The 72,089-nt window shown below is 35.4% G+C and overlaps 1 protein-coding gene across 1 annotated transcript; it reads left to right on the top strand.

Moving 5' to 3' along the window:
- The first annotated feature begins 27,160 nt into the window (after nucleotides 1-27,160).
- On the top strand, nucleotides 27,161-65,597 carry cntnap1 (contactin associated protein 1). Its single transcript, XM_056453906.1, has 24 exons — nucleotides 27,161-27,343; nucleotides 39,769-39,870; nucleotides 40,604-40,797; nucleotides 40,997-41,150; nucleotides 42,247-42,450; nucleotides 43,579-43,763; nucleotides 44,299-44,451; nucleotides 44,590-44,851; nucleotides 44,979-45,128; nucleotides 47,008-47,179; nucleotides 49,113-49,219; nucleotides 49,316-49,435; nucleotides 49,511-49,714; nucleotides 51,028-51,184; nucleotides 52,833-52,960; nucleotides 54,327-54,500; nucleotides 54,591-54,809; nucleotides 56,811-57,050; nucleotides 60,148-60,390; nucleotides 60,463-60,590; nucleotides 61,809-61,902; nucleotides 61,994-62,224; nucleotides 63,536-63,580; nucleotides 65,172-65,597. The coding sequence occupies exons 1-24, from the start codon at nucleotides 27,280-27,282 to the stop codon at nucleotides 65,369-65,371; spliced, it is 3,930 nt and encodes a 1,309-aa protein (XP_056309881.1). The 5' UTR covers nucleotides 27,161-27,279; the 3' UTR covers nucleotides 65,372-65,597.
- Nucleotides 65,598-72,089: the final 6,492 nt, after the last annotated feature.

Raw genomic sequence — 72,089 nt, 5'->3', positions numbered from 1 at the left:
TGAATACACCATCTCTTCTTTCAGAATTGAGCAGCTTTATTTTTTACACATTTTTAAAAGGTTTGTCTGGTCTGAAATGTAGAGCTGAGTAGCTTGTAGCTGTAGAAGGTCAGAGGTCACTTCAAGCATTGTAAATCTAAGTCTAAGACATCACAAATGACCACCATACAAACATTTAACATACTGTGTATATTCTTAGAAGAATCTAGGGTTGTCTTTAGAGCAATGTTTTATTTTTTTGGCAAAGGACACACAATGGGCTTTAAAAAGCACTCCGGGTCAGCCACATAATACTGTATAATAATATTTAAATTACATCTGCTTGGTTGTAGACTTTTTGTGCCCTAGTTTTATTAAAAATAATGGAGATGTTCTCATAAGTAGAATTTTAGAAACGCCAGCTGGCTTGTGAATAAACATAACTATAATAAACATTGTACAATTTTATAATGAAGATTAAGGAAGTAAGTTTCTCAGCAAAAATAAAAAATAAATTAATAAAAAATTTAAAGGTAAGAAAAATTGGAGTAATTAAGTCATGTTGTGAGTCACAATGAGATGATGACAAAAGTCACAAGAGGTATCAGGCCCGTAGCCAGCCTAGTGAAAGAGGTGGTTCTTTTTTGTCAATAAGTAGACCTTTTTGCCGTTAAACGCCTCATTTTCTGTTTAGTTATTAGATCTATATTTTGCATTTTAGAGCTTCATGATTTTTTGTAACCTCTCGTAAAAGAAAACACATTTGAAAATTCATGAATAACAACATTAGCCAAGTTAGTATTCGGATTAATTTAATATTTAATATCAATACCTTTTTATTGGTCATATTTTGTTTCAAGGGTAAGGTCCAAGACATCAGATAATAGCTACTTGTAAAATGTTTTCTCTATTTAACAACAATACAGTAGGTCAGTAGTGATAGTCAGATTGTATGTTTTCTAGCAGCTGGATGTTGGACTCATAAAAAAAGAAATGTTTGCATAGGTCAAAACTGATTAGCTGAAGTCACACCGAAGCGACAGCCAACAGAGGACTCCGCTTGGTCTTAAAACCTTTTTCAATTAGTTATTTACAATTTTTTGATGGCATAGCAGCCAAAATAGGACAAATGAGCTCATGTATGGGACAAATTTTGGACCTTTGTCAGTGAGGGGTGGGTCTTCTGAACCATCCAAGCCCCCCCTGGCTATGGGTCTGGGTATATAGTTGCATTATGAGTTAAACAATCACATTATGCAATATAAAATTAAATGTTGTGTTATGTATATTATGAGATGTATGCACATTATTATAGTCATATATTAAAAATCAAATACACAATAAGATGCAAAGTAAGTCATTGTGATGTAGACATTATGAGCTTAATAAAAGGTATAAAGTTCTATAATGAGGTTATGATAAAAGTCACATTACGCCATATACTTTACAATATGATATAATCAGTCACAATATGATTTGGCCCTGGAACACAAAACCAGTTTCAGTGTCCAGGTTCTTGAAATTTATCATGTGAAAACTGAATAAGTTTTCCATTGATGTATACTTTGTTAGGATGTGACAATGTTTGGTCGAGACAGAACAGTTTGAAAATCTGAAATATGAGGATTCGCAAAAAAATATTGAGAACATACTGTATTAAAATTTAAAGTAAAAAAAAAAAAAAAGTTAAATTCAACTCAAAAAGTTAGTTTTCATATGTTCACAGTTGGAAATTTAACAAATATTTTATCGAACATGATCTACTTCATATTCTAATGATTTTTGATATACATGTAAATTAAAATCAATCATTTTGACCTATACAATATATATATAAGTGATAAAAAAAGTCACATAACGAGATTGATGTATTGTTTGGTTCTGTATTTAAAATGAACATTAATAATATTGTGATATTAAGACACATTATGAGTTATAGTCACAACAATTGATAATAAAAACGATCAATTGTTAAAATAGCACATATTGAGTCACAACTGGGAGAAATGAATCACAATTGTGAAAGTGCAAAGTCAGAATAATATTCGTATAACTCTTCAGATGCAAGGAGTACATGCTTATGTTTGCCACCAGGGTTGAGCAAAAAATAAAAACCATAAAATGTTTTTAAAAATAAAATACCAAATACCTTAATTTTACATGTTTCAAAATTAACTACAAAACACAGCAGCCACAAATGTATCAAGATAACATATAGTATTTAAAAAATATTACAAAATACTTTTACAAAGGAGCATGACATTTCTTTGCAAATCTTCCAGTTAGACCTATTCAATCAGTCCCTTCCCCATTAAACTGACTTAGTAAAGTAAACAATGTTTGATAGTAAATGTGGCCAGTAAAATTGTCATCATCTCTGTACAATGATTGATTATTCAACCTCTTAATAATTTAAAAGGGTGTTAAATAAAGAGTTAATAAACTCTTTTTTTGCTATTTAACTCTTTAACTTCAATACTCAATATAAAAATTGTATTAGGAGTTTTTGATTATTAAAAATTTGTGTTTCATATGATGTAACATCTTAAGGCTTACATCATTCCTCTTCATTAACTATACAGTGGACTGACAGATCAACTACTGGCATTTTAAACAGCCAATGAAGTATTGTAGGAATCGCCTGTAGGACTTATTATTATGTTGCTTGTTTTCACGACAAACATTTAACATCAGCAATTCATAGAAACTACGGTATACTCTTTCTCCTAAGAACTTTTCAATTCTTCTTTGTACGGAAGAGTCAATAACATATGGAGTAAATCTAGGGCCACATATACTTGCAAAATAAAGTTTTGCGAACAAAAAAATAAAGTATTGAGCAAAAAATAAATGAATGCAAATCTCTATAAATTGCAAAGCGAAAATGAATTTTTAAGAAATAAAAATTAAGTTTGCTAACAAAAATAAAGAGCTGGCCCTGATTTGACAAGGGGGTGGAGTCAAGGAAACGTGGGCGTTTACGGTAGGCCACCACCTGGAGACACATACCGATGTGGTCTTACAACCCAGTAAGTCCAGGCCTGCCGTAAACGCCCAACTTCTCTTGACTCCACCCTCTTGACACATCAGAGCCACAAAGTGAAACACGCAGAAACGTTAAGTGTAAAGTGAAAACAGCATCACAAACTTACGCTTGACTAAAAAGCCAATCAAAATGAGCATTGCAATTGGCTGGCAATGCTATAAAAATGTTTTGCAAATATAGTTTTTTTATTGTAAATATTTTATTTTAATTATTTTTTTTTTTTTGCACTGCTTGATTTTTATTTGCATCAAAACTTAATTTTCCCTTCGCAGTTCTTCATTTCGTCAGCAAAATTCATTTTTATTTCTCAAAAATTACATTGTTGAATTTTTGGAGATTTGCATTTATTTATTTTTTGCTTTATATTTTATTTGCAGAACTTTCTTTTATTTCAAGTATTTATGGCCCTAGATTGACTCCATAATAACATCACCACTCAGAGGGTGCATTTGATGTCTTAATGTAGATTTCTTGTAAAGTATTTTACAGTGCACTGTAAACAAAAAATGCAGGGTTCCACACAATTCATTCATAATGACCCAACAAAAATTGATCAACTTAACACTTTTAACAAATTTATGTGAATTGAACATTAAAAAATTAAGTTGTACCAATGAAATCTCAAGAATTGTGTTGTTTCAGCTCATTTTAATTAAGAAGTTTGAACAAGTTAAAAAAATACTAAAACACTAAAGTATTTTGATACAAAATATATAAAACCCTTTCATCATCCATATCAAATACAAATGACAAAATACTATTTTTCACCTGGTTGCCACTGGGTGAATTGGAGCTTAAATCTGGCAATGCTGATCATGTTAAATGCTTATGAAGGCCTGTTAGGCCTCATTGTAAGATAACGGGGCTATCAAATAATAACAGTAGTAGTTTTTAATAAGAAAGAACCACAGGCCAAATTAAACAGTGTGAAAGGCTGAATCTGGGTTGTAAGGTGTATTTTGCACATGTCTGCTGTCGTAGAATGAAAGTATTTGTTTATTAACTCTCTGTTCTGTTTTTCTCTTTGTGTTTGTATGCGTTTCTGCTCTCTGGAAGCAAGGGTGTCATGGAGAGGGCACACTGAAAAAAAATATTCTTTCCATAAACTTCTGACCTCTCTTCCCAACCCCCCCTTACCTCCCTTCACGGTCTCCATTACTCTATCTTTAACCCTGCTTCCTCCAACTCTTTCCCCTCTGCTTCCCGAATTCAAAACCCTCTCTCCTGTCGCACAAAAACCCTGCTCACAGCCCATTTCATTTTCTTAAAGCACACCGTATATGTTCTTCATAATCATCTCCCTTGTGGACACATTCTTCTTCTGTCTCACAGGAAGTTGTTGTTTTACTCTGCAGAAATCAAGCAAGTGCCCGTTGGCTTCATCATATCAACGCCATTCACGGCGAACCTCCTGGTATTTCCTCCTGCGAAATGTTTCTCTCATGCTAACGGCAGTGACAGAACAGGATCTGAGACACTTCTCTGCTATCTGATAGTAGCTGATTTCTGTCCATTGTGAACTGGCCTAGAAAATTAAAGGAGAAAGGAGGACATAAACAAAAGCAGACCTTATCGTGTCTCACATCGAAGTCGTACAACAATAACCAGGAAGAGCCCTGCAGATCTGTGAATGCATACGCAAACACAGACACATATATTCATATAGGGTTGGTTGGAGCACAGGAGCAATAAGACAAAACAATAACAAAGCCAAACGAGCAGCCGGCTTCCAGACACCCTCATGCTGCATGGTATGTGAACACTAAAGAGAGAGAAAGATAAGCGCAGCTGAAACTCTCTCAATTCATTTCTTCTCTTCTGCTTTTCTTATATTCTTTGAAATTCTCTGTTAACTTGTGTTTACTCTTCAAAATGTGAATTTTAGCAATGTTTTTGGGGGAGAATCTGGATTTAAAAGATATATTAAACATTTAATAATACAGATTAGTTGATAGTAACTGATGAAGCCAGTGACAATAAGTATTTTCATGTTCAGAACAATAATAAACTGATGATCAATATTACAATTCTTTACCATGTTGTATTAATGTTTTAATATTGGATATTCTACCACAAATGTACATTATCTGTCCCTGAAATAAAAGCATAAATACAGTGAATAAAGAGTATTTCATCCTAAAAGTTTCTAAAATGGACTGATGGTTTATTTCTGTGAATTGTTCTGTAAAGGAGTATGTCATTCATTTGGTTCTCAGACTGTTTTTCTTTATTAAAAATACTTTACACTGTACAAACTGTCATTGTCCTTGTCCTCAGCCCAATTGAACCTTCAGCTTTAATAGTTTTGTTATGCTAAAACTGTTATTTAGGAAAAACAATAACTTTAACAACTTAAAGTACTACCAAATACTACCAATATATAAGCAATTAAATTTACAATTGTCCCCATGTTTCAGTCAGTCCTGTAACATTTGCATTAAATTGAACATGAAATGTGTGCAATACATGTTTAGGGCTAAAACTCAAGTGACATAATTTGATGGAAGAGAAGCTGACAGTGATCAAGGATGCGTTCTATCATTGAATTCTATGATTTCATGCTTGTTTTCGTATGATTTTTGAGGAGGAAACGCTTAAAGGTCAGGTCCTGTCACATTTTTTCTAAGTGAAAATTTCATTTCTGGTAGAATGTCCCTAATATATTTAAATAATACACGTATTGCAAAATATATTAAATATATATATGAAGAATGGATATTTCTTTTGAGATCTGTTTAAGATTAATTACAAATAATTAATTTGAAAATATTTAAAATAAACTGCCCGTCCAAAAAAAAAAAAAAAGTCACACTCTAATATTTTGTTACACTGCCTTTAGCTTTGCTTACGGCACCCATTTGCTGTGGAATGGTTTCAATATTCTTTTGCAATGCCTCAACATTTATTTCCAACAAGAATTGTATTAATGTTTCACCAAGATTTTGTATTGGTGATGGGAGAGTGGGGCTGCTGCAAAAAGTCCCCAGCCCATCACAAAGATTCTCAGTAGGGTTAAAGTGTGGATACTGTGGTGGCCAATCCAAGTGTAAAAATGATGTCTCATGCTCCCTGAACCACTCTTTCAAAACTTAAACCCGATGAATTCTGATATTATCATCTTGGAATATGTCCATGAGATCATGTAAAGAAAAAAAATCCATGGATAGAATTACCTGGTCATTCAGTATATTCAGGTAATCATCTGAACTCATTCTTTGGGCACAAAACATTGCTTAACTAGACTTGACCAACTGCAGCATCCTCAGACCACAGCAGTGCCCCCACAGACATTCTTTTATCAGTTTTATATAAAAAGTCTGATTTACTGCATACAGTGCCTTAATTTGCACTTAGTGCTTGTGATAATTTTGAGCAAATTATCTCAAGTACGACAGTGAGTTCACTTTACTCAAATGGCCTCCACAGTCACCAGACCCTAATCCAGTAGAGCAACTCTGAAATATGCTGAAACAGAAGATACACATCATGAATGTAGCTGACATATCTACAACTATTGCATGATACCATCATGTCAATATGGACCAAAATATTTGAGGAATGTTGGCAGAACCTTGTTGAGTCTATATGGCATGAAGAATTGAAGGGATAGTTCACACAAAATGTACCCACATTTTACTCACCCTCAAGTGGTTATAAACCTTTAAGAGTTTCTTTCTTCTGTTCAACACAAAAGTAGATATTTTGAATGTCAGAAATCTGAAACCACTGGCATACATAAAAAAACAAATACTATGGAAGTCTATGGTTACAGATTTCCAGCTTTTTTTGTTCAACAGAAGAAAGAAACTCACACAGGTTTGAACAAGTGAAGGATGAGTACATATATTTTTTTGGGTGTAAAGTAGTCATGATATGTAATAAACAATCACACAAGTATCTAGAAACACAATTTTGCAGTACTTCTAACAATGAAGATAACCACAAATTATTTTAGAACTTTAAAGAGCCCCTATTATGCATTATAAAATGTCAAAGTTTGGTTTTGGCAGTCCTCAATAACAGGCTGATATACAAGGTCAAAAAACACTTTCATTGTGTTCTAATAAGTGGTGTAAAGTAACAAATTACAATTACTTAAATTACTGTAACTGAATTCTCAGGAATTGTAATTTACTAAGTAGTTTAAAGTGTACTTTTCATTTTCCTTGTGTACATTTGTAGTGCAGTATCGGTACTCTTACTCCACTACTGTTCTTCAACCTGCAGTCATTACTTTATTTTTTCTTGTCTATGGGGATTAGAAAAATCAGTCCTGTGATCCCCGTCCAATCAAATCACACATACTGTAGAAAGTAAATCGCATCATGATGAACTACCTCAAGACATTTGGGCGATTTGTAAATGTAAAAGTTTGGAAGCATTAAAACTGTCCAACAACGTGTCCAAAATCTTTACATTCAATGATCCAGAGACTGTTTATATGCATGTCACTGATGGAAGAAGACAGATGTTTACTGTATGATGACTGAAATGGCTTTAATTACCCAGCGTCAACATGATGTCAGATTCACATTGTACCCCAACATCGTGGGGATGGTGTATTTTGTTTAGAAATGAAAATCGGGTTGATGTCAGAACCCAATGCTGGACCAATGCCAATGTCTAACGTCCACCTACAAATCAATCAAATATCAACGTCTAATGATGTTACAGCTTGACATTGTATGGAGATTACCACTATGACGTCTATTAAATGTTGGATTTTGGTTGCCATACCTGATGAATAAATGTCAGTGTTTGACGTTAATTGATTTAAGATGTTGGATCACTGTGGATTTTGGTCACTTTCTAACACAACCTAAAATAAACCAAATATTAAAGTCATTTGACGTAGTTATTGGACGTTAAAATAACGTTGTCCTTAGATGCTGGCTAGACATTGAATTTTGGTCACCTGACATCACAACCAAATAGTAAAGTCTTATGATTTTGTGTGCCTGCTGGGCAATCACTAAATGCACTACAGAATGTTACGTTTACACACATTCACAAATTACATGTAAATGCATCAGCTTTTTACAGTGTAATGCATGCTACTCACTACTCTTGAGTACTTTTGAAAGGGCTACTTTTTACTCATACTTATAATATTTATAAATATTATAATATTAGATCATTTTACTCTTGCACTACATTTTGGGGCAAGTAATGGAACATTTACTTAATTACGATTTTTCAGTACTCTTTCCACCACTGCTAATATGGATTTACTTTTTACCTAATTATCCCAACAACTCCCACTTGATTTGCTGAGCGATTACATTTTTTCCTAATCCCTCCTTTCAGTGGCGCTAATCTTTAGTGATTGGTCTGATTACCTAGTCTGTTGTGATTGGTCTCTCGTGTGCAGTGCGAGTTGGAAACTAAACGCCCATTATGGCTTATCATGAGACAGTGTTGAAGCATAAGCAGCCATGGTACAGATTATTATTATTATTTTTTATTTATTTATTTATCAGGATCCCCATTAGCCACTACCAAGGTAGTGACTATTCTTCCTGGGGTCTTTCAAACGCAACACAAAATGACATTAATACATAACAACAAGACAAATAAAAACATGAAAATACAAAATCCATGCATGACATCCAGATCAACAATCCACTTAATATTGTGCCATTAAATATTTCCTAAACGATTTTTTTAAACCTCATTTTACTTGTTACAAAGCATGTAATGTCTGATGGCAATTCATTCCATGTTTTATTCCTCTATACATTACAGTTCGTTGCTTTGCATTAGTTTTTGAAACAGGAAGCAAAAAATTTCCTTTTGACGCATACCTGGTGTTAAAATTATGACTGGCATTACTATTCAAAAGTTGACAGTACAATACACTTGGAAATCTTGACACAAATACTTCTTATGAAACACAGCAACACAGCAGAGAAAGAATTGCCCTATCCTTCACCAATAACCAACCTAAAGTTTTATGCATTTTCATAATATTAACTTTTCTATTGCAGTGTAAAATTATTCGTGCAGCTCTGTTCTGGACTAACTGTAATTTATCTAAGTCTTTACTTGATGCACTCGACCATACCACTGGACATTAATCTAGATAAGAAAGAACAATTGCCTGAACAAGAAAGAACAACTGCCTGAGCAATTGCCATGGTACAGATTATGAACAATGCAATGCAGTTACACCAGCATATCATTTTATTCTTAACCATAACTCCAAGTAAAAACAATGACATCCATTCAGTATTAATTGACAGCAGTAAAAGCATATCTGTTTTTCCCAGGATTCTCCCGTATTTTAAAATTCTAGCCTGATATCAAAGGTATTTTCCCGTATTTCTCTCGTATTTTCAATCTTTCTATGAAGGGTGGCAATAAACAATAAAGAGTCGATCCTCCCTATATGCAACTTATACAGCCGAACCACCAGGGGACGCCACTTGCTCTTAATTGTGAGTCTGTTCTGTGCTTTGATTTTATTTAGGCATGAAAACACTTTGAAATAATTATAAAAACGGCGTGATTCCCTTCCTTTTCATTAGAGGTGCCGTCGCCCCTCCTATGCAATCCTCAAAACAGTCAAGTAGCGGTGCGTGACTGTCAGACGCGTTCCATAGTGATAAATAGACGCTGTTTCCCAAACAGATTCTGTACACGTGATTTGAAGCGGAGCGAAAGTCTGGATTTTGGGTGCATGTTTGAACAGACATATACACATAATTATTAATAATACCACCTAAAGATGTAGATCTTGGTTGGGGGGGGGGGGGGGGGGGGGGGCTTTCAAACACAACAAATTTTTAAATAAAAAGTTAGGAAAGCAATCGGATGTTTCCCTTATAACGTTAGATGTGTGCATTTTTAAAGTGACACCTCTGTTATTTAATGTAATCAAACGGAAAATCTAAATAAATGAGAGATTCATTCGTTGCTCTTTAATCACAATGTGTAAGTTATATAGTGAAAAAAAAGATTAATGAGATTTGATAATACAAAATGCTTAATTTATTTGCTACATATTTGCTACTATTTATTTTTCCTTTTATAAACAATAATAATAAAACCTATAACTGACCGTTTAACTGTTTATTTACAATGAAACAGCTTAAGATGAACATATTTAGTAATTTGGCTAATTTTTTTGGGGGGGGAGGGTAGTTGCGGGGGTTATTTTCATGTACATCCCTTATTTTCACATCCCTATGTTGACAGGTATGAGCAAAAGTTGAACTACTTTGAACACTGAGCTCAGTGGATATGCGTTCTGTTCAGCACGGCTCAAATTACTGAAATGAAAGCAAAAGCAGGGCTTTCCGCGTCCTGTGTGTAAGAACAGGTGACTTTGGCCTAGCAATGACAGACCCCGCAGGAGCGCAAGCTCAGAAGTGTGTTTAAATCTGTAAAGGAAGCAGCATGTGTTTTCCATGCGGTTTTACACATGAATAGCCCCATAGCCAGTTAACCATGGAGATACAGTTAAATACATATTTTGCAAGCTACAGAGATCAAGGCGGCAACCATTTTAATCAAACTTCCAGGTTGTGATCCAGGGATGCACTGTCAGATTTAAACCTCAGCTGGATGTTTTCATTCCCTTAGAGCTGTTTTACACACTAAATGGAAGGTAACTTTCAAAAACGCATAATAATAGCTCTTTAATAATTTTATGTGAGAGAACTTGAACTGAACGCTTGAGTGACAATAGGCTTGTTTTCGGTTTCATCCAAACTTCACAAAACTATGATTTACTCATCTAAAACCATCAAAAAGCTAGCATATATGCATTCGTGTCCATGGCATATGCTCTCTTAAAAGAGCCTTTCTTACAGGTTTGCGTGTGAGCAGAAGTGCTCGACCCGTAACTGTAGGGTAGACCCACTGGTTATTAAGAGTTAAGGAAGGGTGGGCAGTCATCCAGAGGCCTTGCTCTATTTATAGCCTCCAGACTGTGTGAAAGTACTCAGAACTCGTACAGAGCTGCCAAAATCCCTGAATTTCTCTCTCTCTCAGCGAGTGAATGGGTGAGCGATTGTGTATGTGTGTGTTTCATGTATCTTCTTATATGCAACATAACTGTATATAACTGACAAATGTCCGTTTTCAACAATCGGATTTTAACAATCCACTTGTTTTAGGAGTAAAGAAATGTAAATAAAAGTCACTATACAGGAAATATCCCTGGGTCTGTTAAAACTGAGTGGAAATCAGAGCGTTCCCAGTTGTGTTGTGATTTCCATGACCATTTCTAAAAACCATTGCTTACTGCGCTTTAGGGTAGGGTGGAAGTCGTCGTGAACAATCATAGAAACCTGCAATTTCACCCCAAATACACACATACGCACACACACACATACTAGCATTAAAAATATATAGTTGAATGAAGCCTATTTTGGTATTGAGGTGGGACCAAACTGTTAACCATCAGACCAGTGTGTCGAATTTACAAGCTATTGTGGTCAAAAGCCTGAGCGTTTCTGACTGTTAATGAATGACATTAGTTTGCTGCTTAGCCTGCAGACACGCACACAAGCGGACGTGCACAGACATATAATCGACCTATACGCACATTTATATGTGCACGCAGGCTTTTGCAAAGATACGGACAGAACGGCCAAGAATAAGAGACTGTGGGTCAAAGGGTTGGCAGGGCGTCCACATGCTTGCTGGATCAGTTTGCGCTTGGAGAGTTCAGTAAAGCTTCCAGCACACACAGACAGTCACACTGCACACACAATATACAGTCCATTTGTCATATTGACGCTTTTACAAAGCCTTAAGCAGCTGGAATGAATTCTGGCACTGGTGGTTGGGGATTGTGGAATAAAGCTCGGACCCTTTTATTTCAAATATTTACTTGGCACGTCACGCCACATATATCATATACACACTTTCTTTCTTACACTTAAATTGCTTGAGCAGAAAAAAAGGAATAGGTGTTTGTTTGAACTTCAGACCGAGAGGCAACAGTTTACATGTGTTTTTGGAGTTGAATTTATTCATATAATTACTTAAATGTGTTTGCAGAATGTGGAATATCAGGTTGTCATGACTTAAAATCAGCTGTTGTCAGTGTTAACTCTTTAGAATCTGAATATGGAGAAGTTCTTTCTGTTAAATATTTCTTTTTCTATATTGTACACAGTACAAAGGAAGTTCAATTCACATAACCTTTTTTTTTCTTTTGCAATTTATGCAACAAATTTTTCTTCTTAAAGGTGCAGTAGGTGATCTTCAGAAAAAAAAATTGTTGTGCTGGTTGATAGTCTCTTTACATTCTATTAGTAATGATTAAAGTAAATGATCTAAATGTATTTGTGTGTATTTTTATATTCTGGGTAAGGCATAAGACTAAAAAATGTTCATCCAATTAAAAATTGTCAGGCTGATAATTCCTATAATTCTGATAAGTAGCCCAAACTGTCTTTCAGCAAATGTAAATTAGTACATCTGCGCAGCCATTCCCGCAGATCTGCCGTTTGCATGTGCACACACGTTCACGTGCACACAGCAGAGAGAGTGACAGCAGTAAAAACGAACGCTGAATCAAAACTTTTTAAAATCCTGAATCAATATTGGAGTTACTTTTGCACGCTGGAGGATGACACCATGGCACCAAGTGTTTCTTTTAGACAGGTAATGTTATGTTTTAAAACTATTTTAGTCACGCAAAGCTGATGTAGATTGCGTTGTTTTATGAATGGGTTATATCAAAGTCCCTTTAAGGCAAGTTATTTCACTCGGCGGCCATCTTTAAACACCTCTCGGGCAGTATTCCTGGGCATTCTGTTTGAATCAGGAAACATCAAATTATTTTTTCACAATGTGGTGATCGATGATTGGATCATGTGCTAGTAGGTGGGGCTTTATTTACCATATTGACAGTTACACTTTTCCCCACTCAAAAGGATACGAGTGACATGTCTTGTGTATCCTATGGTCTTTGGTTATATACACAGAAGTGTTGTTCAGCCACTGAAATCTTCCAGCGAAAGGTTGATGTGGCTATTTTCAGTTTCAGAAGGTACAGTTTATAGCATCGATAATGTCGATTTTTATTTAGTTTAACAACAAAACATAAGTAAATAGCACAATTTGGCAGCTGACCAGCTCCTCCTGGGTGTGCCCAGGACAAGTCGAAAGCTCAGAGGGGACCGGGCTTTTGCTGTGGCTGAACCAAAATTGTGGAATGAGTTGCCGTTGTATATTAGACAAGCCTCTTCCATTACTGTTCAACTTGTTCAATTCCATTACTTGTTCAATTTGGCTTTTAGCACAGCATGAGATGTTGACATTTTATGTTTTATTAAGTATTTGCTACGCTTTGTTTTACTCTCTATTGTCAGCACTCTCTATTGTCAACTGTGTTGTTTTAAAGAGTTTAATAAATGAAACTGAATTGGATATTCCGCCTAGCCTGCTTTACTGAAGTCAAGTTGGTTTTATATTCAAATTGGTTAATTTTTGAACAATAACCTGTGACACGCTCCCTATATTGTGTAATGCTACTCTGAATATTCGGTCTAAAATAGCGTGTAAGATTGGCTTAGTAATAAGTGTAATTCCTGCACGTCGCCGGCCAACCACTAAGCATCCAGTAGTCGCTTTAGGACAAAGCACGTGAGAGAGTGAGACCAGCGATCCTTGCATGCATGAAATATTGTACATTATGACAAGTTTTGCTTGCTACACAACTGAAAATGTGCTAGATATAATACAGTTTTTCCTTCAAAATTGTAGTATTATAAAGAACTGTAAATTTGTCTAACTGGTGAATGACATACAGTCATTTTTAAGGTGCGCGTTCATTATATCTGAAGGCGTGGTTTTGAATGGCAGGGGTGGGACGGTTGCCATATTAGTGAAATAAATGACTAAAGTTCCAAATAATACCTGCCATGAGTATCACCACATTCACCATCAGGAGGTGCTATAATCACTCTCTTAGGAGAATTTTGCTTTCACAAACCAAAATAAAAAATGGAATTTAACATTCACACCTGACATTTTCCCCCCTTCTGCTACGTGAGCAAAGCAGCGGCCATTGAGTGTGCGAAGTTTCCAACAGTCCACACTTCATTTTACCAGTTGAATAAGTGCATCATCCGGGTATTTAAAGCACACTTATTCTTTTTAGAGTTTTCAGTGTGAATGCACTACTTAAACGGTTTATACTACAAAATAGCGTAGAATAGTGTATAAGTATGCGATTTGGGATGCACCCTGTGTTTCAAAGATATTATGCTAACCGGTTAGCATTTTGGCAGATCACCTACTGCACCTTTAACTTAAGTTCTTTGCTTTCAATTGATTTAATCTCATTTAATAAACCAGTCTTACAAAAATAAGCTAACTAAATCTCAGAGCAAAAATACCCAATAGTATCTAGATGCAGACTTGGGTTTGCAAGCTATAACTGCATATCTCAAAGACACAATGCACTCAATTGTGATGTCACTGCGAGGTGTAGGGTTGGGGATGGGGATAGGTGTGGGCATTAAAAAACATCCAGCTCAGATTGCAATTGCACCAAATATGCATTCAGACTCCTCTCAAAATACTGTGGTAAAGTTTCATGTAAGTGTTTTATATTTTGATATTCATATTTCATTCAGCAATATCAATTTATCAACCTGTCCGTATAAATAGGGCAGCATGGTGGCACAGTGCTGTCGCCTCACAGCAAGAAGGTCGCTGGTTCAAGTCCTGGCTGGGTCAGTTGGCATTTCTGTGTGGAGTTTGCATGTTCTCCCCGTGTTCGTGTGGGTTTCCTCCGGGTGCTCCGGTTTCCCCACAGTCCAAAGACATGTGGAATAGGTCGATTGGGTAAGCCAAATTGTCCGTAGTGTATTTGTGTATGTCCTGGTCCTCCATGTTGGGGGTTGAGCGTTGGGCTAACGACCCACCTTGTAAAAATTGGATGTTATGAAACGCCAACATAGTGCGGCTAAATATCAACTTTGATATAAAAATGGCCCTGGGAGTAAGTAAATCAGAACAATTATAATCTGCTTTAGAATTCAAAATAACATTAAACAAAAACATGACAAAAATATCAAGGATGCATGAAACAATATAAAAATGTTAATGCTCTTGGTTTCAAAGTAGGTTTTTCCATGATTAAGATTAATCCGAAAGATCATTTCTTGGCCTATATCTATTAAAGTAACATGGACATTATCCTTGATGTCCAACAATATTTTTATGTAATTTTTCATATTATTGGATAAACGTAGATGATTTGATTTGATTAGCTTGATTAATTTACAGTTAGTAGTCAACAGACAAATTAGAGTGAAAGATGGCAAAAGTACACACATCCTTTACTCAAATAGAAGTACAGATACTCATGTTTAAAAGGACTCTGGTAAAAGTTGAAGTACTGACTACACTTTTGTACTCAAGCAAAAGTAGAGATCAACGCCCTAAAATATGTACTTAAGTATTATAGGTACTTAAGTATTCCTGTTTTAGTTTCATTGGGGCAACTACACTGCACATCATGTACACATCTATACAAAATAGATTTCTAATGTTTTTGTATTTTCAGCTGCAAAATAGCTAAGCAACATCACTCTCCAACAACACTGCTTGATAAGTTGCCCTGTGTATCATCACCTAGACACAAAACTTAACGTCACAGCAGTTAAGAACAGCAGCTGTCATACGCATTCATATACTCCAACTTGCTTCAACAGACTTGCCAGGAAGTTTCTAGTATATCTAGTAAGAGCTTGATTAGCTGGTTCAATTGTGTTTGATTAGGGTTGGAGCTAAACTCTCCTGGACACTGGCACTCCAGGACTGTGTTTGGACACCCCTGATTTACTCTAAACATAATTCTGTAAGCCTATCATAACTTAGAAATGTCTTAAATTTAACATTTAATTTTGTCCAAAACATATTTCAGTTTTTTTTGATAAAATAAACTAAATGAATGTGTTTGACTACAAATAATTTTTAGCATTACATTAAAGCTGCTTTATTTTCTTTAAACAGCACATTCTTGCAGCTCATATGATTTCTGTTTGTTTTGTTTTTTGTGCAAAAAAATCATACAAATTCTGCTGTTAAACATGATTATTTTAAAAATAAATTAATGCAATCATATGGGCTCAACAACAGCATATACAGGGGCAGATTTAACCAATAAGCAAGGTAAGCGGCCGTTTAGGGCCCCAGGACATCTGGGGGCCCCCAATAAATATCTTGAAGTAAAAATTTTACACTCAAGAAAAAACATCATTGGATGAACTGTTGATCCAACATGATTTTATCAAATAAAATTTAAATACTTTTGTATTTTTTTATTTAACCTAAACTCAAATGTCTGGTAATATCATGTGTCTATTGTGTTGAACATTTTGAAGTCTCTTAGCTTCATTTGAAGTTATCAAACTAAAAAAAGTAATTTTAAGTGTATTTCATGAGTTACATATACAGTTGACTGAGACTGATCTCAGAACTAATTTTAGGACAGTCATTGCTTACTGAGCAAAGCAAAGCATTACATGAAAATCTTCTAAATCTTCAAACTAAAGTGAAGATTAAATTCTTATCAAGTCTTTCTATTAACTTTAAACACATAAGATTAATTTTATTGTCAACATTTCTCTCTCTTAATTCAATCCCACGCAAAACATGCTGGGAACTACAAATCCCCTAACCAGGTAGTTGGACCAACACAATTCCTTCATGTTGTCTCAAAACAAAACGCTTAAGTTAACTTAATGGTTTACAAATGTAAGTGGACTGAACATAAAACAAAGAAGTTAGCCTAAAAAATTACGAGAATAGTGTTGTTTCAGCTCATTTTAAAGGCTGTTTGGACAAGAATCCGCAATCAATTTTTTGAGTGTACCTATAAACTATATATAACATCATTTTCTATCAAATTTTGTATAGTGAGAGTCAAACAAATACATTTTTACATAACTAAATATTACTGAATATACAATAAAATATAATATTATTCTAATAACGTAATGTTAAGTGCTTTCTGCATTTCTGGTCAAATATCCACCACATGGAGCAGTAAAATTTATAAAAATATATTATTTTTAGATGTGAATTCATTTTACGACGTCTAATTATTTAAAATGTAAAGCTTACATTAAGATAAAACGTAGAAAAGAAGATTGACTTATATAAAAAAAACCTGCAAAGTAAATAAAAATTAAATAAAAGTAGAAAGGGTGCATTTCAGGACTTGGAACCCCATGGCTGGAGTTGCTTATGGCCCCAAATCGTTAAATCTGCCCCTGCAAATACAGTCAATTATCATCCCTGGAGCTATAGAGAAAATTAATGTATTTACTGTCGTGACATGTCTCTCACTGCTCGCACACGTATAGCAACAGTAGCATATAGACTAGTATATACACACACAGACAGCTTCACCTCCCACATGTCTGACGGTCCTCGCATGTTTGGTCTGCCTGTTTGTTTGCACGCCAAAGTGTTTGTTTGATATTGACAGCAGTGTGCTGACTATCATACTTGGCGGCAGTTAGCAGGATTGTGTTTCAGAGTCCGGTGCGCGTGTGCCTGATCGTCTGCAAGTGTGCAGATAGCATTTTGCATTCTTCCATATGCATTTGCGAATTCTCACCACATGCAATTCATCAATACATCTCTATAGGCTTGGCCAGTGACTTTAGTAAAATCATAGAGAGCATGGATGGGCGCTAATTTCATTTCAAAGGTGTTGGTTGATGGCCATTGACACCCTGATAAGGCAAACACTATTCTAGCCTGTGAGCCGAGCTGCAGTCATGGTTATTTAAAACTGTAAAGTGGAACTTGATGACAGGACTAGTCTGGGCTCTGTAAAATACAATACTTGCTTACACCGCTTGCACAGTAATGCGCCTGCTATTGAAACTCTTGCTGACAGAGCTAGCACGCTAACCTCTGCAGTGTCTGGACACAGTGGCCAAAACTGTCCTAAAATTCACTTGATTTGGTGGTATAGTTACTGGTCTTTTTCTTTTTTAGATGTAAATTTGTCTTTACTGTTTATGATAGACGTGTCAGGCAGCTGGCCGGTGCTTGCGGTCAAGGTATTTGTTTGTTTATTTGCCCAATAAAGTCCACCAAAGCCATCTTGTTGTAGCAGCTGTCCTGTCAAGAGATGATGAGCCATGGAGAGGCTGCAGGTGCCCCCTGCCAACACCCAGAAGACCCTGTTTTACCCTGCTGGGAAACAAAGCAGCTGAAGCATTTCAGGATCTCACAAAAACAAAAATAGCTGGAAGATGTGTCGCAAATTTGTTTGCATTACTTTTTAATGGTTCAAATATACTTCATCTATTGCGGAGGTTATCAATTATTGGGATTTCAAAGACCCTGCTTTTTTTTTACAACAATATTAACTGCTCCCATGACTTTTCCATTTATTTCCCGGCTCGAGGACATTTCCTGTCCCTACCCCCTCTTTCTCTCTCCCATTTTCCTTCCTGTCTGAAATACAGTCCTATCAACTTAATAAAGGCAAAAGGGCCAAAAACAAATCTTTAAAAAATTTAAAAATAAAAAGATTTTAAGTGTCCTCTTTCAACATACTGCTGTATTTGCAACTACAGGTCAACTAACTTTTGTTAGAGCATAGGTCTCAAACTCAATTCCTGGAGGGCCACAGCTCTGCACAGTTTTGAATTACGGGAGTTTTCCGGGAGACAGAACAAAATGGGGGGTGGGTGGAAGATGGGTCTGAAATACAGGAGACTCGCGGGAAAAACGGGAGTGTTGGCAGCTATGTGTTAGAGTATTATCGAGGGACCTTATTAATCATGGGGCACTCTGGGATACCGCAAGGCTCAGTTCTTAGTCCCTTGCATTTTATATTATATACACTCACTGGCCACATAATTAGGCACACCTGTCTATCTGCTCGTTAACGCAAATTTCTAGTCACATGGCAGCAACTCAACGCATTTAGGCATGTAGAAATGGTCAAGACGATCTGCTAATCGAGTATCAGAATGGGGAGGAAAGGTGATTTACGTGACTTTGAACGTGGCATGGTTGTTGGTGCCAGACGGGCTGGTCTGAGTATTTCAGAAACTGTTGATTTACTGGGATTTTCACGCACAACCATCTTTAGGGTTTACAGAGAATGGTCTGAAAAAAGAAACTATCCAGTGAGCGGCAGTTCTGTGGGCGAAAATGCCTTGATGCCAGAGGAGAATGGCAAGACTGGTTCGAGCTGATAGAAAGGCAACAGTTACTCAAATAACCACTTGTTATAACAGAGGTATGCAGAAGAGTATCTCTGAATGAACAACATGTCCAACCTTGAGGAGGATGGGCTACAGCAGCAGAAGACCACACTGGGGTACTACCCGGTACAAGTAAGGTGTACCTAATAAAGTGGCCGGTAAGTGTATGGTACTGATAGGCAATATCATACATCAACATAAAGTTGGTTTACACTGTTATGCCAACAATACACATCTCTATATCTCCTCACAAAGTGATCATCTGTATGAGTTCACAAAACTTACTGTAACTGTAAAAGCAATACAGAAAATAAAATGACTTTACTTGAATATTAGACTTTGGTATATTTGTAGCAGTATTTTTTTGTCTCAGCCACCTTTAGGTTTAGGTACATTTAGGTGAATCTTCAAAGTCTGTGTTAGATCAAAGTTTACAATGTCCAGTTTGCTAGCACACATTGTTACTCTTAAGGTGAACAATGAATCAGTTAATTTACTGGGAAAAAAGCTTGTTTTGGTAATCTTCAATGAAAGTCTGACCATTTTCTTCCATGTTTGGAGTACTGGTCCTTCTCTGCTGATGTCAGGCCCGATAACCGTTAGATTGCTGCAAGAGAATGATGCACAAAAAAAGAAACCCCACCCCCCTACTCAATATTCCGTTTCAATGAGCTATATGCACAGCAAATGCTTTTCAACCACCGGTAAGCTTGCGTTGAAAGATTTATGTGACTATTTTCAATTTCATATGCTTCCTTTTATATCATCCATGTTGTCATGTAATTACAATTTAATCAGTTAAATAGACTTTTGCATTCATTTAGTTGTTCAAGCGTAAAACGAGATGAAAAAGTGTTTAAACGCAAATGCTCAATTTTTAATTGCATTAAAAATACTGGGGGTAATAATACTCTGGTTTATTCAATTCACCTATAGCGCATGTCTTTGGACTGTGGGGGAAACCAGAGCACTCGGAGGAAACCCACACGAACACGGGGAGAACATGCAAACTCCACATAGAAATGCCAACTGACCCAGCAGGCCTCAAACCAGTGACTTTCTTGCTGGGAGGTGATCATGCTACCCACTGCGCCACCATGATGCCACTGGGGTAAATTAAATTTCCATATTTAAAAGACATGGCAGGGAACAATGGAATTTAATTTAGTGATTCTTGCCCGGTCTGATACCCCCTTTATATTGTATCCCAGTCAGGCAGTGAAGTTCACTAATTTTTAAAGAAATCAGATCTTAAATGCTGCAATTTTGTCATGGCATGACAGTTCACCTGAATTGCTTGAGCGGGCTGACTGAAAATTAAAAGCCTGTTGGAAGTACGTCAACATACTGAAATAAGTCTCAGTAACTTTTGGTATATGCAGACTTTAAATACCTGCTGCACTTCATCTTCATCAAAAAAAAAAAAAAAAAAAACGCTCAACATAAATGACAACATCGAGAAAGCTACAGTTAAGAAAGCATCTCATTTAAATACAAATTCTTTCAAATGTATGTGCAGTTTACACCATAGACTCTTTAAAAAGTTTGGTAGAGATGGCATTATTGTAGAATGTAGATACACTGATGTTACATTGTCAACGATAAGCCCAAATAAGCATGAAGTTGAACAACACAAGCTGTAATTAGTTACTTGACATGTCTGAGTCTCTAGGCAGTCCTTAGCCAATGAATTCTGCTTTGTAAGGCTGGCTATGCAAGACTAATTAATATTTGAAAAACATTTGTCTGCCAAAGCAATGCTTAAAATAAAACAAAAGACAATAAATTACATAATAAAGAGTGGACCACTGAAGGCCATCGTAGCCAAGCGTCAAGGTCAATAAGTCTCATAATTTGATTATTTATTTTGATTACTCGCCAAAATATCATTATTTAATAATTTTTATTATTATTCTATTATTTTAAACCAGATTTTTTATTATTGTCTATTTATTTATAGACCAAGTTCCCTATAAATAGCGCCTAATTTTGTATTTTTGCCATAACCTCCAGTCATGTACAGTGCCTAGAGAAAATCATCATACCTTGTGAAAGTCTATACCTTTAACTACATTACACTCTGCTTTCCAAAGACGTTCTGGATAAAGTTGTAGAGGGGCAGGGTCATGAGAAGGCTACAAAAACTGGAAAAGTTATTTGGAATGTGATTTGATTTCAGGTTGTATAACAAAGAAGTAATTATTTCAAAGGGGTATGATGATTTTCTATAGACACTGTATATGTTTTTGGTCAGTAGACACTTCTGTTGTATTCTGTTAAGTCTGTTGTAGAAACTTCTAAATGCTTCTGTCAACTAGCATGCCAAATTGTGATTTACAGAACAAATTTAACTTGGAGGTCAAACAATGCAAGCCTTTGCCTGATTTATCTTAACTTTGGACTGCATCAGCAAAACTATCTTCAGAATGTTTACAGAATGGTGGAATGACCAAAAGATAAAAATGCAAATACTCATGTGGAAAATGGTAACAACAATCCCACACATAGCCTATACATAAGCACAGATTATCTGATAAACAGGGACAGAACTATAAGATCAAAAGGAAAATTCTATTGAAGGGAGATGAAACTGAATAAGACAGAATTGTTTGGGAACATCTGTGGTTTTCTTTTATCCTTCTTTTTATGTGGAGTAATACAGAGAGTTGGAAAATGCTTGACAAAAGATAGGAGATTAAGAGGAAGCACACTCAAATGTATAGTTCCTACTGTCTCGATTTGCTTGATTCTGCAAACTAGGCAAAAAAGCATCACACTTTGATACAGTGGTTTCCTTTTTTCAGCCAAAAAGGTGTTTGTCTGCCTGAAAAAGAGAACTGAACCAGAACCAGCTAAGCTTCAACCTGACGAATGACTACCTTGTGACCAAAGCAAGCCCAGCAGCTGTGCTCACAGGCCTCAACGTGAAACTTTACTCACGTGTAGAGATCCAGAGACAAAGCTCTGTTCCTCACCGACTCACACAAACAGCATTGCTTCCTCTTTTCTTCGGGAAGGCCACTTGTTGGAGCAGAATAGGGAAGTGGATGGTCATTAATGTTTGACCGTCGTCTTTATTCGGGAGGCTTATGTTGACAGTACACTCCTCGCTGCCTGGCATTTGCTTTATGGAGATTTTATGACTCGCGTGCGCCATCTAGTGCACATATGATGCATTTCATCAGCTTGTCCTCCCCTTGAAGCTCCGGGCAGTCTCCCGTATATTCGTATAGCTCCCTGCACAAATTATATACAATCAGGGGCGGGTTTAGTGATTTAGGGGCCCTAAGCAACTCCAGCTATGACATTTACAACTAAAAATAATAAATATATATTTATATAAATTTGACTGCAAGACTGCTCCATGTGGTGGATATTTTTATTACATAACATTACGTTTTTATAACAATTTTATATTTTATTGTATATTAAATAATATTTAATTATGAAAATGTATTTGTTTGATCCTCACTATACAAAATATGATAGAAAACGATGTTATAAATAGATTATAGGTACAATTTATACTAGATATTTATACTATATTTATTGGGGGCCCCAAGATGTCCTGGGGCCCTATAGGCGGCCGCTTACCTTGCTTATTGGTTAAATCCGCCCCTGGATACAATATGATGGAAATCATGGAGGCAACTTAGATAATTAGCAAGAGGAAAGAGCGCTAGTGGAGCGAAAGAGTATACATGTAGTGATATAGTAAGTTTTAAATAAATTACATGAACAGCACAGTAAAGATACAATCAACCAAAAAAAATGTATTGTACTTACCCCACTAGCAGATTATTTTTGCTTGTTTTAAAGAAGAAAAAAACACAATCTTAAAGATTTTTCATTGTCTGCAAAATGCTTCTCAATTTAAGATTTTTTTTTTTTTTTGATATTTCATCTTGAAGCAAGACAAAAACTTTGAAGTGGCAACTTTGAAACAAAAGAAAACCTCAGGATAGAAGTGTCCTTTCTTTAGTATTGAGTACATTTTAAGAGTTGGTAACTTCAATGTTAGTTCTGTCATCTCATTACAATGAACATTTAATTAAAAAAATTACCTTTCTTACAGTGGCCTAATGGTTGGAGAGTTGGACTTGTGATCCAAAGGTCACAGTTTTGAGTCCCAGGGTTCTGTCGATTTGTCCTACCTGGTCAAATTGTCCTACCTCCCATTTAAAAAGTAGGTAGCACATTTTGATGACACAATATGCTACCCATCAGATTTTGCTAGCAGTGTAAATTTGAAAGTGGAGTAGTGTGATATGAAGCTATAAAATCGCCCTAACCTACCTAATCCCTAACCCCAACCTCAGGACTATTCAAATGGTAGCATAATCTGAGTAGGATAGGATACAATGTCAGAACACCGGCACCAGGATTGTAGGTGTTTGTGGCTGTTTTATGGCTGTGATAAGACCCTTGAGCAAGCCATCAAACACCCAAATCTATGCCCCATCTGCTCCAAGGCAGTTATATTATTATAAATAATAAATACAAGGACAAACATCCATTAGCCATATATGAACATGAATTCTACAAACTGCGAAATACAAATGTGAACCGGTTTACTATGTGGTTTGCATATATTGCCATGTATCAGATTTCTATATGAGGTTCCTTGCTATAATTTCAAACCAGGTCACTTTCCTTTGACCATGACATTAACAAAGCATTTTTACCCACAAAACCACTGCTCACTGGAGATTTCCTCTTTTTCTAAACATTTTCTGTAAACACTAAGGATGAATGTTGTGTGTGAAAATCTCAGTAGATCCGCAATTTCTGAAACACTCAAACCAGCCAATCACCAACAACCACATTCAAAACCACCTAAATCCCCTTTCTTCTCCGCTGATGCTCAGTTTGACCTTCAGCAGATCATCTTGACCACATCCACATGCCTTAACTTATTGATTTTCCGCCATGATTGGCTGATTCAATGTTTGCTTTAAGAAGCAGTTTAAAAAATGTACCTCATACAGAGGCTGGTAGTGAGTACAAAGCTGTTAGATGTTGTTATAGTGTATACAGTATAGCACAGGAAAAGTATACAGTAGATCAAATGATGGTTGACAGGATGCTATACTTTTTTGAATGCATTTTATGTGAATTTGGCTATAAACAATCAGCTTTGTTATAAACATATTCTCAATAATGAACCAGAGATGCGCTAGATGAACTAAATAGGCTGTAGTTAATGTGAGAGTGTATGGGTGTTTCCTGGTACTGGGTTGAGGCTGGAAAGACATCTGCAGCGTAAAACATATGCCAGAATAGTTGGTGGTTAATTCCGCTATGGAAACCCCTGTTAAATAAGGTACTAAGATGAAGGAAAATGAATGAATGAATGAATGAATGAATGAATGAATAAACAATTATGAATGAATAATTATGACTTCAGATTACACACAAATGCAGCATAATTTATGTTTTATCACAAACAAACACATTTCATGTGATAAATTCAGTAAGTTGCTCTTAAAATGATTAAATCATTGTTCTTCGTTTACACGGTAGTGCTTGAAACAGATTAGACAGACTTGATTGAAGGATGAAGTTGGGATTATGAGAATAGTACATTGTTTATATACAGTATAGGGGAAATGCAGAGAATGATCCATTTATCACTTGACCCTTTACTGAATATTTTAAGTTCATTTTCCAAATCAGATTTTTTTAAAAGTCATTTAAAAGTACTGTAATTCCCCCTGCATGCAGATGATTTTGATGTATAATCACAAATATTGTTACTTATATCTTTATCAAATGTGAAATCATTTAATTGTATGTACACAGGGATATTCATGAATTAAAAGGACCACATCTAGCGCTGCAGATTTCTTCCACCACAGTGATATTCATGAATGAGAATTGATGTGTGTACGATGATTGTAAGAACAGGGAGGGACTTCAATCTGATTTGATTAGAAACCGTGTAAATCCCTCTCTGTCCCTGTATTTGCTCCTGCTCTGCTGCTGCCCTACAAACCCACTTCTTAATCCCAAAGCCTTTTTATATCACAGAATCATGGACAGACTGCCTTCTCCAGCTGCATAAATCCGGCTTTTCCTCCCACCTTCCTCCACGACCCCCACAAACAAATCTGATTGCGACCACCGGATTGATTGAAGTGATGAACTTGTGCTCTCAAACAGAAATTCAGTCTTGTACTTTTTAAAGGCATGAACAACTGAACTGTTGTATTTGTGGCATGACCCAATCGATAAAAGTAGTGAGAAATGTGTGGATTTTTGCGGATGAAAAGTGTCAGATCATTTAAGTGAATCACTCATTACAGTTCTCAGATAATTACTTCTTTGCTGAATTTAGTATTATACATATTTTTGCTATTATAAACTGATAACTCTTTAGTCTCAAAGTGATTCAGGCTAACTCACTGATTCATGAAGCAAACATACTCATACAGCAATGTCTATTAAATTGAGCATACCAATTAGGCCGAAATTTGTTTGTTTTGTAAGAAGTGAGGGTACATTTAGACAGCAATGATGTATTAAAGACAGAAGAGGTATTTTCTTTGTTCTTTTTTAAGAATCATCGAAAATCATAAATGGGCAAAATTGACTATAAATGCTGTGTTATGTGTGTTGATAAAGAAACACGGCAAACCTGCATAAATACAGAACTGCCATTGTTTTTTTGATTGTCAAGTTTGCATAGTGACTGAAAACACAACACATGCGGATGGTACTATTTTTTTTTTACCAAATATTCTGTCTGTAGTTTATGTGGAAACCGTAATGGTATTGTTTTGAAATGCTAAACCTGTTTCCTGATGGTTGTGTTTCTTAAAGCCCCTAAATGCAAGTTTTGTGTAAATTACTGTAAAACTTTATCTGGGGCAAATGACAATAAAGCACAATTATTAAATATTTAAATGTAATTTACATTTTTTTAGTCCCCTTTTTTTTACACTTGTCACTACCCAGCAAACAATGCTGTGTTTAATAGACGTCTAATAGACATCTAAATGTATACAGCTTGGCTAACAAGGCTAAACTTGGGCTGTCAGTGAAAATCTGATCGACATCTAAGAATAGCCAATGCAGTCGTCAAATAGACTGATTAGACAGACTTTATATGTGCAGTCATTTATTTCTGTTTATTTGATGACTAGTCTAGTTTTGGCCTATTCCTTAACATCTATTTGATTTTCACTAACAGCCCAAATGATTTAGGCAAGATGACCATGTTTAGACGTCTATTAGACATTTGACATCTTTTAAAAACAAAAAACAATTTTTGACATTTGACATTTTTTCATGTCAGTTACTTATTAAATCTAACAACAAAAAGTAATATGCATTGATCAAAATGTATATCGTAATTACCTTGCCATTACAAAAAAGCTAGCCTAATGCTAATAAGAGTGCTTCTTATAAAAAGTCACAGCTTCTGATCAACCTAATCAATCATTAAAATTTATAAATAGGCTACTCTAAAATAGATTTTTGTCTTACTAGTACTTGAGCAGATAAAAAATTCACCAAAAAGTGTCTGCCTGCTAAGACCAGGGACAACGTGTTGTCGTCATTACGTAAAAGCATCATTTTAACACGTAGCCCACTGTTCGAAAGAGCCGATTCTCGGGAAAAGATTCAGATTCCCTATGACCATGACGAACTGCTCGAGTTCAAAACTTTTTTTCTGTGCTTGTCTTGCGCCCCCTCCCTCACTGCAAACCTGGACACTAAAGTCTTGCCTGTCCACTCTCTACCCGTACGACACAATTTCCCTCTGTATCAAATAAGAGATACTTTCTGTGTTTATTTCGACCAGACTATCACGATTTATCAAGTTTCAACGAATTTTGCTTAATCAAAGTATGCGCGCTCCCGCCAAAGCGCAGCATCAGCACCACTATCTCGCGCGTGCCCGCCTCTAGCGAGCGAGTCCGTCGCCATCCCGGCCGAGAGAGTTAAAGTTGGCCGAAAGGACGGCTAAACGATGCTGTACAGTCGAGTGACGAAGAAAGGATAACATTTGATTTACTCATCGAATAGTGACTCCGTTTTCCGGAGAAGATGGATATCAGAATTCTTGCCCCAAGCCTTTTATTTTTTCTCGCCTTTCAGCCTTGCTCGTCACGTAAGTGAAACTGCAGATACAGAATGAAATATCTATTACCTGCCACTAACATTAGCGTTATCCTCTATCAGAACAAGTGTATCGGTAAAACTAATGCGTGATGATATTGATTTCAAAACTGCGCTATTTAGAAGCTGGTGTTGTTTTATATCAGCGGTAAAATCTGACATTTTATTTGCTAATATGTATGTGAAGCATTGAGTCTCGAGGGTTTGTGTTGAAAGTGGAGCGCTGGTGTAGTTGTGTGTTGTGAGTCCGAGCTCGCGACTCTGCTGTGTCTCCGGGCTCTTTCTGCATTGCGGTGCTTCCGCGCGCTCCTCTCACTTGGGCAAGTTTCTGCATGGAAAGGTGCGTCTTGCGCAGGGGACACGCGGGAAGGACACGCTCTCCTGCTGACAAACGGAGGCTGTTGAAAGCACGCAGATTACATTTTGGCTGTGTCATTGGTCTCCTACTGATGAAAAGTTGAGATTGTCGGCGTTTTTTTCAAATGGCGTGGTAAAAAATGTCTATTCTGCGAAGTTGCTATAGTGGGAGCAGCCCTATGCGGAGACAGAGGGCGGGCGCATTAACTCACCGAACTCCCAAATTCACATGACGTAGAGCAATGCATGCGAATCCTCACATAAGGTTACCTTCAAGACAGCATGTCAACCCTTAAAGTTTAAACCGTCAAAATTATACCAAATGTTGCCCATTGAGGCATTGTTTTATTATATAATTGTCTATAGAGATAACTGTTCATTTTGGTAAAATAAAAAAGAGCCTTGCATGTGATATTATATTAAATCTATGTAAAGTAATTCATTGCATGATATTACATGTTTGATAACATTCTTAAATAATGTTTGTTAAAATGTACAACTACTATGTACAAACAGTAAGCCATTTATTTTATAGCATTTTACTAAATATTTAAATTTTAATTTTTTTTGTACATTATGTACAGTGCACAGCATATATAACCCCTCACAAATCTCTCTTTAAATTCATATTTTAATAGAAAGCTATACAATATTATGTTTGTGCATATGCATTATAAATTAGTCAGTACTAAAGTATCTGGAGCATCTGATCTGGAGCATACCTAACAAAATAACTTACAATAACGGTCCAAAAACTAGTACAGACAAATTTATATGTCATAGAAAAATATTAAATACAAATAAAAAATGAGGCCGATGCAGTGGCGCAGTAGGTAGTGCTGTCACCTTACAGCAAGAAGGTCGCTGGTTTGAGCCTCGGCTGGGTCAGTTGGCGTTTCTGTGTGGAGTTTGCATGTTCTCCCTGCGTTCGCGTGGGTTTCCTCCGGATGCACCAGTTTCCCCTACAGTCCAAAGACATGCGGTACAGGTGAATTGGGTAGGCTAAATTGTCCGTAGTGTATGAGTGTGTATGGTTGTTTCCCAGAGATGGGTGGCAGCTGGAAGGGCATCCGCTGTGTAAAAACGTGCTGGATAAGTTGGCGGGTTATTTTGCTGTGGCGACCCCAGATTAATAAAGGGACTAAGCCGAAAAGAAAATGAATGAATAAATGAATGAATAAAAAAAGAGGACAAAATCAAGAGAAGCAAAAAAATGGAAAAATTTCGTTGAAATTTTGTAGGTTGTAATTTTTTGCAATATTTTGCTTGAATTTAATTGTATTCTCTTTCGATTTCTAAATATGTTTGGTGACTAAAATATTATTTTAAAAAATATATCTGTTTAATAAATCTATTTTGTTTAAATGAACTAAAATGCATTGGCTATATTCACTGAGATATGGAGAAAAATATTTATTTTCAAAGTGGAGTGTACTCAATTATGCTGAGCACTGTATATAAATATTTTGCTAATGCTATAAAATTTTTAAAGTGTGTTTAATAGTTCTTGTAAATGCAGTCAACTGATAAAAATATTGTAAATAATTACTCAGTTATATTGTTTGGCAAATTGTGCATAAGAAAAAAAATATTAAAAATGTTTTGGTACATTAAATTATAATATTGACATACAAACAGGGTACATGTCATATACATAATAATCCAAACTCATATTTAATTGTTAGGAAAAGCATATCATCATCTCACAAACCTTTCATGTACATGTACTTGAATTCGCAGTTTTGTGTAAAGTGTTAAAATGAATCAAAGTATGTAGACAGACAAATAATTTTTCTATTATAACATTTCAGATAGGGCTCGGTGGTTAGCACTGTCGCCTCACAGCAAAAAGATTGCTGGTTCGAGCCTCGGCTGGGTCAGTTGGCATTTCTGTGTGGAGTTTGCATGTTCTTCCTACGTTCATGTGGGTTTCCTCTGGGTGCTACGGTTTACCCCACAAATCCAAAGACAGGCGCTATAGGTGTATTGAACCAACTGAATTGGCCTTAGTGTATGTGTGTGAATGGGTGTGTTTGGATGTTTCCCAGTACTGGGTTGCAGCTGGAAGGGCATCCGCTTTGTAAAACATATGCTGGATAAGTTGCTGGTTCATTCCACTGTGGTGACTCCTGATGAATAAAGGGACTAACCCGAAAAGAAAATGAATGAATAAATGTTTGAGATAATTTTGCTAAAGTTTTTTTTCTAACTTCTATGCAGGTCAATGAATGAAAAAGTGAATTCTCTTTCAAAATGATTTATTTTTCTTAAATCTGCAAGAGTTCAACCAAATAATATCAAAACAACCAACACTATGTCACGGCAATTCATAACTTTTTGATTTAGTAGCTAATTCGTATGATCTCACTCGTACAATTTAGTACAATTTGCTTATCCCCAATGACGGTTGGGTTCTGGGGTGGGGTTTGATGCCGCGCCTCCTTTTTAAAGTAGTACATTTTCATACGACGGAACCTGTAGGAATTCGCCACTAAACTTACAAAATTTAAAATACTTATGTTTCCTCGTGAGATCAAGCTGGAACAACATATTCATGTTGAGTTGATCTGCTGGATATCCCAATTTTTATCTGCATAAGAGTGCAGCTACATGTTCAGGCCCGTAGCCAGCCTGGTGAATAGGGTGGTTCTTTTAAAAAAAATTAATGTGGACCTTTTTGCAGTAACTCGCCCAATTTTCTATTAAATTATGAGGTTTAAATACTACCTTTAGCTAGATTAGCTTGTCAGATGCTCATTATAATCACACTTTTTGATGTACTAAAATATGTACTAAAAAATGATAAAGAAAAATGAAATCTGCTAAAGTTTTAAATTAAAAACTGTAGCCTATTGTGTCATTTATTAAGCAAATAACAAACTGAGCCTCGCATTCAACTTTCCTCAGTCAGAATTAGACTATTTCAATATTAAACAATTAAAACTTAATAATAATGTAGAGCTTGACAATTTTTCTAGTCTCTCTTTATAGCCAACAATAATAAATTTAATGTGGTCCGCTTTTGGTGCTTCACACTTTTTATTGGTAATTTTTTTCTGTCAAAAATAGGGTCTATGATTTAGAATAGGAGTTACTTGTAAAACGTTTTCTCTATTTTATCAACAACAGGCCTAGGTAAGTGGTGAAAGAAGACTTCACTTACGTCAGATTCTTCATGGTCTAAAAGCCTTTTATGAGTTATTTTTTTACAATTTATGATAGCTTAGCAGTCAAAATAGGACAAATGAGCTCATGTTTGGGACAAATTCTGGATTTCAAAATCCTTTGTCAGTGGGGGATGGGTCTTTCAAACCACCCACCTCAACCCTGGCTACAGGCCTGATGCTAATATCAATTAGCCGTTGTTTTCAATAAAGTGTTAGGATAATGCGTTTAAACCAGAAATACTACATTGTATCTTAAAACAATGAGGTTTAATGATATCCCAAAAGTGGGATTTTGCTAGGCTCCCTCTTCACTACAAATTCTTTGACAACAATGAAAGCTGATGTATGATGTATTGTGTGAAGAAGATAATCCATCCAGCAGGGCAATGAGACAGCATGAACATAGCACTCTCGCTGTGGATACATTTGGCATAAATCTTTAGGACGAAGTGGAAACCATCCAAACTTAAATCTGGTGCTTTGTCAATACAGGAAAACGGTTTAAAAATGCTGTTTTTATAGAGATTTAATATGCTCCGTCTGTCTGAAAACTTTAAAAGAGGGTTTAAATAAAGAACATGTGTTAATGAATAGATCCTGCTGGAGAGGGAGTAAAAGATTCAGGGAAGATTCAGTTTGCGTGTATTTTTAGACTGTGACAAGTGAGTGGTGATAAGTAGAAAGACGTGCTACATCTTGAACTGACTCAGTATTTTGAAGCCCTTTTCGAGCTTATCTTTTGTTTCATTCAAAGACAGCAGCCTGCCGTGCTGCCAGTCCTGTTCTGAATAATTTATACCAACGTGACCCCATATCATTTGGCCATGCTAAAAATGCTAACCACAGCCTTTCTACCAATAGGATGGTTAAAATTCCTACCAGCCCATAAAGATTGATCTGAACCAGCAGATTTAGTCTAGACCTGCATGTGTACTGCGGCCTCCTCCCAGTGATGAAGGATGCCCACGTGATGTGCACTCAATTCTCCATGCAGAAGTGCTGCGTCAGCCTGCAGAGACTGGGGGACTGCCTGTAATTCAACACAGCACATGTGTGTCTGTGTGTGCGAGAGAGAAAGAGAGCATTCAAGATGCTCCTTCCCATGTGTCTCCTTCTCCATTATCTGTGAATGGAGAGCAGCCAAGGGCACTTGAGGGGGAAAAGGAGAAAGACAAAGCGAGAGAGAAAAAAAAAATCACAAGGGAGTGAAACTAAAGAGTTTAAAGTTTCAAGGTGTTATACAAATATTAACAATGCCATTTTGTGAGCACATGCTGAGTGATAGGACTTCAGGTTTTTTTTAGGTTTTCAATTGATAAAAGAAAGTAAAACATTTATTTCACATCTTTTGCTCTATTTTAAAATCTGCATTTATTATTATTTTAATGGTGAAATTTGAAATGAGGACTGTTCTAAAAGCACTAATAATTTAGTTTTGGTTATCAGAGTTATATATTGGAACTGCGCTCACCTTCAAATCTGCTTTAATTCTTTGTGGCATATATTCAACAATGTGCTGGAAACATTTCTTTGATATTTTGCTCCTCTGAATTGAGATCCAGTGACTGTTTTTGAGTATATATTGAACTAACTGCCATATTCAAGAAAACAGGATGGCACATTATCCTGCTAGAAGCAGCCATCACAAGAAGGATTCACCATCCCTAACAAAAAATTACTGCAGTTTTTTAAAAAATAAATAAAGAATACTGCAGTTTATTAAAGGAACACTGCAGTTTTAGTTAACTTCTGAAAAGTGTAGTGATTTGGACACGAAAAACAGTATTATCTAAACATATTGCAGTATAACTGCAGTACTACAATACAACCAGTTGCAGTTCATCTACTTCAAAACAACTGAAGTACTACTACAGTACAAATGTAGTACAACTACTGCAATAGTACTGAAGTGATACTACTACTACTACTATGATGCAGTACTGTTACTGCAATACAACTGAAGTACTACTACAGAACAACTGCCATACCGCTATTGCAATACAACTGAAGTACTTCTACAATACAACTGCAGTACAACTACTACTTTTCATGCTCGGTGAACAATGGTTTCCAAATGAGGTTTCAGTACTTCAGTTGTATTGCCGAAATACTACAATATATTGTATTGCACTTTTCAGAAGTATAACTAACTACAGAGATACATCTACAATACTGCAATACATAATAAAACTAAAGTGCACCTTTAATACTTATGTACCTAAGTGCATGAAATTATATAACATATCACTATATTACCCCTCTCAGTTTATTTAATGTTACGTCAGTTGTACTGCAGATTTTACTGCTGTTGAACTTTATTGCATTGTAGTTGAACTGTGTTTATACCTCATTATACTGCAATTTTGCAGTTGTATTGAATATACCTTGGAACACACATGCAGTACAGTTCTTACCGCACCATTGGCATATTAGACTACAGCAGCACAAGTGCAGTAAAGACAGTGTTATTTGTTTTTACTTCAGTTTACTGCGACTTATACTGCTGTTGAACTTTATTGTACTGTATTTGAACTGTGTTTATACTTCATTGTATTGCAGTTTTGCAATTGCACTTAATTTTACTGCAGTTATACTTCTATATACTGCTGTTGTACTGCAGTTTTACTTCAGTTTACTGCAGTTATTTTTTGTAAGGGATGCGATCAATAAAGGGATCAACATTCTCAGCAACAATACTCTGGTGTTTAAATAATGCTCAACAGGTACGAAAGGCAAATATTATGGCAAGAAAATATGTTCTCATTATACCACCGGCAGTCTGAATCATAGATAAAAAAACAAGATGAATCCAAGCTTTTTGTTTGTTTATACAAAATCATTCTCTACTATTAGCAGATTGTCTTGACTTTGAATGTCTGTTCCTAAATACAAAGACTTGCTGGCATATGGTTGGCTGACTGACGAGATATTTGATTAATGAGCAATTTGCATTGTTAGCTTAGCAACATGCTAACATCAGACTCTACTGAAATTACATATGAAGCAAGTGTCATACTTTTTACGAGTTGGAGCACAACTGTGCAGAGCTGCGGCGCTCCAGGTATTGAATTCGAGACCTATGGTTTACATGGTATTTGAAGTTGCTTCTGTGCAGAGCATTCAAAATCCACCACTTATCAGATCCCATTGCACTTTAGATTCTGCATCAAATGGTAACAGTAGGCTGTGGGAAGTAGTGCATCTCACTAGTAGGTTTTGGAACAGAGCTGTTGTGTTTACATGGATGTCTTGCACAGGTGTGTCTGTGTGCAAGTCTCTGCATACATCTTCATGAGCCTGTCATTGTTTATTCCCAGTTATGCCAGCAGCACTTCTGCACTGTGCGCTTTAATAACTATAATGCTTCTCCTGCAGGGCAGGCACTCCTCTCTGCTCTGCACAGCTGCTGGGGAAGAGAAAAGCACAGGGTGGAGATCATTGATCTCAGAGCAGCCGAAGACGATCTCTGCAGTTTATATATTACAAAGATAAATGGCACTGGGTCACATTCAGCTGATTCATTTATCTGTCTAATGTGAATCAGAATATTGCTCTGGTGCTGTTGTTTATTGGAGAGTATGGAAGTGGGACTAATCTTAGACCAACGTCTATGAATAGATAAAAAGAGAGAAAAGAACATAGCTAATAGTGCTATTGTTAGGTCAAGTGCTGACAAAAAAAGATCCATATTTAGTCATTTCTTGAAAATGCTCAGGTTGAATTGGGTAGTCATTCCTAAATCTAAAATCTGCTGTCTTGTGTATCTCTTGGACGGCCCTGCAATGAAATGTTGACTTGCAGAACACAAGCGGCCACATAAATCTGAAGTACTGAATTCAGTTGTTTTGTATGCAAGAATCAGTGCCTTGAAATACATGCAGTGGCTCTTGGCAGCCAGTGTGAACTGATGTACAAAGGGGTGACGTGCAATATATTCAGCTTGTCAAAGAACACTTTCCCTGCCACATTCTGGATGAATTGCAGAAATTTGATAGCACCAGCTGCAACAGTTTAACTTGGACAGAGCAAAAGCTTCAACAAGGAGTTCAGTAGCATGCTCTGATAAGAAAGACCTGATCTTCCAAACATGTAACACAGATCTGCAAGACAAGGTGGTTCTAGCACTGTGGTCAGTGTTCAGCTGATAATCAATCAGAACTCCAGGGCTGTAGTGGACAGAGTTATGGTTATTGCTTCGTTAACAGAGTTGGAGAATCTGTGGTATAGTCCGGAGGTGGATGAAACCATAAGTAGTTCAGTCTTGGTAAGGTTGAGCTAAAGCTGATGGCCCTTCATCCAGCTAGAAATATCTGTCAGATATGTTGAGATGAGAACGGATTTCTCCAGCCTGATCTCACAAGAAAAAATAAGTATTTTACGTTTTGTCAGTTTAGTGGCTAATTTGTACGAATTCGTTCGAGTTCAGTTGTACGAAATTGTATGATTTTAAAAAGGAGGCGTGGCACCTAACCCCAACCGTCATTGGGGGGTAAGCAAATCGTACGAAAATGTACAAATTAAATCGTACGAATTCATACGAATTAGCCACTAAATCAAAAAGTTACGAATTGCCATCAGATTGTGTTGGATTTCTTTGAATCATCAGGATTTATTAAGAGCTGACTAGCATCAGTATTGCAGTAAAAATGAAAAGCCTTCTTTCTTAATAACAAATCCTAGTTGATGCCTTGAAATTCAATAAGAGAAGATTTCTAAGACCTGAGGCATGAAGATCCACAGTAGCTAGATGTTAACTATCTTTAGTTTATAAAAAAAAATGTCTGAATGGTAAAACCCCATTCAGCGTGGACTGTAAAAGATATTTTATATGGCACTGTAGATTGTGTTGTGCAGTCTCTCATATTATAAACATACAGACTTATTAGTATTTTATACATTTTTTATATGGCATTTATTTAAAATTGAGTATAGCAGAAAGTTGGGATGAATAAATATTAAATGAACAAGTTCTTTTTTTCCACATTTTGCTCATACTGTTATTTCATTATGATCATAATTCTAAATCCTACAGAGGTCATACTGTTTTAAACTTGTGGTTAAACTGAATCAGGTACACCCTGACAAAACCCAGACATCTTCCAGACACACACATACACACACCTCTCCTTTGAGTCAAGGTCAGTATCAGTCAGCATTTCTTTCACTGAGTCATATCTCCATAAGCAGATGTGCGATTCCTACACTAAGATCAGCTGGATGAAGGAATATTCACAGGATGTTTCCACCACAAGTCATTTCCTTTAGAAAGCTTTCATAATGGGGTTTATAGCTTGATGAATCCAGCTTGAGAGGGTGAAAGATGACAGAGCTGAGGACTGTGAATCAGATGGGAATTGAAAATCACTTGAGAAATAACTATGACTCATGCAGTTTTCTGTTGTCTTCCCCTCTTTCTCTCTCCATCTCTCTCCCACCCTCCATCAAACTGTTTCTGTCCCCCCTCTGTTCCCTCACTGACAGTTGCAGTGGTCAGAATACTAATAACCTCTGCTGATTTAAGCCGTCTGACCCCTGCAGTCTCTTTGTGGTAGTTACTCCTTTGAAAAAGGCACACAATTAAACAAAATCATAATATAATAGATTTTGTTTTGCTTTTGAAGCAGGTCTTACACCAGGCATGTCCAAGCTCGGTCCTGGAGGGTCGGTGTCCTGCAAAGTTTAGTTCCAACCCCGATCAGACACACCTGGGCTAGCTAATCAAGCACTTATTAGGCTTTCTAGAAACATCCGTGCAGGTGTGTTGAGGCAAGTTGGAGCTAAAATCTGCAGGACACTGGCCCTCCAGGACCGAGTTTGGACACCCCTGTCTTACACTGTAAAAAATGCACAGGTGCACACAATTCCTTCATATTGTCCCAACACAAATGGATTAAGTTAACTTAATAATTTGTACACTTTTAAGTGGATTGAACTTAAAACAATTGAGTTGGCCAAAAAAAAAAACCTTTACAATTGTGTTGGTTCAACTCATGTTAAATAAGTAGTTTGAACAAGCACCAACAGTAATTTTTGAGTGTAAACCATATACAGCTATAATAAAATGAAGTGAACACTTGAAAATGTAAATGTTTTTTCTGCATTTATTAGGTAATGGCTTGAATAAAATGTTAATAATAGATCTGAAAGGTCTAAAAACATTTATTACAAATTTCAAATAAAATTGAGTGTTATGATTGAGAATGAGGGTTATTCAACCAAATATTGATAAAAAGGCCCATCAAAAAGTGAAAATTATAAGATAACAGAATATTTTCCCCTTTCTTAGGAATCATAAAACAATAATACCTCTACATCAACACATCCTTTAGATCAGTGGTTCCCAGAGTGGTGGTCGGGACCCTCTAAGAGGTCGCAAGACAATGACACTTGGTGATTGGTCGCTTGGTGATTTCCAAAATCAAATTAATTTTATTAAAACTTAGAACGACCATATTTTAACCATGATCTACAGAAGATAAAAATAGTAGTTTTTAATATTAAAAAACAACAACATGCAAATGAAAAGCCATCAACCTTTAAATAATTTTTTTATAGGATTGGTGTGTTTATGTTAGATTAACATCACCGCAATCGCGTCAGGTGCAGCAGATTGATTTTATAGCACCAGGTTAAACGACGCCATAAAATACCCTCAGATTATTTGTTATAGCCTCCAGAATCTGCCCATTTTGGTGTCTGAGTACAGCTGTTTTTGTAGCCGGATACATCAGGCTACAGATTACATCAGATAAACAGCCGTCAGTGACAGAGACAGACATGAATGAAGCTGAAAAACAGTTCATTAGTCAAAAATACCAAGTAAGTTTATTTGATGTATTTGTGGTGGAGTTTATTCAAGCCTTTCTGAAATGATGAGTCACACGCAAATGCCATTTGCAGCACACACACACACACACACACACACACACACACACACACACACACACACACACATATATATGCTGCGACAGTAGGTAGTGCTGTCGCCTCACAGCAAGAAGGTTGTTGTGAGGCGACGTTCGCGTGGGTTTCCTCTGGGTGCTCTAGTTTCAAAGACATGTGGTACAGGCATCTGCTGCATAAAACATTTGCTGGATAAGTTGGCAGTTCATCCCGCTGTGGCAACCCTAGATTAATAAATGGACTGAGCCAAAAAGAAAAAGAATGAATGAATAAATGAATGAATTAATATATATATATATATGCATGATTACTGACACCATGCAGTTGTGGTGATTATAGCTGTTAAGAATTAGATAGTGATTTTACTGTCTTTTTTACAAACAGGCTGTTTTAAAAATGTTCTAAACTTATAAAACTAATAAAAATCAGACAGAGTTGAAAAAAATATTTAAATCCTAATTTATTTGCAAAACAAGTGTTCTGCGGACAAGTGTATTCATGTTATTGTAGAAACATGGCGCCTGTCCATCAATTCGTTGTGGTGGGCCTCAAAATCACTGGGATTTGGGTCCTATTTTAACGTCAGGAAATAAAAAAAGAGATTATTGCGTTTACATCACTCCAATATGACTGTGGACGCACTATACCTACACACAGGTCTGTCCAAACAGCTTACAAAAATTGATTTTCATCATAGGTGCCCTTTAAGATATGCTGTTTGTAGTGCAGGTACTATTTGTCTGTTTGTTCTCTGTGGTCTTTTCGATATCTTGTCACCAGTCTCATCATTTTAGATTGAGAGGTGAGGTGGACGGGCTGTGAAATGTGATGCCATTTGTGCAGATGGCTTTATTAGAGCTCTGTTGAGAGCGTGAGATTGAGGCGGGTTTATCTGACTGCTGTTTAGATTAGGCTGAAATGTTGCCAGGTTTAATTGAAGCAGGGATTTGTGTAACAGAGGACTGATGAAATGCCATGGCAAGGCTTCACTAAATGGGCTTTATTTATATTCTGGCCTATCGATCAACTAAGATTATTATTACTCACATTACATAAAATACTAACAGTATTGTATGAAGAATTATAAACTTCAGTATAGTTCACAGTTGATCAGTTTGCAATACATGCAAGTACTCTGAGTGGTGTGGATCATGCAAATAAACGTGTAATTTTTGATATTTTGATTTTAATTGAAAAAAAAGTTAAGAAAAGTGAATTATTGTGTATAGTGAACTATTGTGAACATAAATGTTTGGGTGTGTGAACAACATCAAAGAGCAAATGGAAAACAGAGTACATTTATTCATCTTTAACTTTAAAATTATTAGAATAATTGTTTTTTTATTGTGCTTTAAAAGAAAATGCCTTGTTATGATTTGTCAAATATTAGTATGTAGCTTAGTTTGTTATGTATTGTTTTTTTTGAGTTGCCGTCTATGATTAAAGTTGTAGAAAACTATTTACATACAGTACATGATATGACAGTGAATATGTGATTGTCAGTTATAGCTTTGCCTTTAAACCTGTCCATTTCAACCATTAAAGACAGACATTACTCAATACAGTCAGACATTACTCAAGAGCAATGAGGGATTTTCTGTCATTTGTTGTTTGATTAACAGCAATAGTTACTGAAAGAGATAATGCACAGATCCAATATACTGATACACACGCATCATCTTTCTCAAATCTTACCTTCACTTAACCCTGGTTGACCAAAGGTTATCATTAAAACAAAATTCTCAAAATTTGCAAGTGGCACCAGGAAGAAAATTTAACCAAAGAAAGTGATCTTTTTCCTTAAAATGGAAGTCATAGGGTTAAGGCATAAATATCTGTTTGAATACTAGTAACTTATTGTAAACATAATCATTCAGAAATGTGCAAAGCAGCACATTAATGCATACTGTAGGTCATTTTATAATAATGATTCCTTGCTTTTTCTAAATGTCGTTGTCATTAAATGTATTCTCTTTTCTTTTCTTTTCAGGGCCGTGTTTAGATCCGCTGATCTCTCCTCTCTATGCCTCATCTTTCCACGCTTCCTCCAGATATAACTTTTTTTACTCTGCACATTTTGCCAAACTGTATGGTAAGTGAATAGGGCACAATACGTATGGTTGAGATTATATTTGGGTTTTTGGTGAGCCGCTGCGGTTACTAGAACTTCTCGAGTGCTCAATGGGTTCCTTTTTTAAGCTACATTTGTTATTTTAGTTTTGGAAATCAAAAAAACTAACTATATCAGATCTTGCTGTGCCATGAGTAAAATGTGTAAATAATAAATGAGAGGAAGTAAATGTCACAAGATTACTTTGGCATAAATGACTGTTTGTGGCAATAATTGCAAAAATTCATATTTTGACATCATTACGTATGTTTCTGTCCACCAGAGGCCAGAAACAATTCTCTAAAATAAAATAAAATAAAAGAAAGAATAAAAAAAAATACTAAAATAAAATTATAAAATAAATAAAATAAAAAATAAAATATAAAATAAAAGAATAAAAAAATAAAAATAAATAAAAAAGAATTAAATGAAATAGTAATAAAATAAAATAATAATAAAATTTAATAAAAATTAACTAATAAAATTAAATTAAATTAAATATCAAATAAAATTTTATAAAAATATAAAATTTTATTAAATAATAAAATAAAAAATAATAAAATATAATTAAAAAAATTATAAAACATTTATTAAATAAATTTTTAATAAAATAATAAAATATTAAATATATATATAAAAAAAAATTATAAAATATAAAATAAAATAAAAATAAAATAAAATGTTTTAATCTTATTTTGATTTTCTGATGATGCAGGGAGCAGCGGCTGGTCTCCGTCTACTCGGGACAGGCAGCCGTGGATGCAGATTGACTTGGGGAGGAAGTATCGTATCATGGCCATTGCTACTCAGGGTACCTTCAACTCTTATGACTGGGTCACCAAATACATGGTGTTGTACGGGGACCGCTTCGACTCATGGACTCCATACGTCATGAAAGGAGGCAACATGGTAAAAATAATTTATGCTTCATAAGACTTTGATCAAGTCCTAATAATTGCTACAGTTCAAAAATGTATCTTACTCTTTTATTTGACCTTGAACATGACATTTTTTTGTAGGATTAGTTGTAGGTGAGGGAAGTTCTTGATTTGTTAAATGGTGTATTACATTCATAGAGACTTTAATATCAGTTTTTTGTCTCTCCCAGACGTTGCCTGGCAACTGGAATTACTACCAGGTGAAGAGGAACGTTTTTCATTATGCGTTCACTGCCAAACATCTGCGCATCTATCCCATGGGCTGGAATACTGAGAATGGGGGCAAGATCGGCCTTCGTGTTGAGTTCTACGGCTGTCCATACGGTAAACAGCGCATATCCAGACTCTTTAATCTGCAGCCAAGAATTTTTCAACATCAAGATAATTCTCCTCAGTGCCTTTAATATTAATCATTCCTTTGAGAAAATCATTTCTGAATCAGTATTTTGATCTTGTTTTCCAGTAAATGCGTTTCAAAATTCTGCCTGTTTTTCAGATGAAAATGGCATATATTCAGTGGAAAAAGTTAGATATGGTCTATGAGTGTTCAACAAAAAAGGTCAAGAGAGGTTGTTCTTCAAAGTTTAACGTATTAGTAATTTATTTGATACAAATGAATAATTTGATTCACAGAATTCTGTTATCCTGCAATACAAGAGTTACATTCAGGAAGTGTGCAACAGTTTTCATTTCCTGACATCAACTTTTATAGGCAGCTGATATTAACAGGTGAAGTTTAGTGGAATTCGTCACTTGTCAATCATTCTCCAGTCCTCCGTTGGCCGCACCCATACATACGTCCTCTTTTTCTACTAATTCTCTGCACAATGTCAAAAAGCACAAGACTTCTCAACTGCAAATTCTGTCCACAGGAAGTTTCGCTGCAAAGCTCAAGTTAATTTTAGACAATCAGGCCTTTGCATTTCTAGCAGCTTTATCTACTTCTTCAAAAATGGTTCATTAGTACGCAAAACATATCACACTCGAGAAGAAGTTTGGTCAATACATGTCCCCTTAAGCAATACAAATACAATTGTTTAATGAAAAGGAAAAGAGACAAAAATAAAAAATAAAAATATTCCTTTTTCACAACAACATGGAACTTTTTCTTTCTAAATGCAGCTGAAATTATGTTTAATTAGTTTTTGCAACTCATTTTAAATATATAATTTGTCTTTTGAAGTACTCTGTAGTATTTCAGTTTCAGCTTAGCAAGTTTGCTGTAAATTAAACTCAAATATTTGGATTCATTTAATATTCAGTTTTTATATTCATTTATCCAAGCTTGGAGAAATAATGTGATGGCTTTACATGTCACTTGATCATCTCAGTTCCTAGCACCTAACTTTTAGGCCATGGCTGACGATTCAATGTAGTTTTTGATTGTTTTCTTCATACTCTTGTTTTCTCACCCTAACAGACTCATATGTGATGAACTTTGAGGGGGATGATATGGTGGCATACTCGTTCCCACGGGGCAGAATGAGGACACTGCAGGACCACTATGCTCTGAACTTTAAGACACTGGAGAAGGACGGTGTTCTGCTGCACAGTGAAGGTCTGCAGGGAGACTCCATCACTCTAGAACTGAAGACTGGACGCCTCTACTTGCATATCAGCCTAGGTAATGACCACAAGACTACAATCATGTCAATCTGTCTATATGTACATCTGTTCATCCATCTATACATCCATAATTTGTTCAGTCAATCCCTCATTCAGTCCATCTATCTGTTTATCCATCCATCCATCCATCTACTCTTCCATTATTTGCTATTGTTTCATCCATCCATTTATCCATCTCATGATGTCATCATTCATTGATTATTTGTTAATTCCATTCATCCATCCATTTCATTACATCATCATTGACTGAGTTATTTGTTCATGCCATCCATCTCATTGTCATCCTTCATTGAGTTATTTGTTTATTCTATCCATCCATCTTATGCTGCCATCATTCATTGACTTATTTGTTCATTCCATCCATCCATCCATCCATCCACCTCATGCTTTCATCATTCATTATTTGTTCATTCTATCCATCCATCCATTTTATGACATCATCATTCACTGAGTTATTTGTTCATTCCATTCATCCATCCATCCATCTCATGACATCATAATTCATTGACTTATTTGTTCATTCTATCCATCCATCTTATGCTGCCATCATTCATTGACTTATTTGTTTATTCCATCCATCTCATGCTGTCATCATTCATTGATTATTTGTTTATTTCATCCATCCATCCATCCATTTCATGACATCATCATTCACGGAGTTATTTGTTCATTCTATCTATCCATCCATCTCTGGCTGTTATCATTTATTGAGTTATTTGTTTATTCTATCAATCTATCCATCCATCCATCCCTCCATCTATCCATCCATTTCATGAACATCATTCACTGAGTTCTTTGTTCATTCCATCCATCCATCGATCTCATGCTGTCATCATTCATTGATTATTTGTTCATTCCATCCATCCACCCATCATTAGTTTGTTTGTTCCATCCATTTCTCTATTCATTGCTCATTCGTTTGTTTACATATGTGTTTTTACTTTGCTTCCTTCCATCGCTGATATGAACTAATAACCTTCACTTTTCTGAATTTGATTGTAAAGCTGCTTTGAAACAATAATTATTGTGAGAAGTGCTATATAAATTAATTTGAATTTAAATTGATTTGAATTTGTTAGTTCATTCCATCAATTTTCAGTAATCGTGTATTTATCATCTATTAAAGGGAGCAGTACAGTCCACAACACAAATGGGATGACCACAATGATGCTAGGAAACCTGCTGGACACCCAGCATTGGCACTATGTTACTATCAAACGGTTTGGGCGGGAGCTGAACTTCACCCTGGACAGCCAGACTGAGACCACTATCCTCAACGGAGAGTTCCAGCACCTTGACCTGGACAAAAAGGTGACTTGTTGGAAAAAAACACCTGATCAATTAATGCACAATGTAACCCCTAATACTTACATATGGCTTACATTTATTCGAATGAACAAGGTAATTATAATTTAATTAGACAATCTGCGCTTTAAGTCGTTTACATCTTATATTAAGATTTTCATTAATCCAATCACGATGGTGCAAAATACCAGAGTAAAAGAAGGCTAAACCTTCCAGACAACTTACAGACAATTGTAGTCGAAAATCCAAGCATAAAACGCAGTGATAGCCTTGTAGACAACAAACAGACATATAACACTATTGCCAAGCTTGCGAATCTTTCTCGACCCAGTCCCCCTTCTACCTCTTTAACTTCACTTCCTGCTATCATCATAATAAAACAGCAAAAATAAATCTTAAAAAATCTTTAAAAAAATTCTTCTGTAGTGTAGTTAAATGTGTTTAAACTGCCACAACTCTTCTGCTATTGGTCAGACATACAAATAATCATGCCAAAATCTCATTTCATCAATTGAATGTTCCCCAAACTATTTTTCTTTAGATTTATGTTGGTGGCGTGATTGAGAAAGACATGCCACACCTGCCCAGTAAGGTTAACTTCCGTGGCTGCATGGAGAACGTCTTTATCAATGGAATCAACGTCATCTACATGACACAGAACCAGGAGCCTGAAATACGACTAGCTCCTAAAAAGGTATGTGGAGTTAGGTCATTTTAAAAAAATGTGACGAGAATTATTACGGCACATACAATAACATGTGATTTCACACTAAGATGCTTAATCAATTGCAAAATATCTGACATCTCCTTTTTCTGATCTGCCTGTTTTCAGAAAAAGATGCACTACATGTGCCGTGATCTCCTCTGGAAACCCATGACCTTTGCAGGGCCCAATAACTATCTGCAGCTTCCTGGGTTTTTCCGGAAGAACCGTCTGGCGGTAAAGTTCAAGTTTCGCTCATGGGACTACACAGGGTTACTGATGTTCACCAGGTTTGCAGATGAACTGGGCTCTTTGGAGTTGGGGCTTAGTGAAGGACAGGTCAACGTCACTCTCATGCAACCTGGAAACAAAAGATTACGCTTTGCTGCAGGTATGAATGAGGATTGTGACATTTTGATCTCTATTTCTGTAAGAGGATTGTAGACCAAGTTTTTAGACAGATCAAAACTTGTATATGACACATTATATTCAGTAAATAATATTTTGTCCTGTCTCAGGGTACCGTCTCAATGATGGCTTCTGGCACACAGTGGACCTGACTGCCAAAGACAACTTACTGACTATCACTATAGATGAAGACGAGAGCTCACCGCTAAAGATCACCAACCCCTTTATGGTCCGTACAGGAGACCGCTACTTCTTTGGGGGTAAGTAGCCAATCAAAGAAAAGAAGGAAGATCAGTATTTTATGATTAGGTGCCACAGAAATCCCCAATACTTTTTCATTCATGTTTAGGGCTAAAAAGAAGTCCAAAATAACAAAACAGCAGTTAATTTTCAGCAAATATTGCAACATCAGCCACACTACTGAGAGCAGTGAATATGTAAACATGTGCTGCGAGTTTAATGGGTTTTTTATCCATAGGTGAAGCTGATACCAAATTGTTCTGTGATCAATGCGAGTTGTCAATGGAACATAAACAGTGGATTTCATTCAGAAGGGCTCATCCCTATGCCCTAATCCCTTCTATGTGTTTACCCTCCAAAGTGACAGCTTCAAAGGGATTAGGGCATTCAAATGGAACATGCTGTTCAACATTGAACAACTTCCCTGTGCAAAGGATCATGAGGGCCTGAAATGTCCATCAGTTGTATCCTTCGAAATCTTTGATTTCAAAAGGTCATTCAAAGTTGAGATCTTATTTTGATTTCACTTCAATATGATGGCCATGATTTGTTTCAATAGCTTTTTGGAGAGTGATTTGTGAAGTTTCACGAACTGATTTCAAGTGGAGCGTGATATGATTGATCGTGGCTGGTCCACCACCCATAATCATTAGATAATCATTAGCTAGCCAATCAGATCATTCCAAACTCAACATATCCTGCCTAAAGCTGTGGTCACACTGGGCTTTTTCTCCCATAGACTTCCATTCATATGCATGTGAATGCGTCAGACCGGAAACGCAGGGTCATGCGTCAAATTTCGCAAGTTGCTGCGGTGCAAAGTTCAAGCTTGGTGAACTCTGACCTGCGAAATCGCATCACTTGACTGTGTGAGACCAATCGAGGCTCAAAACATGACCTCTCTGGACAGAAAATTAAAGCATGGAGCAATCGCTGGCTTTTTTAAATGTCTAATCATCTTGTTTAATCCCGCTCCTTTTCGCAGCGCCGCACAACAGAATTTCGCACACACAAAGCCCAGTGTGACCGTAGCTTAACTTTACTCCCTCATCTTCATTTTGGAAGTACCCCCCACCTATCCATCCCTTCTCTCTCTTTTTCTTTTCTAGATTAATCCAGGATCGGGCAATCCTGGCAGCTCAGTGGCTAGCACTGCTGCTTCACAGCAAGAAGGTCGCTGGTTCTAGTTGGGCCAGTCTGCAATTATGTGCGGAGTTTATATGTTCTCCATAGTGTTCACGTGGGTTTACCCTGGGTACTCCGGTTCCCTCCCACAGTCCAAATATATGAAACATAAGTAAATTAAGTAATAGTAACAGTCTCTGAGCTTCACTACGTGAGTATGCAATGATGTGGTAGGCCTTTATTCCTCTTGGGCCGTCATTGTTAATCAAGGAATAGGCCGAAGGAATTGGGGGAGCTCTCAACAAACTACCTGATCTCGTACCCCCTTACATGCTCATTGACCAGGCGGGAGCTTTGGGCTCATCCATCTCCGAGCTCAGGGTTCTCTCCTGGGACAGCATGTCAAACCTGCTAACATCATCAAGCCTTATATAAGTGAGAACTCTTGAAATACTGTTTAGATAGTTCAATAGTAGTTTGAAGGCATTTACCACTGAGAGCAGACTTAGATCGAAAAAGATCGAAATCCTGAAACTATATATTTTTTGCCAGGTTCCTTGATTTCTCGTATTATATTGGGTGACACAATTCTCTAAAACTGCACCAAAAACCGGCTGCATATAACTGTTTTACAATAGTATATATGTTTCTATTCACAAATAGTCACATCTATAATGTCATAATCTATGCTAAAAGAGAACACTATCATTGCCTTGCAATTGCACAGCAGAAAACAGATTGAAAATAAATCATTTCATGTCTGTTGTGCTGCAGGTTGTCCTAAAACCAATAATACGGCTCGCTGTGTGACCAAGCTGTCTCGCTTCCACGGCTGCATGCAGCAGATCTTCATAGACGATGAGCCGGTGGATATAGATGTCATGCTGCAGAGGAAATGGGGCAGATATGCAGAAATTCTGCTAGGCACCTGCGGGATCACTGATAGGTAAGTGTGGGTTTGGGTGTGTGGGTTTTGCCACCACTGAAGAAGCAAATTCCTCACAACAATAGTACAGTCTTCATGAGAAAAACTGCTCATTAAACTACAAATGTCTTCATGACAGTATAAAGAACAAAATGAATTCTGTTAAGGCATTTGAAATGGTAAGAGATAAAGAATATCAAAAATTCAGTATGTACCAAATGTATGTACTTTTTTGAATATACATTGATGTTTGCTGATGATGTTTGCTGTTTCTTCAAACTACTTACATACAGTACAATAAGCTGAAACAACACAATTCTTGATTTTTTTGGGAACAACCTAATTGTTTTATGATCAATCCACTTAAATTTGTAAAAAACAAATAAGTTAACTTAATTCCATCATGTTGCCCTAATATACTGCATATTGGTAATTACTACCATGACATAGATTTAGTATTCATTTCTTACCATAAACACTATATACTAAAAACTATATATATATATATATATATATATATATATATATATATATATATATATATATATATATATATATATATATATATATATATATATATATATATATATATATATATATATGTGTATATATATATATATATATATATATATATATATATATATATATATATATATATATATATATATATATATATATATATATAAATATATATATATATATATATATATATAAATATATATATATATATATATATATATATATATATATATATATATATATATATATATATATATATATATATATAAATATATATATATATATATATAAATAGAAATATAAATGTATATATATATATATATAAATATAAATATAAATATATATATAAATGAATGAGTATGCAGGTTTTTGTTTAACCCACAGTAGTGTCAACTCTCAAGTCACATTTTGTACTAAACTACCTGACAAAAGTCTTCAGTCTTGGGCAAAAAATAATAACTTGACCTCTAGTTGATTATTTGGAAAGTGGTAGGAGGTAGATTTTCAGATGAATCATCTGTTGAACTGCATCCTAATAATCACAAATACTGCAGAAGACCTATAGAAACACTCTTGGACGCAAGATTCTCAGATATCTGTCAAGTTTGGTGAAGCAAAAATCCTGGTTTGGGGTTACATTCAGTATGCAGGTTTGCGAGAGATCTGCAGAATGGATGGCAACATCAACAGCCTGAGGTATCAAGACATTTGTGCTGCCCATTACATTACAAACCACAGGAGAGGGCAGATTCTTCAGCAGGATAGCACTCCTTCTCATACTTCAGTCTTCACATCAAAGTTCCTGAAAGCAAAGAATGTCAAGGTGCTCCAGGATTGGCCAGCCCAGTCACCAAACATGAACATGATTGAGCATGTCTTGGGTAAGCTGAAAGAGGAAGCATTGAAGATGAATCCAAAGGATCTTGATGAACTCTGGACGTCCTGCAAGAACGCTTTCTTTGCCATTCCAGATGACTTTATTAATAAGTTATTCGAGTCATTGCAGAGATGTATGGATACTGTTGTCCATGCTCATGGGAGTCAAACACAATATAAATTCTTTTTCCACTGCACCATGACTTTATGTTCTATACTGTTCATTATTTCTGTAAAGTGACAACACTTTCGTCTAAGCAAAGTCAGACTTTACTGTCCTAATTAAGTAGTTGAAGATCAAGACATGATCATATTTTATTTTGGTAAAATAAGCCTAATCTAGAGGCCTTTGCCTTTCATATAAGCCACTTCTGATATCAAATGATCGACTAGAAGTCAAGTTATTATTTGTTTCTCATAAAACTTGAATAGGCGACAAGACTTTTGTCAGGTAGTGTATATACAAACAACCGTATTGACAAGACAACCAGACATGCTCAACATAATATCCTGAGACCTGCTTTATTAAAGTGTCAGCCATCTCTTTTCTTTTTTTTAGGTGCAGTCCAAACCCATGTGAACATGAAGGCAGGTGTATTCAGTCATGGAATGACTTCTTGTGTGTGTGTAACAACACAGGCTACAAGGGGGAAGTCTGTCATAACTGTGAGTGTCCTGAGGAGATTCCCCAGTGTTGCCTTTTTAATGACAAAATATGAGAATCACTCTTTTTTAAGTCTGACTCTCTCTGCCTCATCTCAGCCGTCTACCGAGAGTCATGCGAGGCCTACAGACTCAATGGAAAATACTGGTCAGGCAACTACACCATAGACCCAGATCTGAGCGGACCACTGAAGCCTTTCACCGTCTACTGCAATATGTGTATGTATGAAGCACATTTGATAGATTTGTAGAGTATTTTATATGATCGTTGAGCTTGATCCTTTTGAATTTTAGTGCAAAAAACATGGACCGTCATCGACCACAACCGCATGAAAAGCACCAAGGTGAGCGGGTCCACTATAGAACGACCGTATATAGGAGATGTCCAGTATGTAAACGCATCGTGGGATGAAGTCACGGCACTAGCAAACACCTCCTTATATTGTGAACAATGGATTGAGTTCTCATGCTACAAATCACGCCTCCTCAATACTCCACGTAAGTTGATTGCACAATGATTTTTGCAATTCAGTCCGTTTAATTCAGATAATTCTGTTCTCGATCACTTTGTTCCAAACCTCTATGACTTTTATCTGCAGGTGCCAGGAAGATCTAATAACAGTTTTTAACAGTGATACCAAAGAGGAACCCTTTTTTCATAGAATCACTGAATCACATAGAATCAAAAAAACATTTGTAAAAGTGTCTGTAACATAAAATAGGAATTTCTAAGACAATTTTAGTCTGTGGATGTTTACCACGTTTCTTGAGCCAATAGGCTGTCTACACCAAAAGCGATGCAACATGACAGAAACCTTTAAATACAAGCCACTGCACTGCAAAGTAATGATAATTGCTTTTAATCTAATTAATACATATTAAACCTCTTTAACATTATTAATAGGCTACTGAGTGACTGATGTTGTTGGTTTCCTCTGTTATGAATTTCATTTTCAAACCGTCTGTTTGTTGTTTAATTTTTAAGATCTGAGGTAACATACTGTATCTGCTGCTGCTGCTTTCAGTAGTATGGCAATAAATGTCATGTGAAATGATATTTAAACACATTGGGAGCATTGAACACTGAATAACGAACATAATCTTCACATGAGGTGATCTTAGTCACAGTTGTATATTCTGTTGTTCTGTCATGACGTTATGGAAATACAAATGGTTTCTAAAATAGAACTTTTGCACTGTGCTGTTGCGGATAGTTTGGACCTAAACTCAGTTAGCATCGATACATTTTATCACATGTAGTTAGAACACTTTGTTAGACAAAGGAGACATGCCAAATGTGCAATCCAGGAGGGCTCCCAGGAACGTAGTTAAGAACTACTGCTCTAGTTTATGCGTAATTTTTCTCTTAGTTTTGCTGGAATCTTATGAACTGAGGTATATATTTGAATGTTCTGTTTTTGTGCATTACATAAGAAGCTATCTCTGTGTAGCTGAACTGTTTAGCTGAGCAGTAACACTGCTAAAGGTAACACTGCTGTGAGTTTTTAGATGACTGTTGAAGTATTGATTTGCGGTTGCATCTTGGGGGATTCAGTTCAAAACTCAGTCTTACTCAGCTGAACTGCCCAGAGCTTGAACATAATTAGTGTCACGGACCTTTTCAGTCTTTTTCTCTGCTGAGTAACACTGGAATCTCCACCAGTCATCCAGTCAACAGTATTTTATATGCTAACACATACTGTGGTAGACCCTAGTTGTCAGAGCCCAGTGAGACTGGCTTGCACTCCCTGTAGTTATTCGAGTTGCTCCCTAATGAGCCCTTGCTTGACTTTATTTATTATTTTTTACAGACGGAAGGCCTTACACTTACTGGATTGGCCGGCATAATGAGAGTCATGAATATTGGGGAGGAGCTTTCCCTGAAAGTGGAAAATGTGGCTGTGCTGTCAATCAAACTTGCACTGACTCAAAGTACTGGTGCAACTGTGATGCCGACTACCGTCAATGGTGAGACTGATTAAATTGAAAAGCTATTTTGTCATCTTATCATGTATGTTTGATGCAGTGTTTTTTAAAGAGATAATAAATCAAGATAGAAAGATTGAATAAATAAATATAAATGATATATAATTTATATTTATTTATTCTATTTTTCTAGCTTGATTTATTCTCTCCTTAAAAAAAAACAAAAAACAAAAAAAAAGATGCTTTTTCATCTTATTTACACTCCCCTGTACATTCTGGCTGAATTCCAGAGCCTTGTTTTGGCAGTATCCATAAATTATGTTTGAATGAGTTGTCATGATTAGAAATTATAAATTAAAAAAATGATATGCGTTTTACAGTTTTCGTTCAGTAATTTATTCATTTTAGGAATATTTTATAAAGAAAAAAAAATGCACAAAAGCACGCACATCAATCTAAATGAGTGCTCAGCCAAACAGCAAAAAGTGCAAAAATATAGCCAAAAAGGTGGCAACACCAAAGCCAAACACCAATTCATTACCAAATACCAATTTATTAAATTAAAAAGGCTGACACAAAGCGTGTAACATTACGAGCACACCGGCTCTTCATCAGACAGTGTTCATCACAGCATGTTGCTCTTTTTATACACTTCCTGATCACATGATCTCATACATTATCTCACAACAACAAAAAATAGAAAAATACACGTTAGTAAATTACACAACTATTGAAATATTGAAAACGAAAGTGCAAAAACAGATCTTAATAATAATACATCTCAGATATAGAAAAACATAACAGAATATAACATAAAAAGCAACAAATTATAGCCAAAAACCTTTATCCAAACAACTGATTAAACATTAAAGAAAAGGACGAAATAGGGAGACTTCGACAAGATATAAAAATATAGGGAGAGAAACCATTTTAATTGAATTTATGTGCCCAATCATAGACGGGTAAAATCTTCCAGTTATTAATATTGTTTTTAAGTTTTGAAAGAAATTCTGCAAAGTTTAATTTGAATATTAATTTGAAATCTTTAGGGATTGTCAGCCCAAGATAAGTGAAATTATCATTAACTGTCTTAAATTTTATATTTTCTAGGAAGTCAGGGTCATAAATGTCAGAAAGGGGTGAAAAGGACGAAATAATATCAAAATATCAAACTCAATATGCAAAGGAATTGTAAATAAGACAGTTTAAAATATTAGCATGCATAAGAAGCATTTCTGAAGGGTCATGTAATGACGGCTGAATATTCAATTTTACTGAAAATAAATTCTTTTTTAAAATGATACTAAAACAAAAAACAGTCATTTTAAATTATAATAATACGTCACAATATTACTGTTTTATATCTCTGTCTGGACAGGATTTTGATAAACATTTAAAAGCTTAGGTCTCAAACTCAATTCCTGGAGAGCCTCAGCTCTGCAGTGTTTTGCTCCAACCCTAATCAGACACAGCTGATCCAACTAATCAAAGTGTTCAAGACTACTCAGGGTGTGTAGAGACGATCAAGCTGGTGTGAGTTGGAGCTAAACTGTGCAGAGCTGTGGCCCTCCAGGAATTGAGTTTGAGACCATTGATTTAAAGTAATCTCACCAATCACAAATGTTTGAGGGGTATTGTGTATTAGGCTTAACACTCACTGATCATTTTAACTGTTAAATTTATTTACTAGGCACTCAGATAAGGGCTATCTGTCGTTCCGGGACCATCTGCCTATCAGGCGTCTTGTCATAGGGGACACTAACCGCACCGGTTCAGAAGCACAATACAGTGTTGGAGCACTGTACTGCCATGGAGACAGTGAGTAATAAACATCACAAAGATATAATATAAGAAAGGTCTGTCCTTCATCCTTTATAATACGATTTTTCCTGATATAAATTAAGGTGAATGTAGTCCTTTCTTTTATCAAAACAAAAATAACCAGCAGAGCAGCCATATTCACCAAATAAATGAAGAAATGGGCACATCATTCTGCTTAGTGATGCAAGACATATACAGTGCTCAGCATAATTGAGTAAACCCCATTTTGAAAATTAATACTTTTATCAATTTCTCAGTGAATGTAGGCAATGTATTTTGGTGTATTTGAAAAAATTTTGGTGTACTTATTAAACAGATTTATTTGTTAAAATAATATTTTAGTCACCAAACATATTTAGAAATTGAAGGGGAATACAGTTAAATTCAAGCAAAATATTGCTAAAATAACTTACAGACATTAAATAATAATAATAAATCAATTGTTTTGCTTCTCTTGATTTTTTCTCTTTTTTTATATTTGTATTTAATATTTTTCTATAACATATAAATTTAGCTGTACCAGTTTTTGGACCGCCATCTTAAGTTATTTTGTTAAATAAGCTCCAGATTTGGCTTCAGCACTGGCTAATCTAATGTATATGCACATATGATATTGTATAGTTTCCTATTAAAAATATTCATTTAAAGATTTGTGAGGGGTGTACTTATATATGCTGAGCAATGTAGATCAATATATAGCTATTTTGTTACCATCAATGGCCCAGTCAGAAAATAAATTATCAGCTGATAAATTATGGATTATTTTCACCTGTAGAGACACAAGAGTTTCGATTGGGCCATTTGCATGATGCAAAGTTTAGTAGAGATTTTAACAGTGTAAAAAAGAAGACCTCAGTATTGCAACATGTAAATGACTAGGAAAAGAAGTGTACTCTGCTGTTAAGGTTTTAAAATAAATTCTGTTGTCCACTGCATTTTATTTTGCATTTTGCTTTTGTAATCAGGCTTAGAAGAATTCAATTGTATAACGTTTTGGTCACACTTTATTTTGATGGTCCGTTTGTTGAATTTAAGTTGCACTGCATCTACATGCCAAATAATTCTCATTAGATTATAAGTAGACTGTTAGAATGGGGTTAGGGTTAGGGTTGGTGTAAGTTGACATGTACTTGCATCTTATATCTTGTATCTTATAGTCAGTTAAATGTCTGTTGAAGAAGCATATCAACAAATATTAAGCAGACAGTCTACTAATACTCAAATAGACCATCAAAATAAAGTGTTACCCAAGTGTTATACATTGATATATCATGTTATTGTATTAGCCAATTAATTTTCAATATCTCTGCATTCCTGAGTCTACTGTATACTGTGATTTGTTAATGAGAAATCGTTCTCTTAGGGAGTATCTGGAACACAATTGCTTTCACCAAGCCCACCTATCTCACATTCCCCACCTTCAAGCCTGGCACCAGCGCTGACATCACATTCCACTTCCGGACCTACCGAACCTACGGAGTGTTTGTGGAGGCCTCAGACGACCACCTTCGGAATTTCTTACGAGTAGAACTCAACTGTGAGTGGCATTCCCACTGCAGAATGTCAGTCTCAAAGCAAATCTTACAAATACATCTCTGCATAAAGGTTTCTCTTTAAATTTTCACAGCGACAACTGAGGTGGTGTTTATTTTCATGGTGGGCGACGGGATCAGAAACGTGACCCTGCGCTCTCCAAAAGCTCTCAACGATAATGAATGGCATTATGTAGAAGCTGAAATCAATGTGAAACTAGCACGTCTTAAAGTCGATTTCCTGCCTCCAGCCATTCACAAGTTCCCAGGCCAGACTTACATCACTATGGATTTCACACAACCACTGCTCGTAGGTAAGAACCTGGAGCTGATGTAAAAGCACTGCTTTTTGATATGCCCTGTGATGCTTTGAATGGATTATGGGAGTAAACACCTTTAAATTGTAAACATTCAGTAAAATGTAACACAAAAAAAGGAACAAAGCGGGGACATTATTTTCCTCACAGTTTATCCATTAAATATTAAAATCCAACTTGCAAATGACATTCAGCAGACCACAAATAACCCCAAAAACTCAAGACAAGTCTTTCTGCAGCAATAGTATTATATTACTGTACTCGAAAGACAAAGACACAATGATCTGAAGGAAAAAAACAATATGAACTGAAAAAGAGCTTTGGCCACAGATACACTTGTGAAACTAATGTTATGTTAAAAGACCAAGAGCCAAATCTACTAACAGATTGCATCAGTGCATACTATCTTTTTGGCATTAAAACAGAACTTCTGCATTTTGCAAAACACATGCAGTGAAAAATAGTGCTAAAAGGGCATAGAGACAGCTATTTATGCACCTGACCTTAGTAAATATACATTTGTAGGAGTTTCCTGGTCAAATTTTATTGTTATGGGTGGAGAGTATTTCAATGAATCACACAAGGCAATATACTCATGTTTGCACTCCTCAAATTATGAGTATTTGCACCATTATTTACATAATGGCTAAAAAAAAGCATGTTTTGAATGTTGCACTTGAAATCGCAGTTGTTCCCAGGAGGCAGCACCACATACAACAGAGCGCATGTGGTAGAAGTTGGGTGATTTTTTTCCACGCGCATTTGTTTGGATTGCCAAAAAAACACTTCGTCCGAACCTATTATTTGCTCTGTGATTTTATAATTGGCTTCAGAAATTAAAAGACGGAAGAAACAACTAGGGTGAGTCACGTAATACCAGCACGATCTTAGCTCCCTCAGGGGAGCTCTGAACTTAGCTCCCTCAACAGCTCTGAACTGTTAAAGGGGTGGTCCACAATGTATTTTTAAGGCTTGGTTGTGTTGAAGATGCAAAGCAATGTGTGCTCATGCTTCATTTGTAGAAAATTGGGTTATTTTTTCATATATCTTCCTTTGATTATATACAGCTACTCAGCTAACATGAAAACAAATGTCATATTTCCTAATTCCTCTGAAAAGCCTGCCCTCAAGAGGCTCTGATTGGTCCGCTAACATAATGTGCCGTGATTCGCGAATTAGCTCCACGTCACGCTCCTACAAGCACACAGTTTTGCTAAGTTCCTTCAGATAGTGTGTGATCTGATCATCTTCTCCTGAATAGTAAAAAAAAAAACACAAACAATTGTCAAAATGCACATCTTGTGGACTATCTCACATAAATACAGTTGGATATGACTAGGCCCACGCGGAATTTGCACGCAGAAATAGCAGAAATAGCAAAAAAAAAAAAAGTCTGCAGATTCTGTCTGGCCCTAGATATGACTTACTGCAAGTAAACATAAGACATGCAAGCTGAGCGCATGGGAGCAATCTTTCACCTTTGCATGTAAAATATTGTTGTCGTTGTCTTGTGGACACTTGTATTAAGCTTGTTAATTTTGTGGATCTGCCTATTCTTTGGCCAATAAATAAATAGAACTAAGTAAAATAAAACTATACTTCTGTGCCTGGTCATAGTATATGACCCTCACCATATGAGCATCGGCTCTGCTTATTTGCCACTACACTCATTTGCATTGCAATTATTTAATTGGTTGTTATTTAAATGAGATGTTACATCTTTGAACTTTAATTTGTGCATTGTTGTTAAATCATCTGCAGAAATTTCAATGCCCATTGGTGCTGTTTTTAAAATTGGGCTCTCTTGTAAATCTTGGCCTGTTTGGTAAATCTGGTCCTAAGTGTAACACTATTTTCAACATGCATAATAATAAAGCACGGAGTCAAACATACCTCTTAACCAATTCTTGGCCGGATATGGATTATTTATACTGTAGCATAGACTTATTATTTAAAATCTGCATTGAGTGCAAAAACATACTATGCACTTTTATTCAGGTGCTGCCAATCACACCTTAAGGCCTTTTCTCGGTTGTCTGCGTGGGCTGAGGATGAACGGAGTGCCTGTGGATTTGGAGGAAAAGGTTGACGAGAGCGCTGGGATACGGAGGAACTGCACCGGAGCATGTCTAAATGCCTCCATACCGTGTCGAAATGGAGGCCAGTGCATCGATGGCTATGCTTCATACGCCTGTGACTGCAATAACACTGGCTTTGATGGCTATTACTGTCATTTAGGTGAGTTAGCACACATTTGCATATGCATATGCTCTCTCTCACACTCATGCTGGCACAAACTGACATGGTGCAATACAGACTACAGATGCCGGCTAATAAGCATATGCTAATTTAAAGTGATATCGTTTCATCTTCAGCTGAGGGAAGACTAATTATTTACTAATGCATTTTCATGAAACCCTGATTAGGAGATTCATCAGATTAAAACGGATTCTAGTGAAGGATAAAGATGAGCAAACTGGTTCCTCTGAAAAGCTATTCAGAAGAGTCTGTCTGACTGTCTGAAAAAGAGAGAGCGACAGACTTTGGCTTTTATTTCTGCTTTCAGTTTCAAGCATCTAAATCCAGAATTGAATGAGGCTAACAGAGAGGGATTTGTCTGTTCTCGGAATTAAACTGCTTTTTTGGGATGATCTGTGTGGGAATATTTAAGACTTTTGTTTTTTAACTGAATTATGTTTTACCGTAACCCTTAATACACTCGGCTTATGATTTAATAGTCTAATACATATGTTGTTTGAAGCAGTGAATTATATAGCAAATTGCACGGTCAATTAACAGTAAATTATATATTTAGTAGTAAGACTGGCTTATTTATAAGACTTATATATTTAGTAGTAAGATTAAGTATTAATTAATATGTAAATGGAGATTCATTCATGTAGATTTAATCATTTAGAGTAAATCAGTTTCGTTAATATCCAAAATCAAACAAAAAGCGCTCTGGGGTAGCCTAAATAATGTGTCGGTACTCTTTGGGTAAGGGATTCATCAGAATAAACAGCAAAAATCAGTCCAAGGCACTCGAAAAATCTGGGGAAAAATATTAAAAGGCATTTATTGATAATTAATTAAAAGTAATATTTTTAAATATTTTTTTATCTCACATTTTTCAGTCTAGTTAATAATTCAAAGACTGTTAATGATTGATTATGCAGAAAAGCTGCACTTGAAAACAGTGGTATGTCGGAATTCAAAACATAGGAGTGCAGTTAATTTTGAACTGCTTAATAAAATATAAATTCATAAAAAATCCAACTCAATCTCACGCCAATTATGGTATGAATTAGCAAAATCTAATTTGTATATTTTAGTAGGATTTGCACATTCCTCAATAGGTTTGGGGCCACGTCTCCTTTAAACATCATACATTTTGAATGAATTTAATTTGAGAAATTTTGTGTACATTCGACAATTTTCAGACACTAAAGAAGTTTCCTGATGAAATAGTTTGTTTTGTTTCTGAATGAGTCAAATTTTTGAGTGAAGACACTAAGTGAATGATTTAAACTGTCTCCACCTACTGGCTAAACTGTAACCTGCACTGAGGATCACAGAAAAGTTAATAAAAAAAAGTCTATGATAGTTTTATTTACAGTGCTCAGCATGATTGAGTACACCCCATTTTGAAAATGAATATTTTTATCCATTTCTCAGTGAATATGGGTAATATATTTTGGTGCATTTAAACAAAACAGATTTATTAAACAGATATATTTATTAAGAACATCTTCACAGAACATCTTTAGAAATAGAAAGAAAATCATGTAAATTCATACTAAATATTGCAAAAAAACTTTAACAAAATTGCATATATTTTTTGTTTTTCTTGATATTTGCTATTTTTGACATTTTTATTTAATATTTTTCCCTAACATTAGGCTACTAATTTTTGGACCGTTATTATAAGTTAATTTTTTAGAAAAGCTCCAGATTTGGCTTCAGTACTGACTAAGCTAATGTATATGCACAAATATAATATTGTAAAATCCTATCAAAAATATTAATATTTACAATAACGTAATAAACACAAAATTGCCAATGCTTTTTAAAAAATAGTATTGTACATTTACAATATGTAGCTACAGTATGTGATTGCATTCTCCTTTTAGATTCTGTCTACTTTTTTTTCTTAAAAAAACACAAATAATTTTCATTAACTGCCATTAAATATTTAATGATTTGACAGCCCTAATATAATTTACAGACCAAATACACCAAAGATCAAACTAATAATCTTGAATATTATAAACTGTTATACCACAGGCCGGGTATGATGGGTAATATTAGTATTCAAATCTAGTAAAAAGTAATAATTTTTTTTCTGTAATCTTCTCATTTAATTTTTATTAAAAGAAATCAACAGAGCATGACCTGACATAGACAGCAGTATGTCTACTTGGCACATCCTTTTGTATATCAGTTGTTGGGCATATATTCGATTCATAAAGACTTCAAGTGTTCACACTTAGCTTGATTATGAAGATTGTTTGGCATGCTGTCCTGGGAGAGAGCCCTAAGCTTATAAGACCCTAGAGCCCAGGGCTCCCTTCCGTTAGTACCGCACTGAGGTAAGAAACTCTGGTTATTTATAGTGAGTTAAGAATCATCTAACTGGTAACTCGTAAATTAGCTGATGCGGGTCCAGCATGGTGGTCAATCATAAGCATATGATCCTCTTGAAATGAGTTTATAAATAAACTTCACTTAGGGAAGCACGGTGGCGTAGTGGGTAGCACAATCGCCTCACAGCAAGAAGGTCACTGGTTAGACCCCCGGCTGGGTACAATTGGCATCTCTGTGGAGTTTGCATGTTCTCCCCATGTTCGCGTGGGTTTCCTCTGGGTGCTCCGGTTTCTCCCACAAGTCCAAAAACATGTGGGTATAGGTGAATTGGGTAAGCTAAAAATGTTTGTAGTGTATCTGTGTGAATGAGTGTGTATGGATGTTTCCCAGTGATGGGTTGCAGCCGGAAGGGCATCCGCTGCGTAAAACATATGCTGGATAAGTTGGTGGTCTATTCCGCTGTGGTGATTACTGATTAATAAAGGGACTAAGCCACAAAGAAAATGAATGAATGAATAAATTAACTTCACTTAGTCATTTTGAACAAATCAGTTGAGTTAAGGACTCAATGACTTATTCATAAAATAGGAAGGAATATGCAGAAAAACTACACAGGAAAACAGTGTCACACTATTCATAACAGCAGCACAAAGTACACAGATTAATTATTATTATTTGTGAGGTCATGGGAGAAGATTACGACAACATGATGAATGTAGTATGTTGCATTACATTAATGTTATCCTTTCAGATATTGGCGCGTTCTTTGATGTGGGAGCGTGGTTGCGGTATGACGTCCGCAAAGAGCCTATTTCCTTTGACGCATGGTGGGCGAACTTTTGGATAGAGCCTCACTGGCACAACTTCACTCTGGGCTACAACACAACAACAGATGACATAGAGTTCAGCTTCAGTACACTACAGGCTCCAGCTGTGCTGCTGTATATCAGCTCCTTCAGCAATGACTACATCGCTGTCCTGCTCAAGAAAGATGGTAAACACATGCAATATCAAAGCAGGGCCTGTGAAGCATTGGTTTGAGTACTTATGTCACTTTTTTTTGCAGGCACTCTATCGCTGAGATACCGACTCGGGATTATAAGCTACAAATTTAAGATGACTGACAGAAATATGGCAGACGGTTTTCCTCATTTTGTCAACATCACCAGGCACAACTATACTGTGTGGACGCAGGTGAGATCTTAAACTTATTGCTTATTATATATGTGACGCTATTTTCAACTCACACACATACAAATTTTTCAGACTTTATGCTTACAAAACAAGCTCTGATGTCCATATCAATGCACACGCATTCTTTAAGTCTAATTATTTTGGCCAGCTCAAAAGCAAAAACTGGAAAATAAAGAGATTATTTGCTCCACAGATTTGGAAAAAAAGCCAAAAGATATTAAAGAAAATACAAAATAATTACATTTTAGAAAGTTAAATGTTGAAGCCTTGTTAAGAAAACAAAAATAAATAAATAAATTAGGATTTTTTGTTTAAATGACACTTGAATGAAATATAGCAGTTTTCACGAGTCCTGAGAGGAACTGTAAAAATTAATTTATGAAAGTTTAAAATGCAAATTATCTATCTATCTATCTATCTATCTATCTATCTATCTATCTATCTATCTATCTATATACATACATACATACAGTTGAAGTCAGAATTATTAAACTTAAAAATTAAACTGGGGGCTAATAAGTCTGACTTCAACTATATATTTATATATATATATATTTTTTTTTGGCAATATTTTTTTGCCAAAATGTATACAGTTTACGTCAAAGTCAAAAAATTGTCCAAAAATCAATAAGGATTCACAAGAGTTAATTTAAGTACAATAATGGTTAAGTAATCAAACATTGTAAGAAATAAAAAAGTATACAACAAAAATATAGGTTATATAATATAATAATTATTATAATAACTACAAAATTACAAAACTACAAAGGTGAAATAATCAAATAATAAATGTAAAAATTAGCTAAAAATAATTACATTAAAATAAGTTTGATTATAATACAAATATAAATAAATAAATAAATAAATAAATATATATATATATATATATATTTATTTTTTTTTTATTTATTTATTTTTTTTAACTACACCGTTATCGTGTCTGTGTAAGCAACAGAAATGTGATTTGGTGAAAACTGAAGTCTGGCATGTTACATGGTCAATCTGAAGGCATACATGAATACTTGACAAACAAACCCACAAATTTTGCACCACTGTCAATGACTTGCAAAGCTTTTCTAAAATGCAAAAAAAAAAAAAAAACATCTGTTTATATCACATTATTACAGCGTAAAGATATCCCAATTCTATCATATTTTTTATTATTGTCATTAGAATATCAAAAGCACACTGTGTATGTGTTTTCATATCTGGATCTAGGTGGATTACATGGATCCGTGGATTGAGAAGTTAGTACCAGGAGAAATTCCCAGATTTGACTCGCCAAAGTCTATATTTTTGGGTAGAGTCATGGGTAAGATGAGCTCTTTTATCTTAACTTGTTAAAAAAGTAGCATTTACTAGAATTACAGCTGACTGATTTCTTGTCTTGTGTTTTTTGGCAGAGGTGGGAGGTGTGGACTATGAAATTCAGAGACACAACAGTCCAGGTTTTATGGGCTGTATATCAGGGGTCCGCTATAATATCTTCGCCCCACTGAAGGCCTACTTCAGACCCAATGTGACCAATCCACCGGTGACGACTCAGGGTTATGTGGTGGAGTCCAATTGTGGGGCATTTCCTCCTGTTTTAGGATATGTCCCGTGGGAGGATGACCCCTGGTTCACTGGCCTGTGTAAGACTACTCATCCTAACATTAACACGAATGAATGCTTCTATCATGCAATACTGTACTATTTTAGCACAGTGAGATGTTTTTAAAAATTAATAATTTAATGTGAAATTGATCAAACTTGTAGTAGAAAGTAGAATATGTACTTATTGGTGTATTTGGCAGGGACAGAGAGCATTCATTAATTGCAGCAAATGCACCAGAGTTAGCCAAAAATTATCAGTTGTTCCTGGAAAGATGGTAAAATTATCTCCCTAAAAACAATACAAAAATTATAATAGGAACAAAGAAATTTTAAAAGAGCACTAAAATGGATATAGCTGTCCTGATAAATACTGTATAGTGTATGTTGACAAAAGCAAACTATAATACCAATTTTTAGGTAAAAGAAACAAGAGTTGTTTAAACTTATTTAAAATAAAAAAGTAGTGTTTTTACACTGATAATTATGCTTGATTATATGGGGAAAGTATTAGTATTAGTTATTCTATATGGGTCAAAGAAGAAAAGAGGTTTTCAAACATCAAGACAACAAAAGTATAAAACAGCTTTACAATTTTTCCCACCTGTACATTATAATATGTCCTGCAATGTCAATTTTCAGAGTAAAAACATTAACTAACATTTATTTTACCAATTATAAAGGACACCTAGTAAAATGTCATTCAGTTTAACAAGTTTTATCAAAAACAATCTGCATCCCCCATATTAAGAACAATAATCATAAATATTACATATTAAAAGTCCCTATTTAAGATCATAGTTCAGTCCTAAAATACTAAATGTAATTTTTAAATCTATCCTTCAACTAGACTTTAACTCTTTGTCAGCCAGATGTATTTTTTTTTAAGTAGGATGAGTTGTTTTTGCATCTATGGATGTTGTTCTAATTTTTACACAAATCTTTCTGTTATGCTGTATCAAGGTGGGATATTATTTTAATTATCTTACATTTCTTTTTACAGACATTATTTAAAACATTAAAGTAAATATTGTACTTGTATTTATAATAAGATTTTTGAGAGTTTGATACAGACAACATAAACGTAATTCTATAATTGTAATAGCATTTCACTGTATCATTGTTGCTGCATAAGAGATAAAAGCCATCCAAAACCCAGAAAGTCTTCTTTCAAAAAACATTTAAAAAATTGTATGAACCAAATTGTGTTACTATTGAGCAAGCTAGTAATGCATGTAGTTGAAAGGATTTGTTTTAAATGACTTTATCTGTATTTTATGGTTGGATTGTTCTTAACATTGTGTTTGAAGATTAACCCCTTAAGTAACATGTTCATTTCTTTCTTGTTTTAGTCTTTTATTACATTCATGATGATGTCACCCCACCTTGGATGACATGTAAGTTTACAGTCACATCAGTTTTATATTTAACATGGTTTCCTCTTATGTGTACTATCGTTCCTCCATCGTCTCAAAAGATGTGACAGAAATATTCTGTTAAACTCTACATTCCTTTTTTTTCTCTATCAGCCAATTCAGCAAATGATGCTGATCTTCTCTGTTTGTGACGCTAAAACCTATTTTATAAAATCCTCTTAATTTGCAGAACACAGGATTAGGGAGCGTAGATGGGGATATGAGCTTCTACATAAAGATGAGCTTCTGCACATGACAGAAACTTAGTATAATCTGTGATAAAAATGTCATATGCGGTTAATATACAGTAAATTAAAGAGATAGTTCACTCAAAAAATAAAATATACTCTCTTTTTACACTTAAAACAATGATTTTTGCTGCTTGTTAAAGCTACTTTTATCAAATGAGCTGAAACAACACAATTCTTAATTGTTTTAAGTTCAATCCACTTAAATTGTAAAAAACGATTAAGTTAACCTAATAGATTTGTGTTGGGACAACATGAAGAAATAATATGGAACCCAGGATTTTTTACAGTGTACTTGCCATCAAGTAGTTATGGGTTTATGAGTTTGAGTTTCTTTTTTTCTGTTGAATGTGATATTTTGAAAACCTGAAACAAATGACTTCCATAGTAGGAAAAACAAATGGTCAATAGTTACCAGTTTCAAACATTTGTCAAGAGGTTGAAACAAGTAAAGGATGAGTAAATGACGACAGATTTTTCAGTTTAGGGTGAACTATGCTTTTAAATCAATGTGGATATTCCAGAAAAACAAATGTTACATCCAATCATCAATCAATATAAATACACTACTTGATACAGTATAATTCTTCATTTTGAATTTTGTTGATTTAAATGTTACTGAATTTATATCATATATGTATGCGATTACTTAGAGATTAAAAACAACCGATTTTTGAGAGATCTGTCGGTATTATTGCTCATTTTTTGCAATCATCCATTGTTGCTTGCATCCAATCCTCTTCTACTCTTGTCTGATTTTTATCTCTTGTCCAGGATAAACAAAACACACACACACACACACACACACACACACTTAATCCTCCTTGCCACATCAAAAATGAAAATCTACATAAAAAAAATGTCCAAATTATCATTTACCAACAAATAGCAAACAATCAAACTCTATATTCTTATATTTTCTCCATGTAGAACACTGAAAGAACTCTTTAAAGAATCGTCATGCATCTCCTTTTTATATTAGAACAGTTCAAACTGTCAATGTCATGAAAACAGAGAAATCGCTCAAGTGGCATGAAAATTCGTCACTTGTGTTCCACATGCAAAATAACAGGTTTATAAAGGACACAAGGACGAGTAAATAACAACAGAAAGCTATTTTTTTGTGTGTGTACTGTCCCTTAAAGCATCTGAGCTGCACATGTGAGCTGCCAGTCAGCACAGCGGTCTCTCCTGCAACAAGATACAAATGATGTTTAAGCCATAATTTGCAGACAGCTCAGCTAAAGCGGTGTAAGAGTATTAAGCTTAATGCTAATGACTCTCTCTCTCTCTGTGTGTGTGTGTGTGTGTGTTTTTCCTCACAGTAATCGTGACTGTGTCTCTGATGCTGCTCTTCCTGATCCTGTACGGCCTCTACATTTACCTGTACAGGTATAAAGGCAGTTATCATACCAATGAACCCAAGCAGCTGGAGTCTCCCAGCTCGGCTCGGCCGCTAACTGACACTCTGCGCAAGGATAGAAAGAACCTGCCGGAAATACAGGAGGAAAGTCCTAATGAATAACACACCTACTAAAAGACTAGGGGTCGATCGGAGGAAAAGCGCGGAGTACTGCTGGTTATGAGGGAGGTACAATGAGGAAGACTGGGGAATGAGTTTCAAATTTTTGCCTTTATGGTAACGTGTCTGTATATTTATTTTTCTGTCCCATTATTTTTTACAGTGTAATCTGATATTTGGTGCTTTTGGCAGGGTTTAATATAGAAAAGCTAGAGACAATTTACCATCAGATGAATGAGCGCTGGCAGTGCAGGCTGACTGAAGTGCCTCAGCGACATTACAGGAAGCTTTGAACGATCTGTCCAGGGTTCCCACAGTTATAGAGACCTGGAAGCGTCAGAAAATTTCAGAATTGTGATTTGAAGGACTAGAATACAAGGAAATTAAGAAACAAAAGTGTTATTAGCTTTGTAAATGTACAAATTTTATAGTTTTTGTTGGATAAAATGTTGCCTTTTGTGGGTAAACAAATATTTGTACAAATTCTGTGTAATTTTTGAGAATCAAGAATAACTCTTGAAACTGGTAACACTTTACAATAAGGTTTGGATAATGCACTTCAGGTTATGACGTGCAGCTGAAACATTGCAAGATCAGAGCTAACCGCTAAATATCAACGAAAAAAAATATCAGGAAAAGATCCAGAACGTATTTTAATGTTTGATATTCACCTAAAAGCAACTTAAGAGACAAAATGCCATGAAAAACCATTAAATTAGAACATAATCCAAAGCCATCTGTAATGTTACCGTCTGACGGGGATAGCTCGGAGCTAGCCAACAACCAAACTGAGGCAAAATGTGACGCTTAAGTGGCTACAAATACTGACATTCTCGGTTCAATCTTTGAGATCTGAATTCTCAAAATAATTGACTGACATGATAGAAGCTGTAAATGGCATTAAAGACAACTTACTGTCACAATCGCAAAGAATCGAGGAGGCAGAAGAAAGAATCTCCCACGCTGAGAAAACTCTTTAAAAAAATTGTAAAAAAAACTTGAAGAAATTACAGAATTCTTTCGGAACAAAATACAAGACCTAGAGGATCGTGGACGGTGTTCTAATTTGAGACTAACTGATCTTCCTAAAAAAAACAGAAGGATCTAATTTGTGTGCCTTTCTCGAGGCATGGCTTCCTAAGAATCTGAAGGTTTAGTTAATGTATTTGCTAACATGAACTACGAATAATAAAGGCTGTACAAGTATTGCTCACACTTAGTTCATGTTAAGTTCAACATTTTCTAATGCATCATCTAAAGTAAAGCTTGTTAATGCACTGTGAGTTCACTAGAGCTAACAACGAATGACTTTATCATTAAATAATGTTAACAGAGACGAATAAATACTGTAACTAATGTACTGTTCATTGTTTGTTCATTATCAGAGATGGAACATTATTGTCAAGTGTTACCATAAAATTCACAGTAGTTTCAGCCTAAGGTCCAACCCCAATTCTATTTTTGTACCCCTACCCCTTTCAAATTTACCCCTGAGAAATGGGACACCACTAAAACATCTGCACATACAGAATGTCATCACGATCTCTTACTTCATATGAGATCAGATAATCGTGAGTGCTGTAGTTATTCCTGTTGCATTATTTCTTGGTATTTATCTTGAGGAAACTACTGAAGGCATATCTAATGTTGTCATAACAATATAATGTGACAATAAGATCGTAACTGTACTGCGGATTTATACCTGGGCCATATTCACTTATGTAAAAATACCAAAACAACATTAAAAATATACCAGACACTTTAAAAAGGTCATTCACAGTCACTAGACTTTTTGACAGGGTATTCGAGTGTCAGATGTGAAAGTATGTTGTGGTATACAGGAGTTATTATAATGGATTATAGATAGCGGAATTTTTTTAAGCATGATGATACAACATGATTATTAATGTATTAAAACATGTGCTTGTTTGATGTAAAAAATTTGTGATAATGACAAAAAAATATTTATTTGTGCGTCTACTGACCTCTGTGTGCAGCCATGGGACAATTGGGGTAAGGGGTAGAATTGGGATTGGGCCTAAATATTTATCTATATATTAGAAATTTACATTTTGTAAGTGCAATGTAAAATAAAATTATTTAAAAACGAAAATAACATCCGGCTGGAAAAGTTGAGAAAATCAATCAAATCTTAAGAAGTGAATGAAAAATTCTACAGTTTGCACATCTGAAAATTAAAAATCTGTGGTAAAATGAAGTCGAAACTGTGGAAAAGTGTTACATTAAGGAAAATTAAGACACTACTCTGAAATTCTCAGTCTCTCTGGGTAACTTATAGATACAAGTTTGAGTAAAACCTAATTTTTCTATATGTTTCTTCTAAAGTAAAGTAAAAATGTTGTCATTTTGAGCCTGAATGACGATTGGTCAAAATGTTTTCAGACATGTTTATATTTATTTTCAGATAATACAACATCACTGTTTTAACTTCAAAAAAGTTGCACCAATATTTGGTAGAATAGCCTTGACTTTCGATCAAAACAAATGAAAATCTTTGTTATTTTGACCAATTGTCGTTTTTTGGAAATGCAAATGCTCTAAATAGCACTATATTTATTTGAAATCAGTCCAAAATATTATTAATTTTACTATCAGTTTACTCAAAAACCTACTTGGTAAATCCAGTACACAGGAAGATGTTAGAGTGAACGATGTGGGAACCCTGTATATATGAAGCTAAATCTTTTGGTTTGTTGTGTATTGGCAGAAGTAGCGTAGATTAAACGTGTGTTTGATAGTCATGCTCGTGTTCATGAGAGAATCTGCACAAAATGCACAACAACAACATTCGGAGTACAATGTTGTAAAGATGTAGATATGTTTACACATATCTGTTTTCTCACCAAAACTTCTGTAATATGTAGTATGGAGGAATCTGCTCAGAAATAGCTAATGATATTGAAGTATAAATATTATCTTACTGCCTGAAATCAGTTGTGGCGCTTGTAAGAGATGGAAAGTCAATCATCATTGAATGGCTTCAGCTTTTTTTTAGCAATTTTAATGTGCTAAACAATATTCTGTCTGGCTAAATGTTATTTTTATGGAATATCAAAAATAGCAGAAAGGTGTTTGTTTATTGTTTATGGACAACAATATGAGGTATAGCATTCATTCAAGATTTGTACACGTTTGTAAAAAAATGTCACAGGATTGGCCTCGTGAAACTAAAGAGAAGGGAATTTCTCTATAAATCGTACAGAAAATCATTCTTATGTAAAATTGTCAATATTGATGCAACATCTGGTGTAGAATTGGAATCATGAAAGATTTACGCAGAAACGTTTTTTTTTTTGACTAAAGCGCAGTAAGCGATTCGTCAGACATGAACATGCTGTGAGTCTCAGGGTTGGTGACATTGATCATGATGACATGAGACGGAGAGCTTCATGTTCCTCTCACTGCTGCTACAGTAAACACACACACACACCAGCCTCTCCAAGCCATTCTCTAGACATTTTCACATTGACCTAACATGAATGCAGGAACTGGAAGAAATAAGCTGTATTGTGTCTGAGTGTGTGATGAGAATGCAGCCTTGTCGCTATCTGTCTGTTCAAGAGAAATCTATCTATATGGGCCAAAACTAAAATGATATAGTTTCTTATAATAGTGTACAGTGATTTCATGCTTCTCTTCAGTCCACTTTACATTCATGTCACACTGTAAATGATACGCATTTATTACACCAGTGTTTCCCAAATTAGGAAAATGTAGAGTTTGCTTTGTACACTTTATTTTGATGGTCCCCCTTTGGCATGGCATTGAATATGCTGTAAAATTTACTTTGCAACTACAAAAAGCCTAGTATACTGATGAATTGTGAAAATGAACCATGATTGTATAATTGTAATATAATATATATATTATATAGAGTATTCTGGTTGTTGTGCGTTTTGCTGTATTGACCATCATTTGTAATTTGTATAACAACAGATTTACTTTAAATACAGAAGTTATACTATGGTTAGTTTAGCAAAACCATGGTTCATTTGTGATTACAATGGTTTAACTACAGAAGCCATAATTTTTTGGTTTTATTTAAAGTAAAACCATTTCTTTTTTAATTATGCCTTTAACTTAGCTGAGCAATATTATCTTCAGTTATCATAAGGGAAAATTACTGGTTTCAAGTTTGTTGTGGTTAAGGATGGATTTACGTTATGTTAGTGATAATATATATTCAAGAGGTTGTTATTCCAGGCTGAGGGGGTTTATTCTGCGAAAACAACTGCCTGAATGCTACTTGCCACAAAACATAAAAATTAGGCACAAAACATTGTTCTGAACCACAATAGTTTATTAATTTTCTAACTAAATGTCAAGCTGACAGAAATGAAAACAGCTCAAAGCAACATACACTCATTTATATTCTTTCTCAAGATGGTGACAAACAGTCAAAAACATTGGCGGAGACATACAAGCATATCCACTTGTTAAGTGTGAAGTCACGCGAAGCAGCTTCTGGGTCCAAGCGCTCTATCAATCTGTATTACAAATGATAAACGTTTTCAAAGTGCTGTAATACTTTCGAAAATCACGATTGCTATATATATATATCTATATATATATATATATATATATATATATATATATATATATATATATATATATATATATATATATATCCATGCCTAATATCCGATGGCCAGAAAGTGAATAATTTTTTATAAATTGTTAAATTATTGATGTCTGTCTGTGATGCAGCAAGTCCAGAGACTGTTGCGTACACCATTTTATATAAAATTCACATTAATGTGTGATGTGACTAAAAATTGGTCATAAATGAATATTTTTCCATTTCAAATGAGTAGCAGCAGCTTGGACCCGGAAACAGTGTCCCATACATCACGACTTAAGAAGCAGATAGATATGGATGTGAAAGTATTGAGCCTGTTATCAGTTTCATTGGTTGTTTTCTAGAATTAACATACTTGTAATGTCACGATTGACCATTCGGAATCAAGTATTATAGAGAGCAATGTAATAGCAAGTAAACATGTTTGTTTATACCCGAACAGGATGTGATTTTTTTAAGCAAAATAACAAAAATAAAAAACGTTCTCTATCAAAACACATTAAATACGACACCCAGATCTATTATATATAACAGAAGTTAATGTGTAAATGAATAAAACAAAAATAATCAACTAAACAATTACATCTTCAACATTATTAGTAATAAAGATTTGTTTTCAAAAGCATAACAATTACATAAAACAGCTTTTATTATATACTTTATGTGATCATAGAATTAGCCTAATTCTTCGATTTCAGTGCTATTTTGACCACCAAAAGGTCTTTAAAATCATTGAACACTAGAAAAAAATATTTCAGTAGAATGTCTGTTGGGGGACCATAAAAGTAAAGTGAAACCCAAAGAATAATTGGACTATATACTGGAATATCATGATCGTTTTATTTTTTCCAGTTCATTTTTAAGGACAAATAGTTTTTGAAATGAATGTGACTTAGATATTTATATGTAGTCTGTTTTCATTCATCATACATGTAAGGAAAAATTGATAGCCTTATTGATGGACCTTTTGAGTGCATAAAAATAATTTGGGAAACACTGTCCTAGACAGATTGCAGATTTAATGTGTTTGTCTGTGGAATTTCATTCTGGAAAAAAGTTGTTTAGCCAATGAATCAGTAACTGAACAATAGACGTACAAAAACTAGACCTTTATAATATTGAAGAACAGCAAAATGAACACGCTATGGTGGCCTGTTACAGTTCAAACCCGGATGTTTAAGACATTTCAAGGTGAAAACCTCTAGATATTGGACGCTCATAAAGCAGCTGATATTTTTACACAATATATGGCATGAAACACTGAGTTGTTCAACACTAGTCTGGTATATTGTGCTCAAAAGGCTTTCACACATGGCAGATACTCTGTGTATGAAAGACTCCAGTGTATAAAATCATGTGTTTTATAAATACATTCATGCGTTTGCTATAGAACACCACCGCTGCTGCTGTTGCTTCATAGCTGTTTTGATGGCGGTTTTACCCAGAGCTTAGTGCACTTCCATCGTCTTTCCAGATGTAAACTGAGCTACTAAAACAAAAGAGCAAATAAGATAGAATCTTTAGAAGCTATGCATTTTGCATGACTACTGCACTTTTTCATCGAAATGCAATAAGAAAAAGAAGAATCCGCTGCTTCCAGTGCCAGACACATGTTCTTTAGTCTTTTCTTTAACAGAGCCATAAGAGCTTGTATCAAAGATTGCATACTATCCACCCACAGGTTATGCTGTTTATGTATATGTATAAATAAAGTGTACTTCTCTTTTTCTAATTTCTAAAAAAAAAAACAGGCAGGAAAGTGAGAGTATTTTGAATAGATGATTGTTGAATAGTCAGGCTTTAGCCATCTTAACCTCCTCTTTGTCTTTTTTTAATGTATCCCTCATACTTTGTTCCTCGCGTGATCCTCTAGTCTAAAATATCAAAACAGGCTTTTTGGTTCCTTTTTACTTTATTGAATGAAGGATGAAATGTTGTTGTGTAGAAATATTAAATTTCAAAGGGACAAACACCTCTCAAAGTCTCCTCATGCTTGAAATTTCACACTGTAAAAAAAGTCAGTAGTTACTTTACTTAAAATGAGTAAACCCATTGTAACCAGGGTGCGAATTACAGGGTGGTTTAGGGGTGATTGACTCCCCTAATTAAAGTTTGATGCCC

Source organism: Danio aesculapii, chromosome 3 (genome assembly GCF_903798145.1).
Source record: "Danio aesculapii chromosome 3, fDanAes4.1, whole genome shotgun sequence".
Classification (NCBI taxonomy): Eukaryota; Metazoa; Chordata; class Actinopteri; order Cypriniformes; family Danionidae; genus Danio; species Danio aesculapii.
Note: the sequence above shows the minus strand (reverse complement) of the source record. Positions and strands in the feature narration are given on the sequence as shown.

Bases quoted from the DNA above. Each gene is read 5' to 3' on its own strand.
- cntnap1 (XM_056453906.1), top strand. From the start codon at position 27,280: ATGGATATCAGAATTCTTGCCCCAAGCCTTTTATTTTTTCTCGCCTTT. The intron at 27,344-39,768 runs GTAAGTGAAACT...TTTTCTTTTCAG, and splicing joins CTTTCAGCCTTGCTCGTCAC to GGCCGTGTTTAGATCCGCTG. The intron at 40,798-40,996 runs GTAAAAATAATT...TGTCTCTCCCAG, and splicing joins TCATGAAAGGAGGCAACATG to ACGTTGCCTGGCAACTGGAA.